Source organism: Pygocentrus nattereri, chromosome 12, assembly GCF_015220715.1.
Source record: "Pygocentrus nattereri isolate fPygNat1 chromosome 12, fPygNat1.pri, whole genome shotgun sequence".
In the NCBI taxonomy this organism is placed as follows: domain Eukaryota; kingdom Metazoa; phylum Chordata; class Actinopteri; order Characiformes; family Serrasalmidae; genus Pygocentrus; species Pygocentrus nattereri.
The window spans coordinates 37927992-38000080 of record NC_051222.1 but is presented as its reverse complement, the minus strand read 5'-3'; the positions used below and the strand labels follow the sequence as shown (position 1 = coordinate 38000080).

Below are 72089 nucleotides of genomic sequence, written 5' to 3'. Positions count from 1 at the left end.
GAGTATAAACATTTACACAGTATAATCTATGAGCAATACTACTTGTTTATTAGTATTATGTGTGTTATCTAAATAGTACTTATATCCCTTTCTACTACTGAGTGCTAGAAATACAGAGTGTCAACTTTAATAACCAACAGCGACAACCATTTGTATGTAATGAGTTAGACCAGTGACCAATATGTATCCTGAATGTGGTTTTCTTTTATTTCCTTTGGTCCTTTCCTTTCGTGGTCAATTTTATTTCTTCAACATTTATACAGTCGATAGTAAAGGAAAAGCATTACCCATGTTTTTTAACATGTGTTGTGTATCAGGTACCGAGTTTTAAACTCTCCCTTATAAACATATCTGAATATTCTTTTCATTCACTGATTCTGAAAGTTTAACCAAGTTGATGATATAAGAATGTTCCTTTGTTTAACCTAACTGAAACAAAAAGGCAGGAACTCTGGGGATGGCATTCCTAAAATTATCCATAACCAATCAGGGTTGGAAACAATGAATAGCTAATTAAGTGTTAGGTTAGGAAAACCTGTCAGCACTATGATTCCACCCCAAGGGGAAGGGTCCGGAGTTGGAGCAAAACCCCAGGGCACGGAACTTTTGGGACAGACAAAGACAGAAGAGACAGAGTGAGCAGGAGTCAGCTTTCTCAACCAGAAGATAGCTGAACTCCTAAGTTTGTGCCGGTCTTAGTCAGAGAGACAGGCCAGAATTGGGATGCTCCAAGATCAGACCTGCTTAGATCAGTCCGTCTACAGACCTTCAGTTTAGACCACCCTCAGAGAAGGAAGGTAGATTTTTCTTGTCTGCTAAAGAGAGGTAGTTAGTTAAGTTAGCATCACCAGCCTCAGAACCTTGACTGCAATCAAACCGGACACAGGAAAATAACAAGCGGTTTGGACGCCACAGAGACCCAGCAGCACACCCAGAGCCACGCACTAATCTGTGAGCAGACTAACCAGCAAAAGGCTGCGAGACGCCACCCTCAGACGGCCACGAGACGCCACCCTCAGACGGCCATGAGACACCTTCACCAATCACTGACAGGAAGGTGCATACCCGCACGGTGACACAGCATCTCCACCAGTGAGGAGACAAAGAAACACATGAGCTCTGGCCTCAAAGACGTCCCTTTGGAAGCCAGCTGATTCCCACGTAAGCTGGATCCGTCAATTGACAGTCAGGGCTCTGACGCCAATTTATTTAATAAGACAGCATTTAATAGGTGCATCTAACTCAGCCATATGAAGTTTAAGTTTCTTGCGTCTTCCCGAGAACCACCCTGCCTCATATCATAACTGTACCACTTCATGCGAGCTATGTTGTCCTTTTAACTTTTATCCTTTTTGTTGTGTTTTGTTCTATTTTCTTTCATCTATTATTGAATGTAGTCCAAGGTAGTTTAATATTTAGCCAATAAACTCAATTTTATTGAAGCATCCTCAATGTGAGCATCTCTCTCTCTGGTCTGTGGACTTCGCATAAATCCAGGTTACCTCACACCCTCATCTAAAGTTTTGAGCAATAATAAAATTAATATTGCATAGACCGCAACAGAAGTCTCCCAGAAAGAATAGGGAGCCTGTAGGTGTGCCCCTTTCTAAAAACACACGCACTTGCTCCAAGAGGGCTGAATACTCTGAACTGTTGTTTGGTGTAAAAGCACACACAACAGTCAGCGATCTTCTCGCTGTGATTTTAATTCACATTGTGGTGACCTTTTAGTCCACCAGGATAAACTCCATCTACGTTACAGCCAGCTGGGGCTCTTGAGGATGTGCACACCCGCCCGGGGTCTCTCACTCCTGAGTAAGTAAGGGTCAGATCCTTATTAAGGAGTTTGGTTCCAGAGCCAGTTTCTGCTGCAGGGGTCCATGCAACTAAGGACCTCCCTGCCATCTCCCACTGCTTGTAAAGCAGTGCACTAGTCCCCCTTGCTGGATGTTGTGGGTAGTGGGCCCACATGGTGCCCTTCTGACTGAGTCTGGCTGGGTGTGGAAGGTAAATGTATTTCATCAGCTGAGAAATCTCTTTAATCTTGTGTCGAGTTAATTGTTTTCGGAACTCACTTAATTAAAAAGCACCAGTGTGTATTTAACAACATCACAGTGACTTAAGTTCAGTCTGGTTGATTGGATATTATTACAAAATGCAGACAGTCTGGATTAGAAAGCCAAGTCCCAAATGCTGTGTGAGCCCATAAGGCAAGAGTATATGTTTGTTTTAGATGTATATATTTGGGACAGACTCATGCAATATGCAGGTTCTGCATGTGCCACACACAGCATATCAGTTGTCCAACTCTAGATTTGCTTATCTACAGTATCTGAATTCCGATTACAAACATAATGCAGCTCAATGACAAGTTAAATTAAATTAATGATAAATTAATGCATTTTTATTCACATGTAAATATCTTCTTCTCTGCCTTGTTGTTCAGATGAACAAATCAAAACCATGCAGTTTGATTGGTCCTCATCTGTATTTTGTGGAATTGTAGGTAAAAGAAAACTGCTAACTCTGCAATATTGCTGTCCTCATGTAAAGCCACAGTGAGGATTTAGAGGGAGCTTCACTTTGGACAACCAACAACTACTACTATAGACTGCAGGACACTATTGGAAGTGGACTGACCTCCAAACTTTTTTCACTGATTATGAGTATGAGCGGGGTCAGCAGTATATGTGAATAATTTATGTTTGCTGTTTAAACATTTTGATTATGCTAGTTCTGCTGCCAGGGGGCAGTCATGGGCTGGAGGTTAGGTAACCAGCCCTGTGACTGGAAGGTTGCCGGTTCGATCCCCTTGGCTGACAGTCCATGACTGAATTGTCCTCAAGCAAGACACCTAACCCCCAACTGCTCCTGGGTGCTGTGGATAGGGCTGCCTACTGCTCTGGGCAAGTGTGCTCACTGCCCCCTAGTGTGTGTGTTCACTAGTGTGTATGTATGTGTGTATGTATGTGGGTGTTTCACTGCACAGATGGGTTAAATGTGGAGGTCTAATTTCACAGGGTGCAAACACAGTTGGCTAATGGTTCTAAATTAAAAAAAAAATCATTTCTAAATGTCGTATCAAAAAAATAATCTCAGGATATCTTCTATGTTTATCAGTATGTGATCAGTGATTCTGGTGGGAGGATCTGTGAGCTTGAGCAACTCTGACACTTAACAGAGAACCAGGAACCAACCAGACAGAAGACGAAGACATACACATACATAGAGCGCTACACAAGAAAGAGCAAAACAAAATACACTTATAGAATTTCAAAGATAGCAGATTGGAGTTTGTGTGAATATCAGTGAAGCAGCTGTTCAGCTTAGGATGGAGATCCTCCTCATCTTCACCCTCTACCTGGTCTCAGGTCAGTTTTCTATGCCAAATTAAGCATTCTAGTTTAACATTCATGGAGTGGTTACTTTTGTGTTGCAGTTACGTAGATACAGAACTTTAGATTTGAGGGAATTTGGTTGAATTTAAGGAGATCAGAGAGATTAGTGAGACCTTTCAATCTGATCGGCAGGTCCAGTGAGCTGCTTTGATGTGACTGCCTACTCAGGAGGTAGTGTCATAATCTACTGCAAACACAAACAGTATGGAGTGCAGAATAAATATTTCTGTAAGGAACCATCAAATCAAACACCAAAGCAGTGTGTACATGAAAAAATTCAGAAGAAATGGAGTCATAAAGACAGATTTTCTCTACGTGACTCCAGTGAAGTTCTTACAGTGATCTACAGAAACCTGAGTTTACAGGATGCTGGATCATATCAGTGTGGAGAGACTGGAGTGTGGAAGCATGCTGTGAACCTGGAAGTGAAAACAGGTGAAAAATATTTTGTCTTGAAATGATATTTCTGATAAAATGATCTACAAAGTGAGTTATTTGTAAATGTTGATGTGCTGTGAGACTCTTGAGAATCCAAACAAGTGCAGAAGTCCATTATTTTGTATGATTAACAGGTCCGTGTTGTTTGGGGCCAAACACTGTGTCTGGTTATCTGGGAGAGACGGTCACCATCAACTGTTCATATCCAGAGGAGTTTAAAACTAACGACAAGACCTTCCACAAACAGGATAATCAAATTTTTACTTTAATGATCCGAACCTCAGAGACTCGGAGAGGCAGATTCTCCATCTCTGATGACAGAAGCTCTGCAGCTCTCAGAGTGAGAATCAGTGATGTGAGAGAAGCTGATGGAGGAGTTTATTACTGTGGAGTGAATGTTGGGGGACAGTTGTTCAGTTCTTACTCCCTCTACACAGAGACTCAGCTACAGGTCACTGGTGAGACACACTAACATTTCCTTTTGTTGATGTTTCATTGTTTATTAGTGCAGCTTTACTGCTGAGAGTCCAGAAAGCTTCAGTTAATGACCTTGTCAGTTTCCAGAATTTTATCAGAATTTGTGACAGATTAGATTGCAAGAACAGTGAATAATGACACTGAATATTCTCGTTAGGTAGAAGTCCAGCTCGTACACACACACTTAGTGGGAGATGAGGAAGTTACAGAGAAACAGATCTTAACGTATTGCTGTCTCTGTCTGATCTTACTGACCTTCTTCACGCTAAGTACGTTTTTTCTTCTGAAATCTTTCATCATATGTGGTCATATGATGAAAGATTTCAGAAGAAAAAACTCACTAAGGGTGAAGAAGGTCAGTAAGATCAGACAGAGACAGCAATACGTTAAGATCCTGGATGCTATATGTCAAGTTAGATTGCTTTAATTTAATATTTCATTAAGTTTATAATCCCATGAAGTAAAATATGCATCATCTACTCCAACCATCAAGTTCAAGCACAGCTACAAAAACACCAGTAACACACAGAACCACATCAACAGCACCAACAGAAACCCCATCTGAAGAAGAGCATTTCAGTATGAGTAGCTCCACCTTTCGGTTGTGTCGTTCATAAATCATTTGGTGGATCAGTTTTTTTGTATTGTTCTTTTTTATTGTTCAATTCTAAACCATGACTGCTCTGCCAGCAGTTACATCTGAGAAACATTATGTTACCGCACTTAATATCACTTTCAATTCATATAAACCCTATAGTGTAAAGGCTGCACCTACCTAGTCAATCTGTTTTTCATGATTAAGTCTTCATTCATACTCACAGCACCATAACCAGCCATTTAACTGCACATGCATCAACAACATTTCAGTCCCCCAAAAGTTGAAAGTTTAAGGTGATGGTCTGTTGTTTCTGTCTCCCAGCTCCAGATTCCTCTGTGATCATCACTGTGTGTGTCTGTGTGGCTCTGCTGCTGATTGGAGGATCAGCACTGATCTTCTACAAAGTGAGGTGCACCAAGAGACAAGGTACCACACACACACCCATACACATGCATATCTACCTACTTCATACTGTTTCGCGTGAATCACTTTACTGCTTAAATAAGATACTCAGAGAAGAACGGTGGAGAGCCCAAACCCATCACAAAACCAGAAAGCCAGGCGTATGTCTGGAGAACTGAAGATTATTTCTTGGGTGCAGGTATCAGACACCTAGCCAGCCTGTTAAACAATGGACTGACACGGTTTTATAGCCATGCTGATGCTAAGATTAGGCCCAGCCTATACATAAGTGACAGGTGTGAGAGGAATGACCATGTAGAGATGAACAGAAGTAGGTAGAACAGAATGTTCTAAATGCAATCACAGCACTAACACAGAACTAAACACATTACAGCACCATAGATTCCTTCAGTGGGTTCTTTATTATGCAGCTTCTCGCAGTGGCAGCTTTCTTCTCTTTATGTTTTGTATTTCAAAAGAGGCAATATATCTTCTTCACAACAGAGGGAGCAAGGGTTGATGTGCTTAAACAGCTTACAGGGCAGACTCTGGGGACCTAGATAGGCTTTGATGTTATTTCTTCAGGCACTAATCAGGAACCAGTCTGATGTCCTGTTCATTCGTCACTGTCTCAGGTCTGCTCTGGGCATGTCCTAAAAACAAAATACACACAGACACAGTGGCAGCATCATATTCTTAGTACACAAACAGTGTTGTATGCCCTTTTTGGTTTCCTTCCTTTGCTACCTAACATGGATCCTGGCCTTTGCTGGAAGTCATGGAGAGCAAGCCGCACAGGGGAATTAGGGAATCTTCACTCTGAGGTTAACCCCTGTGACCTACACATCACAGATCCTCCTCAGAGCATCTCACAACCACAGTCATCCATTTTATCCCTGAGATAGCCAGCCCCGTCAGGTGGTGGCACCACCTTGGTATGGCTCACATGTACCCATTTTGGTTTTCCTTGGCAATTTAAAACAGAGGATGTGGTATGGAGGACTTGATATGGACCTTCTCATTTTGGTCCTAATGGCTGTGTTATGCACCTTAATTATCATCTGTTGTCCTGGGACAATAAGGCAATAGGGTGAAGCCCCCCCCCCTCTTAGTAGGTCCTTTCCATGCTTCCAACACCTATTTCTGAGCTGCTAAAGTGGCTTCAGATTAAGTCTGTCAGTATTGCAGCAGACAGTCAGACATAACAGCATGTCTGTAGCTTTCAAATCAGTAGTCCCAGGGAGTGACATGGGACAACCGATAATCTCATATGGTAACAGCTGAGTTTTTCTGTTAATCGAATCTCTGGTCTTACAAAGCACAGGAGGTAAGGCGTCCACCTATGGGACCCATTCATAATGCAGCATAATGCATAATAGCAACTTGTTTTGTGTAAGGCACTTCCATAAAATCTGCCACCTGCTGAACATTTTTCACAGGCATTCCATTTGTTGTCAGAAAGTGACCACAAGCCAAAATTTTGCCAAAATTTGCCAGGCACATATTTTATCAGACACATTAACAGTGTGTGAATGAGAGGGAGGCAGGTTTAAAGGTGAAGATGCAAGGAGTAGAGGTCGTTAAGGTGGATGACTTCAAATATCTTGAGTCAACCAACCAGAGCAATGGACAGTGTAGAAAAGAGGTGAAGAAGAGGGTGCAGGCAGGATGGAGTGTTTGGAGACAGGTGTCAGGGCTGATGTGTGACAGAAGGATAGCAGCAAGAGTGAAAGGGAAGGTCTACAAGACAGCAGTGCGTCCTGCTATGATGGATGGTTTGGAGACTGTGGCTCTGTCTAAAAGACAGGAGGCTGAGCTGGAGGTGGCGGAGATGAAGATGCTGAGATTTTCGTTGGGAGTGACCAGGATGGACAAGATTAGAAATGAGCAGATCAGAGGGACAGTGAAGGTGGAGCAGTTTGGAGATGAAGCCAGAGAGGCCAGGTTGAGGAATAGTGGATATATTGGGCAGAGAATGTTGGAGATGAAGCTGCCGGGCAGAAGGAGAAGAGGTAGACCTCAGAGAAGGTTTATGGATGTAGTGAAGGTGGACATGGAGATGGTTGGTGTAAAAGTAGAGGAGGCAGTGGATAGGGCAAGATGGAGGCAGATGATCCGCTGTGGCGACCCCTAAAGGGAGCAGCCGAAAGAAGAAGAAGAAGATTAACTATTAAATCTTTAGGAAGCACATATACATGAGTCATTGCTACCAGGTCTGCCTGTTCTACAGAATTAGAATCTGCCAGTCCCTATTACTTCATACTGCGTTGTGACAGTGCACCCTGTGTGTCATCTGCCGTCAAGGACACAGGAAGGCCATCTGTGATTGACACAACATCAGCATTTGGCAAAGGCGTTTCATCATACATGCTTTACACAGAACTAGAAACCAGCATTTCAGTCATCATCCACTAAATTATATTCCAATTCCACCAAATGAGGTAGTCCCAGTCACTGTTTCAGACAAGGGTGAGCTAGGCTTTTTTTCTTTTTTTTATTTGTTTCAAAGACCTACTTACATTTGTAGTTCCAATACTCATCTCAGAACCATATTTTTATCTAGTAAAATCATTTTATCTAGTGGAATGAGCAATTTTTTTTGGTAGTATCAGTCTACACTAGATGAATCTGTATATTTGCATAACTGTTCATCCAGTCAGACTATAAATACATCATCAGACCAATTAGGCCCAGCCTATACATGACAAGTGACAGGGGTGACAGAAATGATCATGTAGGGATAAACTAAAATAGGCAAAACTGAATGTTCTAAATACAATCCCAGCACATACACACACAATACTGCAGATAATAATGTATAATAAAAGGGATATGATTATGATCTATGTTTAACTGAACATCAAGGAAAAAGAAGATTAATCAAACAGTCTACATTCACAGTCTGCAATCAATTCACAGTCTACTGACGTACTGATCCTCTCATGTAGTCTCCACAAATTATTAAATGACAGTTCAGTCTTGTGTGTGGCCTTAATGTCTAATAGAGACTAGCTGACTTTCCTCATTGTAGAGCTCAGCATTGTAGAGCTTGTCGTGAAAAACAGGCTGGGGCCTCATCCACACATATACAGGTATTTTTTTTACAATGGGTGTTTTCTGCCTTCATTAATCTCATTACAGTTTCCTTCAGTGTGCCGGCAAAGCAGCTGACTCAGTGACAACAGTGATGTCCTTGACAAACTAGCATTCTCTCACCATTCTTCTGCAAAAGCCACTTAGTTTTCAAAGCCGTCCCACTGTTTTACAGGTCCGACTCAGATTGGTCCAAAACTGGCTGGGTCTGTGATGTGGGGCAGCTGGATATACATATATATTGCCAAAAGTATTCACTCACCCATCCAAATCACTGGGAACAACTGCAACTCAGCCACGAAGTGGTCGGCCACGTAAAATGACAGAGCGGTCAGCGGATGCTGAGGGGCATAGTGCACAGAGGTCACCGACTTTCTGCAGAGTCAATCACTACAGACCTCCAAACTTCATGTGGCCTTCAGATCAGCTCAAGAACAGCGTAGAGAGCTTCATGGAATGGGTTTCCATGGCCGAGCAGCTGCATCCAAGCCTTACATCACCAAGTGCAATGCAAAGCGTGGAATGCAGTGGTGTAAAGCGCCGCCACTGGACTCTAGAGCAGTGGAGACGTGTTCTCTGGAGTGACCAATCACGCTTCTCCATCTGGAAATCCGATGGACTACTTTGGGTTTCGTGGTTGCCAGAAGACGGTACTTGTCTGACTGCATTGTGCCAAGTGTAAAATTTAGTGGAGGGGGGATCATGGTGTGGGGCTGTTTTTCAGGAGTTGGGATGAATTAGAGTGGAGACTGTGAGCCAGGCCTTCTCGTCCAACATCAGTGTCTGACCTCACAAATGCACTTCTGGAAGAACGGTCAGAAATTCCCATAAACACACTCCTAACCCTTGTGGAAAGCCTTCCCAGAAGAGAGTGAGCCAACATCATATTAAACCCTATGGATTAAGAATGACATGACACTCATAGTTCAAGTTCATATGAGTATGAAGCCAGACGAGTGAATACTTCTGGCAATATAGTGTAGCAGTGACCTTGTGGCACATTTTATCACCTCTGTTCTTAAATATAGAGTAAAATTAACTGTGCATATATGTGTAAACATGCAACAAGTCCTGTTAGCAATGTTAAAAAATAGCACTACTTTAGTTACACTTCTGCGATCAGACAAAGCCTGGGATTATCAGGTTGTTTAAGAAGTATATTGTAATCAGATGATTGCTGTTAATCTATTTCAAACATCTAATAGAGCCTCTTCCATAATCAGACGTACTGTAGATCTACAGAGTAGGACTGATTTATGTTTGTTTGTGATTAATAGGCTTAGTGTCTTCACCAAACATGGAAAACACAGAAAGCAGTAATAAGGTATGTACCTGTTTGTGTGTATTACAGATATAACTAAATGCAAATTCATTATTTAGAATGAGTAGATTGTGTTCTAAACAGATATCTCACACACACACACACACACACACACACACACACACACACACACACACACATATATACATTTTCTAAACCGCGTCTCCCTCTGGGTCTTGGGAAACAGATATCAGCACTGATACGAATAGATGCACTATATTCTTTAACTTGCAGAATTCAATTAGCAACTTTTCCTTTACATTACAACACATAAAACATAACCTTTGCTCTAGCAGCCTGATCTCCTGCTATCTAGGCCAAAACAAATAATAATCCCATAGTTCTGTAGCAACGGTATTGATAATCAGGTCTAAACACAGCCGGATTAACCTCAACAATCATCCCATAAATCCTATAATAATAATAAATGTGCACTCTATACACTGTAATTATGCATAAACCTTTCTCTGAAGGACTAAACTCAAATTTATATGCTGCATGCTAACTTTAACATAAACAGATAGATAGATAGATAGATAGATAGATAGATAGATAGATAGATAGATAGATAGATAGATAGGTAGATTTAGTGTTGAGGTTAGGGTTATGTTTACGAGTAGATGTAGGTTTAGTGTTGAAGTAATTGTTTGGGTTAGGTTAAGGACTAGGTGTAGGCTTAGTGTTCAGTTTACCCAGGGGAAAGAAATATCTCTTGATCTCAGGTTCTTCTCCTAGACACAGTTAAGTCCAGTTTGAAATCAAATAAGACTTTAGCCATTTTCTCCTGTTTCTGAATTTTGGCTACTGAGAAATAAAACTCTTCAGTGCCTGACTTGTCTAATTCCAGTCTCCGCTGAATAATATCTCCATAAGAAAAGTGTAAGATTTCATGGTCTTCTGTCAGTGCTAAAGGAGAACCCAGGACCTCTCACGGTGAAATGCTGATGTTAATCTCCTCTTTTTAGAAGGGTTTAGGACAATTCAGAAATCACTGATCCTTCATTAATATAACATTGAGGTCTGCTTTATTTCTCTGAGATGATCTTAAGAAAGAATATTTTTCCTACGGGTAGGGTTTAGGAGTAGGTGTGGGTTTAGTGTTGAAGTTAAGGTTAGGGTTAGGTTTAGGAGTAGGTGTAGGTTCAGTCTTGAAGTTACAGCTAGGACTATGTTTAGGAGAAGGTGGAGGTTTAGTGTTGAAGTTAAGGTTATGGCTAGGAGTAGGTGTAGGTTTAGTGTTAAAATTAAGGTTAAATTAACAAAAAACTGTCAAGTCAGTTTCTCATTCAAATTCCCATTCTATCTCAAATTCTGCAGCAGTTCACTCCGGTGCTTCAGGTGCTATTTAGAGTGGAGCGAAATAATCAAGAATAACAAGAAGCTGGCGAATGAGAAGCTCATTAGCAACGCATCAGCAGAGTCATACAGTTTTGGTGTGAAAAAGCTGTGCTGTTATCATGAATATCAGCTTGTTTAAAATGCTTCTCAATCAATCAGATTGTAAGGTAGAAACTCACTTGTACAATTTGCCATATAGAGTAGCAGATTATATATTTTAGCCCAAAACAAAAATGCTAGTATCATAATTCTTGAGTGTGTGCATGAACATACTGTGTGTCATGTATGTGTAGTTTCTTGTAACAGTTCTGCTCTTTCCTCAGATTTCTCACTCTGTCTGTGACTATGAGGAGATTACAGACACCAGAGCTAATCCACTTTACTCTACTGTCCAACACCCATCAGCCCCACCTGATCCCCTGAACTCAGTGTACACCACAGCGCAACTGCCATCAAACACTCCTGTCCAGAATACCTACAGCATGGTCCAGCTTCCTAAACTCACCTCTGAAGTCCATGCTTATGCCACTGTGATTTTCCAAAAGAATCCAGATCATCTTATATAGGCATCTGCCATGGTCAATCACCTTCCTCAACTGGAATGACTTATGGAGTACTGATCAGTATAATCCTAAAATCTTCCTTTTTGTTAATTTGATTCTTTTTAACGTTGGTGTAACAGGACTATAAAGATTATATGCAACTGTTGTAGTAACTTTTCCAACGTAAAACATTTTTGAAATTTAGCCTATTTGTCCATCATGATCTTGGCTTTTATTCTTGATGTTTCTTGGCTGCCTCATTTGTCTGTGCTACACCAGCTCTTTACCAATACTCTAAACACTGCCTATCGTAGTGTTGTCATTTTGGCCTTTCCAGAATTTTGGTCTTGCAGTGGTTATTTTGATGTTGCCTTTATAATAAATAATCTTGGATATACTTCAGATTACTAAGCACAATATTTCAATTCAATATATTTATGAATTCAAAACCTGTTCACAACCTCCATTGTGGAAGCTGCCGGCCATAGCTGTGGCCAAAAGCTTGTAGGTGCCTGTTGGGGCGGTAACCCAAGAACCCCCTGGTGGACACCAGTGGTGAGGGAGGCCCACAAGCTGAAGAAAAAGACCTTTTGGGATTGGATGGCCCGAAGAACTCCCGACTCAGCAGAAAGGTACTGACAGGCAAAAAAGGTGGCAGCCGCAATGGTGGCAGAAGTAAAATCCAGGATGTGGGAGGAGTTTGGCGAAGCCATGGAAAAAGACCTTTGTTTGGCTTCAAGGAGGTTCTGGAAAACTGTCTGGCAACTCAGGAGTGGTCGGGGTGGCTGCACCCAAGCAGTATTCAGCAAGGGTGGAGAAACTCTGACTTCAAATGAGGATACTGTCAATCTGTAGAAGGAGCACTTTGAAGAACTCCTTAATCCGGGAGACATGCCTCCCTCACAGGAGTCAGAGCCAGATGCCAAGGTGCTGGAAAGGAGACTCCGACCAATAGTTTAACCTCAGATTGAGGAGGAAGAATGCGGATTCCGTCCCAGCTGTGGAACAACGGACCAGCTTTTCACCCTCTCGCGGATTGTTGAGGGGGCATGGGAGTTTGCCAACCCAGTCTACATGTGTTTTGTGGATTTAGAGAAGTCTTACTCGTGTTCCCTGAGGTATCTTGTGGGAGGTATGGGGTACCAGGGCTACTACTCCGGGCCATTCGATCTGTCTACTCCCAGAGTGAGAGCTGTGTTCGTATACTCAGCATTAAGTTGGACCCTTTCAGTGTTAGTGTTGGGCATATTCATGAACAGGGTGTCAAGGCGTAGCCAAGGTCAGGAGGGCATTATGTGTGGAGGCTGGAGGGTGGTATCTCTGCTATTTGCAGACGATATTGTTCTTTTGGCTGAATCACATGGTTGCCTCCAGCGCTCACTGGAGTGGTTTGCAGTTGAGTGTGAAGCGGTTGGTATGCGGATCAGCACCTCCAAATCTGACTCCATGGTCTTAGCCGGAAAAGGATGGCATGTCCACTCCAGGTAAGAGGAAAGGACCTGCCCCAGGTGGAGGAGTTTAAGTATCTTGGGGTCTTGTTCACGAGTGACGGGAAGAGGGATCGTGATATCGGCCGCAGTCTGGGACAGGTGGCAGCAGTAATGCGATCACTGTACCGGACTGTAGTGGTGAAGAGGGAGCTGAGCCAAAAGGCGAAGCTCTCTGTTTACTGGGCAGTCTACATCCCGACCCTCACCTGTGGTCATGAGCTGTGGGTAATGACCGAAAGAATGAGATCACAAATACAAGCGGCGGAAATGAGCTTTCTTCGCAGGGTGGCGGGCTACACTCTGTTTGATAGGGTGAGGAGCTCAGTCATCCGGGAGGAGCTCGGAGTAGAGCCGCTACTCCTCCACATTGAAAGGAGCCAGCTGTGGTGGTTCAGGCATCTGATTCAGACGCCACCTGGTGGAGGTGTACCAGGCACGGCCTACTGGGACCCCACTAAGACCCCAGGATCTTCCTAGGACCCGCTGGAGGGTCCCTGGGAATGAGCTGGAGGAAGTTGCAGGGGGACAGGGTCATCTGGGATTCTCTGCTCTCCCAACTGCTACCACGACTACCACCACTGGATTAAGCAGTTAACGACGATGAATTAATGAATAAATCAATATATTTATGAAGATGTTACTGTTTCTGCTGTGGTTAAATCTGGTCTATTGTAACCTAAAATTACACAGTGAGTGGTCAGTCATATATGTCAATAATTTGTAGATTTGCTTTCTTTCTTTAATCTGCATATCAAATGCTTTAAATCAGCCAAAACATGTTTCGTGTTGAAGGTTTATGTGTTTAAAGAAAGAAGATAAAGTGTTAACACTGGATTAAAGTTTTTGTTGCAGAATAATTTCATTCATATTTCAAGGCCTGTGCAGAGGAGCCCAACAATCACATAGCACATGACCAGCTGTGCCACAATACATGCACAGACGACAAAGCCTTTCCACTCTGAACAGCCTGGAAGAGTCACACTGCATGGGTTCCGGAGCTGGCCTGGACCAGGAGTTGTAGCAGGAACAAAGACTTGCACAGGAGCTGGAACTGGAACAGGAACTGCAGATTATGTGACTATAGGGAGAACTTTTGTGTAAAGGTCACTTTTGCAGTAGTTGATATAATATATAATTATATATGTTATATAATAAATGAAAAGTTCTATGAGCTGATCAAGGATCAGACTGTCATCTTTCCCGCTAGTTTGGTTTGAACCTTAGGATTAAGTCCTCAGGATTCCAACCACTTCCAGACATTAGTTTATGGAACTCCAAAGCAGATGTAGAAACTGAGTGATTGTCTTGCTTAAGCTTACACAAAAGTTCAGCGTTGGATCATCCCTAATGAGGATGATCAAACACATTTCTGAAAGATTCTAAGACTGTATCAAATGACAGATTTTGCAAATGAGACCGTCTTGCAGTAGCCCAGTCTAAAGCTTTCTCAGAAAGATGTGAAATAAAAGCAGTCTTAGCCTGGTCAGTACTAGTGGGGGAATTACTGAAGTACGCAGAGCACTAACAAAAACCCTCTACATTTACCAGGGGATCCCTCAAACTTGTCAGGCTAACTCACAAGGAATGTAGAGGTTGGGCTCACAGAAACTAGGCTGTTAGTAATGGAAAGTGGGGTAGAAGCAGAAGCTGTTGTAGAAACAGTGAGATGTCACAGCTGAGCAGTAATGTCATTAATTCCAGACAAGAGCTGGGAAAGCTGGGCCTGCTGCTTGCCTTGTTGCTGGACCAGGTTGCCATCTGACTGAGTAACGTCCGCCAGCGCTTGCTGTTGACAACCCATGAGCTGACCTTGGTTCTTCAGGACCTTCTGCCATCTGCATGCTGGTGAAGTATCCTGTAGTGGTAACTGACAACGGAACAGGCCACCACAGAACAAAAGGGTACACCTAAAATCAGGGTCATAAACAGAAAAGGCCTTACACAGGAACGCAGTCAAGAACAGGGATGAAGAGTGCCACCGAAGGTGGATCGTGAGAGTGCTGAGTCATATGATGCAGTAAGGAGGTCTGGGAATTCTGGGAAGCTCATTTGGCTGCAGTTTCAGCCAGGCCAGAGGGTGGCATGGCGACTGTGCTGGTACTTGTGCTTCTCACTGTAGTTGCTGAGTTACAGATTCTGGTGACTTTTTGTGAGAAGAACCAGGGAGTTTCCCCAAAGCCCAAACCACTGTTACATGCAGTTGTGCTGTCCCCATGATGTGTTTCTTGTCCATGTCTCTACATGATTTGAAGCACATGTACCTACACCAAACACATAAATGTTTTATTCATTTAATTATAAGAGGAGTGGAACAATAAGAGTCACACTGCATGGATTCTGGAGTCAAACTGGACTGGGAGTTGAAGGAGGAAGAAACACTTGCCCGAGAGCTGGAAGGGGGACTGGAACTGGAACTGGAGCTGCAACTGGATCAGGAACTGAAGGTTATGTGAGTATGGCAATAACTTTTGTGAAAGGGTTGCTTTGTACTAGTTGATCTAAGCAAATGTAGCGTTCTATTAGATGGTCAAGAGTCAAGACTGTCCTCTTTGCACACTAATTCAGTTAGAACCTCAGGATTAAGTCAGTTTAAATGCTACGAGAAGCACAGATTCATTCTAACCACTTCCAGAGGCCGGTGTATGGAACTCCAAAGCTCTACATTTATCACAAGGTTCCACTTGCCAGGTTTACTCACAGTGAGTTATTTGGGGAGTGGAACAATAAGAGACCATTTCTTCTTGTAGACATGCCAAGTAAGCAGATGGGTGCTTCTCTGTATTTTTATTTTGTTAGACTTTCAGGCCTTTTCACCATTAATGGTCTAGCTTTCCTTATTCAATGTGTAAGTGAATGTATTATGTGCAATGAACTTATGTGAAATGCTTCCTGTGTTGTTTGCATGGTTCTTCACTCCTCGCTGGTGCTTCCCACGTGTTGCTATCATGGCTCTATCAATCTGCTGTGATTTGTAACAACCACAAAGTGGAAGTCACAAAGTGAATCTGCACCCACTGCTTGAAAGAAAGACTGAAACCTGGATATCATGACTGATAAAACGATAGCAGAGACTGAGGGAGGAGATTGATTAGGAGATTTAACCAACACCCACGTTAAACTCACAGAAGCTGTGACTGCAATACACAGGAATAACTAGAAGGGAGTGAAAGACAAAACAGACAACACGGCAAGTGGCTAACAATTCAAATCTAACCATTCTATTCATAAAGTCACAGTGGTGGTGATTATCACTTTGGTTTCTTTGTAATGCTGGAGTATTTCCATTGTTGTCCTAAGAAAGACCCAATCAAAATCTACATGTTAATGTGATCATACATTTTAAAGACTCACGGCAAGTGAATATAACACAAACTGCAGTCAAAAGGAGGCAAGATTGATACAATTGTGACATTAAAAGTATTCAGAAATTACAAGGAGTCCTTGTAAAACCATTTAATGTTTAGCCACAAACATTATCTAAGCTGCCTTATCCTTCTGGATATAGGGGTACATTTTATGTGTAAGGCTTCTGGGTTCTCCTCCCTTGCCTAGCACACTCCAAGACTCCATTTCCCATGATTCCAGTCCTGATAACATCATCAGTTTGAAATGCAATTCCTCCAATCACACGCAACTGCCTCGTTCTCAGTCACCGGAATTCTAATGCAAGTTCATTGTTTGTCTCAGAGCTTAAATAGTCCTTGGTTTTGTTCTCCTCATTTTGAGGTATTGCCAATCTTTTGGACTACTGAGTTGTAGCTCACTGTTTTCTCGCCTTCTGCTGTCTTTTGGATTTTGCTCTTTTGCTTTGTCTGCTTGTCTGTTTTTGTTTATTCTGTTTTTTGACTCTTGCTTGGTTTTTGGAGTACGACATTGGATTTGCCCTGAGATTTTGTTTCACTTGGATTTTTGTACTGACAGCATGTACTTCTCATCTTCCACAAGCGTCTTCTTGTGTTTGTGCAGCGTTTCAGGATAAATCTGGCCAATACAAAGAAAATGGTAAAAGTTAGTTGGGATGGCTAACTGGAGGGTGGTTGGGATAGTCTAGTGGTTAACACCTCTGCCTTCTACACTGTAGACTGGGGTTCAATCCCCACCTGGGTAAACACCCTACACTATACCAATAAGAGTCCTTGGGCAAGACTCCTAACACTGCCTTGGCCTTCCTGTGTAAAATGATCAAATTGTAAGTCGCTCTGGACAAGAGCGTCAGCCAAATGTAAATGAGATACCCTGTAGTTGATTATCTCACATTTAAAATGCATCCAACTAAATATCTTTTAAATCCACCTTCTTTTTTCCCCAAAGATCAAGCCTGTCCCTTACCCTACCATTTAACCTGACCTGACCCTTACCCTAAAACCTAATCCTATGCCTCACCCTAGCCCTAAGCTTAACACTGGTACTAATCCTAACCATAACCTCAACACTATTGAGAATCATCACAGTTTGTTAATAATATGAACTGATATGATCTTTAGATAAATCAACTGGCCACCACCCGAATAAAGTGGAACATTAGACAAGTACAGCTCAACATCTTCAGACAGAGATCAGAGCCACTAAAAGCAAGTCTGAGGAGATCCAGCTTGAGCTGCTCTGAATGTACTGGCGCTATCACCAGCATAACATCAGCTTTTAAGTCCATAGCTCCACCCTCCATTACTGCATGAGAAAACCTGCGACACAGAAGCATGTGCGCGCACACACACACACACACACACACACACACATACATATGCACAAGACATAGCCTACTAAAATAATGACATAATAACCCATGACAACTGAACTATACTTGTTAACTGTAATGTTAAAGCATATAAAAGGACTGATCTACAGTACATGTAGAAAATGTATTACTGTTGTTTAGGTATTCTATTCAAATGGGTCCTCTTTCCACGTTACTCTGTATAAAGGTTTAAGCAACATAAAGATCTCAAAATCCTGTCTGTCTGAAGTGGTCTGTGGTCAGCGATGCTGCTGGGTGGAGCTGTAAGCTGTAAGATACTTACCAGTCAAGCAGGAACCAACCAAAGACGACCGACACTCAGAGAGGACAACACATTACAGAGAAAAGTAGAACTTACATCTAAAGAGAACAAGAACTAACTTATGGAGTTCTACAGATTTGGAGTTGGCTGGAGTTGGCTGGAGATGAGTGAAGTTGAAGTTCTGTTCAGGATGAAGATCCTCCTCATCTTCACCCTCTACCTGATCTCAGGTCAGTTATTCTTCTTCAGCACAGTCTTCGAGTTTTATAGTTATGAAATGAATATTTTTTCCTGCCACAGTCATTTTGATAAAGAACTGTAGATGTGAGGAAATTTGGTTGAATTTAATGAGATCAGAGAGATGAGTGAGACATTTTAATCTGATTGGCAGGTCCAGTGAGCTGCTTTGATGTGATTGGCTACTCAGGAGATAGTGTCATAAACTACTGCAAGCACAAACAGTATGGAGTGATTAATAAATATTTCTGTAAGGAAACACCAAAACAAACACCGAAGCAGTGTGTAAATGAAAGAATTCAGAATAAATAAAGTCAAAAAGACAGATTTTCTCTACGTGACTCCTGTGAAGTTCTTACAGTGATTTACAGAAACCTGAGTTTACAGGATGCTGGATCAAATCGGTGTGGAGTGATTGGAGTGTGGAATCATGTGAAGCTGAAAGTAAAAACAGGTGAGAAACACTAAAATTCTAAAAATTTGTTATTAAATCCTCTATATTTTTTTTCTGAATGCTTTAAAGTCCTTTGGATAACCTAAATAAGTGTACACATTCATTATTTTGTATGATAAACAGATCTGTGTTGTTTGGGGCCAAAGACTGTGCCTGGTTATCTGGGAGAGACTGTCACCATCAGCTGTTCAAATCCAAAGTTGGATTTGACAAGGACATTCACAGAGTCATCCCTTAGCCACTCCTTTGTCATCTTGGCTGTGTGCTTAGGGTCTCTGTCTTTTTGGAAGGAGAACCTTCGGCCCAGTCTGAGGTCCCAAACACTGGATCAAAGTTTCATAAGGAATATCTCTGTTCTTTGCTTCATTCAGCTTTCCCTTAACCCTGACCAGTCTCCCTGTCCCAATTGCTGAAAAACAACCCCACAGCATGATGCTGCCACCACCATGCTTCACTCTAGGAATGGTATTAGGCAGGTGATGAGCAGCATCTGGTTTTCTCCAGACATGATGTTTAGAATTGAGACCCAAAAGTTCAATCTTGGTTTCATCAGACCAGAGAATCTTGTTTCTCACTGTCTGAGCATTCTTTAAGTGCTTTTTGCAAACTCCAGGTGGGCTTTTGTGTGTCTCTTACTGAGGAGATGCTTCAGTCTGGCTACTCTGCCATAAAGTCTAGATTGGTGTAGTCATGGTTGAACTTCTGGAAGTTTCTACCATCTGCACACAAGATCTCTGGAGTTCAGTGTGTCATTAGAAATCATATTTAAGCAACTGAGTTTACCACAAAAAGACTCCAATTAAGGTGGAGAAACATCTCAAAGTATCCCACTTATGACACCAGTGTAGCATCAGCAAAAGAAGAAGAAAAAGATGAAAAAACACAGGGAAGGCAATGATTCTGCTGAGAGAAGTGTTCTTTGTTAAGCACACCAGCAGAAAGGCACATGCAGAACACTGAAACTCTGGGTAGTGACATGTGGGCCTGGGCTTAAAGGTACAGTACACCGAGCTCTGGGTAGTGACATGTGGGCCTGTGCTTAAAGATACAGTACACCGAGCTCTGGGTAGTGACATGTGGGCCTGTGCTTAAAGATACAGTACACTGAGCTCTGGGTAGTGACATGTGGGCCTGTGCTTAAAGATACAGTACACCGAGCTGTGGGTAGTGACATGTGGGCCTGTGCTTAAAGAGACAGCACTCCAAACTCTGGGTAGTGACATGTGGGCCTGTGCTTAAAGATACAGTACACCGAGCTCTGGGTAGTGACATGTGGGCCTGTGCTTAAAGAGACAGCACTCCAAACTCTGGGTAGTGACATGTGGGCCTGTGCTTAAAGAGACAGCACTCCAAACTCTGGGTAGTGACATGTGGGCCTGTGCTTAAAGATACAGTACACCGAGCTCTGGGTAGTGACATGTGGGCCTGTGCTTAAAGATACAGTACACCGAGCTCTGGGTAGTGACATGTGGGCCTGTGCTTAAAGAGACAGCACTCCAAACTCTGGGTAGTGACATGTGGGCCTGTGCTTAAAGATACAGTACACCGAGCTCTGGGTAGTGACATGTGGGCCAGTGCTTAAAGAGACAGCACTCCAAACTCTGGGTAGTGACATGTGGGCCTGTGCTTAAAGATACAGTACACTGAGCTCTGGGTAGTGACATGTGGGCCTGTGCTTAAAGATACAGTACACCGAGCTCTGGGTAGTGACATGTGGGCCTGTGCTTAAAGATACAGTACACTGAGCTCTGGGTAGTGACATGTGGGCCTGTGCTTAAAGATACAGTACACTGAGCTCTGGGTAGTGACATGTGGGCCTGTGCTTAAAGAGACAGTACACCGAGCTCTGGGTAGTGACATGTGGGCCTGTGCTTAAAGATACAGTACACCGAGCTCTGGGTAGTGACATGTGGGCCAGTGCTTAAAGATACAGTACACCGAGCTCTGGGTAGTGACATGTGGGCCTGTGCTTAAAGATACAGTACACTGAGCTCTGGGTAGTGACATGTGGGCCTGTGCTTAAAGATACAGTACACTGAGCTCTGGGTAGTGACATGTGGGCCTGTGCTTAAAGAAACAGTACATCGAGCTCTGGGTAGTGACATGTGGGCCTGTGCTTAAAGAGACAGTACACCGAGCTCTGGGTAGTGACATGTGGGCCTGTGCTTAAAGATACAGTACACCGAGCTCTGGGTAGTGACATGTGGGCCTGTGCTTAAAGATACAGTACACCGAGCTCTGGGTAGTGACATGTGGGCCTGTGCTTAAAGATACAGTACACTGAGCTCTGGGTAGTGACATGTGGGCCTGTGCTTAAAGATACAGTACACCGAGCTCTGGGTAGTGACATGTGGGTCTGTGCTTAAAGATACAGTACACCGAGCTCTGGGTAGTGACATGTGGGTCTGTGTTTAAAGAGACAGTACACTGAGCTCTGGGTAGTGACATGTGGGCCAGTGCTTAAAGATACAGTACACTGAGCTCTGGGTAGTGACATGTGGGCCTGTGCTTAAAGATACAGTACACCGAGCTCTGGGTAGTGACATGTGGGTCTGTGCTTAAAGAAACAGTACATCAAGCTCTGGGTAGTGACATGTGGGCCTGTGCTTAAAGATACAGTACACCGAGCTCTGGGTAGTGATATGTTGGGCCTGTACTTAAAAAGACAGTATTCTTAGTTGTCTTTACTCACCAACTGGACTTCCTCAAAGAGACACTTTGTATGAGTATGTGGTCACACAATATTAGAAGCAGCCTGAGGTCAGTTTCAGCATAAAGAAGACAGGAGTTACCACACAACTGAAACCCACAGACAACAGGCCGTCTGTGAGTGCATCCTCTATTTTTGTTTTGGATGGGGTGCTTTACTGCTGTACTGTATGAACCAAATGCTGATATGACCACAATCACACTCAGTTATTGATTTATTTTTTATCTGGCATGAAAGAAAGGAAGAGACTTTTAAAATTATTTTAAAACTCACCCTAATCCTCATTGTCTCTTTGCTCCGGTCCTCCAGCGTGGAGGTGAAAGGTTACTTTTGACCGCTTGCAAACAATCAACACACACAACTTCTTAAAACTAATAAACCTGAAATGTACGAACGTAATAGTTGAGTCTAATGTATTCATGCTGTATAAAGGTTTTAGTCAACATTGTATGTTGTGAAGCAGTCATTTCCCAGAACAAACTGGTGGGAGGAGCTGAGCTTTCAGATGTCTACCACCACAGAAAGAGGAACAAACTAAACCAGACAGAAGAGGAGACGGAGACACACAGTGAGGACCACACATTACAGAGAAAAGTAGAGTTTAACTCTGAGGAGGAAAAAAAAAGAAACAGAATATTGAAGAAAGTGGGTTTTAATAATCTCACTAAAGCTGAGGTCCAGTTCAGGATGAAGATCCTCCTCGTCTTCACTCTCTGCCTCATCTCAGGTCAGATTTTCTGCTTCAGATTAAGCACAACATTCAGGATTAATGTATTTATGAAGTAGTTTTTGTGTTGTAGTTATGTAGATACAGAATTGTAAATGTGAGGTAATTTGGATGATGTTTGAGATCAGAGAGATGAGTGAGACATTTCATTCTGATTGGCAGGTCCAGTGAGCTGCTTTGATGTGATTGGCTACTCAGGAGGTAGTGTCATAATCCACTGCAGAGATAAGCAGTACAGAATGTTTAATAAATATTTCTGTAAGGAAACACCAAAGCAGTGTGTACATGTAAGAATTCCAAATAAATGGAGACACAAAGACAAATTTTCTCTACGTGACTCCAGTGAAGTTTTTACAGTGATCTACAGAAACCTGAGTTTACAGGATGCTGGATCATATCGGTGTGGAGAGACTGGAGTGTGGAGTCATGATGTGAACATGGAAGTGAAAACAGGTGAGAAATTCTTAAATTATATTAGTTATTAAATTCTCTATACATTGAGTTTCTTCTGAATGCTGAGGTGCTATGAGATCGTTTAGATGATCTAAAAATATTGAAAAATTTATTATTTTGTATGATTAACAGATCCGTGTTGTTTGAGGCCAAACACTGTGTCTGGTTATCCGGGAGAGACGGTCACCATCAGCTTTTCATATCCAGAGGAGTTTAAATCAAACTATCAGTACTTGTTCAAACAGGATGGAGAAGGTTTTACTGAAGTGAACCGAACCTCAGAGACTCAGAGCGGCAGATTCTCCTTCTCTGATGACAGAAGATCTAAAGTTGTCAGTGTGAGGATCAGTGATGTGAGAGAAGCTGATGGAGGAGTTTATTACTGTGGAGTGTGGATTCGAGGAGAGTCGTTCAGTTATTACTCCCTCTACACAGAGACTCAGCTACAGGTCACTGGTAAGACACCCTTTTCTTTTGTTCTCAGAGCTGCAGTTTATGTGTGTAGAGTTGGTGTTCAGAGCACCAGTAAGTTCTCCTGTAGCTTTAATTTGCACAGCTTTGAACATGACTGAGTAAAGTCTAATGTGTTGTATCCTGAGAATATAACAGACCCAGTCCTTTACTTTTTTACTACTTGTCAGTTTGTGACTGGTGGAAGACGAGAAGCTCATTTAGCGACATGTAATACTGAAAGCAGACGTGTTCACTGCAGTCCACGTTTAGTACATTGGAGAGAGCTCTCTGCACCACCGCCTCCTCCCCAGACTAGACACTCACATGCCAGGTTGAGACACCTACACACCTACAACCTACACAAATTAGACAAAAAGTCTAACTTCAGCCTCGTGTGTACGAGTGTGAGTACTTGAATATTGAAATTACTTAAAATGCTCATCCCAACTAGTAGCTGTGATGAATTAGTTAAGGTGAGTTAGCGGTAGCTGAAGCTCAGTGATTACCTGTTCAGGAGAAAATAAGCAAACTCTGCATCCATCTTAAAGTCCTTTTGAGCTCTAATTTGTCTCCATCTTTCGCCAATACACCAGTATGTACTCGCGTTTCCTGCATATCTAGTTATGGAGCTTTATGGAAGAATGCCGAGGCTTTTTAGGTTGGGACAAGCTTGTCTACTTACTTCCATGGAACTTCACACAGCACACTGTGTTTGCTTTCTAACGGTTTCATATCTGACAACTGGGGGTGTCGAAACGGTCCTGGGAAATGAGCAGTGGGTGGCATCAAAGTCCTCAACATGAACACACTTTCTATCTAGGAATGGAAATTTCAAGAATGTGCTGGCTTTAGCTTTGTTGTCATAGAAACCAGTATTATAATATTTAATGCAGTGTATTTTTCACTGTATATTTCATTCTAGCAAAAGAAACATCACCTACTCCAAAACAACCACCAACAGTGGGACCGAGCTCAGCAGCATCACCAACAGGAACCACATCTGATGAACATTTCAGTGAGAGTGATTCATTATTCATAACTTTCTATTTCATTCTATATTCATGTTAAATGCCTTTAAGGTTCCACACCTGAAACAAGATCCGATGTGGAGCCAGAGGGTTCCTGATTTGATCTCAGGGTGGGGACCAGGATTCTGCAGGTTCTTATGATCTAATGCCCTTCATGACATCACTACACCTCCACAGAGGCCTTCAAACAGAGCAGAAACTGACCAGTGACCCTGCTGTGTTAAATACATGTGATGAAATGTAAAGACCTGGTCGTGTGTGAAGATGTGTTCGTTCTTTATGTTCCCTCAGCTTCAGGTTCCCCTGTGATCATCATCACTGTGTGTGTCTGTGTGGCTCTGCTGCTGATTGGAGGATCAGCACTGATCTATAAACTGAGACGCGACAAGCAACAAGGTGCTATGACACACACACACACACACACACACACTCACACACACACACACACACACACACACTGAATGTGGAATAGAGCAGACAGTAGAAGCCCTGCAATACTTACTCACATCTAGTTAATTACCATCTTACAAACACTCCCTCTAGTGGACACAGCATTCTGTAGGTGATGGTTTCTCTCTTTCTACAGGTTCCTCCTCCATCAGCAGAAGATCAGGAACAACTAACACAGTAAGTGCATGTGGTTTATGAAGCAAAACACCCAAGTAGCTTTGAATCAGTGGTTACCAGTCCTCCTCCTGGAGATCTGTCTTCCTGCAGTGCTTATTTAAAAATCTAATATTTTGAAGTAGTTAATTAGCTGCTGTGGCAGATGGTTGGAATTAAACCCTGCAAGCAGTTCAGTTTCTCACATTTATAAACAGACGGTATTAAATCTGATATCTTTGACAGAACAGATGTGATACATGAGAATGTCTGATACATACAGAAGTTTAAATGAGAGAGTATGTTAAAGAGTATGTTGAAATCCTAGCACACTTTTAGGTAATATGTAATCTATAAAATGATCATCGATTATTTGATCATTTGAATTTACTGTGTTTCTCTAATTTCAGGCTGATTCTGATTATGAAAATGATCCACCTGGGAACCAGAACAACATCAACATCGGTCCAGTCTACGAAAACCCGAAACCCAACACCAACCAATCAGATTCAGTCTACCAGAGTCTAAACCCCAACACCATCCAATCAGATTCAGTTTACCAGACTCTAAACCCCAACACCATCCAATCAGATTCAGCCTACCAGAGTCTAAATCCCAACACCAACCAATCAGATTCAGTTTACCAGACTCTAAACCCCAACACCATCCAATCAGATTCAGCCTACCAGAGTCTAAATCCCAACACCATCCAATCAGATTCAGCCTACCAGAGTCTGAATCCCAACACCAACCAATCAGATTCAGTTTACCAGACTCTAAACCCCAACACCATCCACTCAGATTCAGTTTACCAGACTCTAAACCCCAACACCAACCAATCAGATTCAGTTTACCAGACTCTAAACCCCAACACCATCCAATCAGATTCAGCCTACCAGAGTCTAAATCCCAACACCAACCAATCAGATTCAGTTTACCAGAGTCTAAACCCAACACCAACCAATCAGATTCAGTTTACCAGACTCTAAACCCCAACACCATCCAATCAGATTCAGTCTATTAGAGTCTGAATCCCAACACCAACCAATCAGATTCAGTCTACCAGAGTCTAAACCCCAACACCATCCAATCAGATTGAGTCTATTAGAGTCTGACTCCCAACACCAACCAGAGTCTAAGTCCTAACACCATCCAATCAGATTCAGTCTATTAGAGTCTGAATCCCAACACCACCCAATCAGATTCAGTCTATTAGAGTCTGAATCCCAACACTGATTGACGTGTCCATACTTTGATATCATTATTGAATCATATTCAACCGATTAATTGAAAATGACCAGCATAATTACTTATTGTTTTGTGTTTATCTGTAACTTAAGAAGCATTTTTACATCATGAAAGTATTAAAAAGCTCTACAGTGGAGAGCTATTGATGAATTGCTATTGATTTCTACTTCAAACCTTTACTCTCTAACCACCTCCACTCTGCCTGCAGCTGTTTTACCTGATTTTTTACCATTATTATCTTATGATTATTTAATTATCTATTATTATTCATATTCTATTGTAATTATTCTTATTATTTTAATTTATTGTATTATTTTAATTTATTTTAGTTTACTTTTTGTTTTTATTCTCCTATCATTTTCATTAGATTTTATGAACTTTTTCATTTTAGCCATGTTAATTAGTTTTATATTTTTATTGTATTTTTATTATTCTTTTAGTTTTTATACTTACCTGATTTGAATGTTTTTTTAAATAACTTTTTCTTTTATTATTTGATATGTTCTTACACATTACACATCCCTTGTTCTGTATCAACTTGGTAACATTGTAAATGAGGGTCACCCTCAATATCCTCTTGAAATTAAATAAATATTGATTGATTGATTGATTGATTTCTATCTTCCCACATGGTGTAAAACCATTTCTGTTTTGCTGTTCTTGTTAGTTATAACTGTAAACATATATCTCTGTGTTGTCTTGTCTGTCTGATTTGAGCTGAGTAAATGGTTTATTCAAATTTTGTACTATATGTTTCCTGAATTATATTTCATGTGGGGGAAAAAACAGTTATATTTTCTTTTCTATGGGAGCTATTTTTCTTTTATTTATTTATATAGTTTGTTAGTTTTTCTCTTTATGTGTCGCCCCTTTTTTTTCCTCCAGAGGTGCACATAAGTGGACATTCTGGCTGTTTTGCTTGCTGATGTACTGTAAAATGAATGCTAACTAATACCGAGCTCTATAAACCATATACAGTATCAACTGGCTGATTGTGGCTAATCAGTGCTGATGATTTGATGCTCATTGGGGCTTCTACTAAGTCATAATACAAATGCCAGATTATCTTCTCAGCATTCACCATCCAGAGCTCTATCTCACCATGCAGTATCCCTCACTTATCCAGCTAACTTTAAGCTTAGTTCCATCTAACCCTGGTGGCAGTGGAGGCAGCGTCTTCTTCAAAAACTCCTCCTCATGATTCCCATGATTGGCTGATCATCATGATCATCGTGCATTCATGTGAATGAGGTTTAATCACAGTCTGAGTATCTAAACCAGAGTTAAACAGAGAAATGTATGAACTGCTGTTGTAAAATGAAATACCAGCTGTGATTGTTAGATTTTGGGAAGCTGTCTTAGTTGAATCTACTTTGACAGGCAGAACTGAGATTGACCACTTCTTCTAGTCCAGCTACCAAACCAGTTCCATAATGTCAACACCACAAAACCAGGGATTTGGGGTTACGAAGCCACCATGGAAACCTCACTGCTGGGAGAAGTCCTCAAAGGAGAGAGGACTTGATGGGAGGAGCCATCACTCAATCCAGGTCCCCCAGCAGTAACAGAGCCAGTTCAGGGCCCTGTTAAAGGGACAAGCTGGCTGGATGGGGAAATGTGGCTGGTGGCTGGTCACCTGTATGTAATTGTCTACTTATATGCCTTTTATCTTCAGTGGAGGAGGAGACACCAGAGAGAGGATGTTTAGAGGCAGTAGAAACAAGCCAAGTCCAAGAGACAGCCGAGTCTTTGTTTTGTGTCAAGAACGTTAAGTACAAGTTGTGCTTGTACGCAACAGGGCAGGACGTGTTTGTATAAAAGAAGGAGTGCCCTTCTTTCTTTGTGCAGAAGACTTAATAAACTCTTTGATTGATTAAGAGAGTCGTTCTGTCTTCCTGCACCGAGCGCTCTCGCTGAGACTGAGACTTTCCACAGGACAGGTGATCCACTCTCTGGTTCCTCTTCATAAACGGACCAAAAACGGCCGGTCCTTTCAAATGGTGACCTCCGACGTGTTCTCTTCACCCAGGTAAGTCCAATTAATCTTTTTTGGACCTCTACCTGGTTGTCGAGATCACCTGGGTGTTCAGAGCGAACCGACCCAGCCCTGTCGGGTGGGCGGGAGTACGAGAGTGAGAGTAGAGAGGGTACATTTAAACCTAAGCGCTTAGTGGGAGACAGGGAACGTCCTATAGTGGAAACTCTCAGTACAGCTCTCACTGTATTTTTCCATACTGGGCACGTCATTCCAACCAGAGCCGGAAGAGACACCGGCTGCATGGATGCGTAGATGTAATTTGGGTTTGTCCAACCTAGCTGGTTGGAACGAAGGTAATCCGCAAATACCCGCATACCCCAGGGAGGGCACTTTCGATGTGGGCTATTTGGGTTCCGCACATCGCATGATTAATGAGGGCATAGTGGATCCCGGATGGGACCTATCTTACATGAATGAAAGCTATAAATCGTGGTATGACGTGAAAAAGGTGTGGGGTGAACCGAAGAAACTCTCTTTATGTGTGTGAAGTTTGGTTTTATGCCATCTGCGCTCAGCCTTTCTGCATTCTCTCTTTTGGATCTGTGCTACTACAGTGATGATATCAGCGGTACTTGTTTCCAAAACAAGCATGGACCCTGTGTCCAAATTATCTTTCCCATTCCAGTTCGTATCAGAAGCAGAAAGAACAAGGAGTTTAGGTCAGATACTGTGAATACATCCAACCTGCAGTATGTTAGAAGTAACTCACAGTCTTTGAAACAAAGTGCACAGGTTATTAAGTTAGCTCTACTGAATATCAGATCTCTTACAAACAAGTCTTATATAATTAATGATTTTATTACAACTCACAGGCTTGATTTCATGCTTTTAACAGAGACATTAAACTCATATAGTGCTGATATTGTGTTAACTGAGACGGCTCCACCAAACTTTAACTTTTTAAACGTTTCACGCACCGGCAAGAAAGGCGGAGGTGTAGCAATGCTGTTTAATGATACTTTCCAATGCAAGCAGTTACCACTTGGTGATTTCACATCTTTTGAATATTTAGATGCGATTTTAAAGGGGCACAAAGAATATTATTAGTAACTGTCTACAGACCTCCAAGGTACAATGCTAATTTTATTGATGACTTCACAGATATGTTATCTTTTATTTCTACTGAATTTGATCATTTTGTTATTGCTGGTGATTTTAACATTCATATTGATAATCACAAGGATAATTACGCCAAAGAACTCTATGATGTACTTGAATCTTTTGAACTTTCTCAGCATGTGACTGGAAGCACACATTGCCATGGTCACACTTTGGATGTGGTTATCTCAAAGGGTCTTAACATTTCAGCCTCTATTAAGGATGTTGCATTGTCTGATCACTGCTGTGTATTTTTTGAAATGTGGACTTCAATCCACAGCAGTGCCAGGCAAGTTAGGTTTAAGAAAAGACAGATAAATAACAGGACAGCTGCACTTTTTGTTACCAAAATGTGCTCTTCACCTTGCCAACCATCTGGCTCATGACCTTCCTGTTGTGTCTCTCAATGTATCTGGTGTTGATTATAATTTTCTCATTGATACCGGCGCCACGCTCTCTTCGCTATGAGGGGCCTTTATCATCTAGAACCACTAGCTCTGTGGGTATTACAGGACAGCCCTTCTCATCTCCGTATACGCCCCCACTTCAGTTTGTATGCGACGCAGTGCGATTTACTCATTCTTTCGTGTTCATGCCAGATTGTCCCTTTAACCCTATGGGGCGGGATTTAATGAGTAAACTTGGTCTATCCCTGTCCTTTTCTGGTCCGCGCATGACCGTGTCCACGGGAGATTTCAATCGCAATCTCAACATCGCCAATAAATCCTTTAAATCACCTGTGTCTGCTCTGCTGTCTGTCTCACATGCCACAGAGGTTCCTGAGCCTCTGCGTTCCATACCACACACTGTTTGGGCTGCACATAGGGATGATGTTGGCAGGGTTGACTGTAAACCATATGAGGCTACTCTAAAAAGCCCCACTCCTGTTTATGTTATACAATACCCTTTGCCCGAGCACAAACTGTGTGGTATAGACTCTATTCTACAGAAACTTCTCTCTTTAGGTGTGGTCGTCCCATGTCAAAGTGCGTATAACACACCGATTAACCCAGTCCCCAAGCCGGACGGTTCTTGGCGATTCACTCAAGATTTTCGACGCCTTAATGACGCCATCGTGTCTATCGCCCCAATTGTGCCTGATGTCTCTTCGATATTGACCTCCATTCCGTGTCAACATGCATTTTTTACTGTCTTAGACGTTAGTTCTGCTTTTTTCAGCATTCCTGTTGAACCTGACACCCAGACGATTTTCGCTTTCACTCATCGCCAACACCAATACACGTGGTCTCGTTTGCCGCAAGGTTTCTGCGACTCGCCTGCGGCGTTCGCCGCGTCGCTCTGGACCTCATTTCTGACCTTTCCCTCCCCGGGGGTGCTGTGCTCCTGCAGTATGCAGATGACCTTCTGATTTTGGCCCCTGAGAGCTCCACGTGCACTGAGGCATCTAAACTGGTCATCATGCGCTTGGCTACACTGGGCTTCAAGGTTTCACTAAAGAAACTGCAGTTCTGCTTACCCCGGGTCCAATATCTGGGTCATGAACTATCTCAAGGTCAACGCCTCCTCTCCGCTGACCGAGTGTCATGCATCACGCAGCTTCCCAAGCCCGCCACCAAGCAGGCTATGATGTCTTTCCTCGGCCTCATCAATTACTGCAGACAGTGGATTCCTGACTGCTCCGCGCATGACAAAACACTGCGTGCCTCCTTCACTCACGAACAGGCCATGACTCATCGCCTCACATGGACTACAGCCATGAACTGTGCATATTCTGCTCTACTGTCCTCACTGCAGTCTGCACCAGCCTTGGGCCTGCCCAACTACGCTCTGCCATTTCACCTGTGGGTGTCGGAGTCGGGGGGCACTGCTGCTGCGGTTCTGGCTCAGCCCCACGGGGGAGGTTTGCGCCCTTGCGCATATTATTCTAAAACATTGGACGTTACGGCCCGAGGCCTTCCGTCCTGTCTCCGAGCGGTCGCGGCGTGCGCACTAATGGTACAGGATGCTGAAAAAATCGTCCTAGGTCATGACTTGACCTTACACACCTCTCATCATGTCTGTCAGCTCCTAAATAACTGTTCTACACAGCACTTGTCTGCTCAGCGGCGTGCAGGCTATGAGAACATTTTGTTGAACATCGAAAACCTCACTGTGCGTCCGCACTCCTCACTAGATACTGTCTCTTCCGCTTTAATGCGTTTACTTCTGTTACCACACGACGCCTCCAGTCCCACTCTAGACGTGCATGACTGCGAGACCCGTCTGGCCGGTGAAACTTCTATTCGCCCTGACGTGTCTTCCACCCCGTTGCCTTCTGGCCTAGCATTTTATGTTGATGGATCATGTTCCGAGCCATCATCGGATGGCTCAAGACCAAGATGTCACTATATACACGGACAGCCGTTACGCTTTCGCCGTAGTTCATGATTTTGGGGGAATCTGGCATCAACGCGGTTTCGTTACTACTGATAACAAACCCATTTCCCATGCGTCGCTTATCGAGGACCTGATCAGGGCGAGCTTCCTGCCCTCCCGACTGGCCGTTGTTAAAGTTCGCGCTCACCAGCGTAGTAGCGACCCTGACTCTGTTGGTAACAATACCGCCGACTCTGCCGCGAAACGCGGAGCTCTTCATGGCCCCACTTGCCCTTTTATGAATTCGGCTTCCTTCTCCTGTGCTGCACTCACGGTTGACTTACTTCCTGGTCTTGATCTTGACTGTATTCAGGCCACCGCCTCGGACTCTGATATCAAGCATTGGCTGTCATCGGGCTACGATCCAGCCATCAAACCGCTGCGCGACGCCCGCACATTGTGTTCCGTTCCTCGTTCCCGATTTTCATGGTATTTCGCATCGGGAACGAAGAGGGGTAAAGCATGACATGTCCGAATTGTTTTGCATTCACAATTTGAACTCTGCCGTTGATCGCATATTAGACCGTTGTCTTACATGTGCACAGAATAACCCAAAACCGGCCGGACCGCACCAAGTTCTTCCTAAACCGGAAACACCTTTCCAAGAATGGCAAATCGATTTCACACACATGACGACTGTAGGGCCGTACAAATATTTACTGGTCTTAGTAGATAAATTTTTCCCATGCAATAAAGAAAATGCAAATACAGTCGTGACAAAACTATGCCAAGAAATCATACCGCGTTACGGTGTCCCCTTAGGAATAGACTCCGACAAAGGCACACCGTTCACCTCCAAAGTCACACAGATGCTCGCGAAGCACCTGAGCATAGACTGGGCTTTCCACATCCCCTAACACCCTCAATCCTCAGGTATGGTCGAAAGGGTTAATCGGACTATAAAAGGGCGGTTATGAAAGGCCATGCAGACGCAGAACACTACTAATTGGGTGAAGGTTTTACCTGTAGTTTTGGCCAAACTGCGGATGGCGCGCACAGACACTCTGGGTAGTCTGTCGCCGTATGAAATTGTCATGGGACGTCCGTTCCCCCTCCCATGGCGTCAGAAAACGGCTCTGGGGGGAACGGCGGACTTGGATGTGCGTCGCAGCGAGTACACCGCAGGGTTGTTAACTGTTCTGAATGAATACTGGGAGAGGGTCAACCAAACCATCACAGACCCTCCCAAGGCCCCAACCCATGCTTTTAAGCCAGGCGATCAGGTATTGGTCAAGAAATTTGAGAGAAAGGGTTTTTCAGACTCCCCTTTCTCTGAACCCACTACTGTACTCGCTGTCACACGCACGGGGGTATTAACCGATCTTTTTCCACAGTGGATTCATGCCTCCAGATGTCAGTCAGCCCCGCAGTGATGTATATACATGTTAGACGTCTAACTATTTTTGTTTCCTATCTCTAACCTGTCCTGTGTTACAGAAGTATGTTGCAGCTAATATTAATCCTGTGCCTGGTGGAACGTGCTGGCGGATCCCCCATGGATAACGTTTTCTGGCAGTATGCTAACTGGACAGCCAAGCAGTACACCAATGACTTCTGCTACGTGTGTCACCTGATGCCCTCCAGTGTGAACAAGCACTCCATGGTCACGGCCCCTCTGGCTCTCTCTGCTACTCTGCAGGCGGTAGCACACACCTGTCTGTCTCCTGACTGTTTGAATGTTACTCATTATGATTACCCTCACATTAATTATTCTCTTTCTCTATCACAGGATTTTTGTTCTAAACTTCGCAACACTACAGATCTTGCTACATGTTTGCAGTACATTCTTAAATATGTCCTTACTAACTCCTTACTAACTCCTTATTAACTACTTACTCCTTATTTTGCCATGGCTGTCCCCATTATCTGTATGGTTTTGCTGTTGTTGTGTTTGGGTCCTTGTTTTTCCAGATGCCTCATGGAAAGGGTCTACGCGCTGGCCTCTGCGATGCGACCCCCGCGGCCCGTATACCAGCCTCTCATCTCCAGCACCAACCATATGTATGTGTGTTCTCACGCACCACTGTGACTCGCCTGTTATGCCTCACCAGTTGTTGAGGCATAAAAGAGGGGAATGAAAGGGTTAACTCTGCTCTAACTCTGCTCTAAACAGACTTTGCAGCAAGCATAGCTACTGTCCTTGGCAGTTTTGCACAAACAACTTGCTCCTCTTATCGGGACAACATTCTGTCCAGAACCATTTGTTCTCTTTCGTAGGTAAGATTATCGTACACAGAGCAGAAGCCCCCCTCCTTTGGGCAGTTCCGGTGGTCCGTGAGTGTCAGCTTAGCATTTCATGACTGTTAGACAACTTATTTGGGTCCACCCTGTTTGCTTGTACGCAACAGGGCAGGACGTGTTTGTATAAAAGAAGGAGTGCCCTTCTTTCTTTGTGCAGAAGACTTAATAAACTCTTTGATTGATTAAGAGAGTCGTTCTGTCTTCCTGCACCGAGCGCTCCCGCTGCAACTGAGGCTTTCCACAGGACAGGTGATCCACTCTCTGGTTCCTCTTCATGAACGGACCAAAAACGGCCGGTCCTTTCAGACAAGCTGGCTGGATGGGGAAATGTGGCTGGTGGCTGGTCACCTGTATGTAATTGTCTACTTATATGCCTTTTATCTTCAGTGGAGGAGGAGACACCAGAGAGAGGATGTTTAGAGACAGTAGAAACAAGCCAAGTCCAAGAGACAGCCGAGTCTTTGTTTTGTGTCAAGTAGAGGAATGTGCTCCAAGTCTATGACTGTAATTTGTATGTTACAGGATTAACAAGCTTTGTAACAAGGCCCTATAAAACGTGGGCTTAGCTTTCTACAAGGCAACCTCAATTTAATCTCCTGAAAGGACAGCTGTACTGTCACCAGGTTAAAACTCAGGAGCATTGTTAGTGTCGATCAGCCTGTTCCTTGTGACATTCCTAGGCGTGTTACAAACGGTCATGTATTGCCTCCCAAACAGGCTCCGCCCATGAAAACCATCATCAGTTGAAGACACCTCCAGTTTACCTACAGTACATGGAAATAAAGTATGCATTGAAAAGGGATCATACCTGTTGAGGAATGTCTGAATTCTGGGCATACTCTTGCTGTTCTTGCTGGTCATATAAGTAACTATGCAGGAATCGCCCCAGTTCCAGGTTGTTCCTCTCCATTTGTCCATTTCCTTGGGGGTTATAACCAGAAGTTAGGCTGACAGTAACCTCAAACTTTTTGGTGGAAAAGTCTCCATAGCTTTTGTCTTAGTTCGGGAAAGAGAGGAAACTTTAGCACCTGCAAATAGTCCAATGGCACAGTCATCGGGGTGATGTGGTGACACTGCCATAGTCTGGCTCTTACTAGACTTCTATGAGGTCCTGATATTCTAAAAGGTTCTGAGGTGCTACCTCAGGTGAACTTGGGGCTCTCAAGTGATGTGGAGGCACATGGAATTTAAAGACACTTGTCAGCACACTCAGGGAACCAGGAAATGATTTTTAGAGTTTCCTATAAACTACAACAAACTTTCATTTTCGGTACTTGCAAGCAAGCAAAGTTTGTTTATACAGCGCTTTTTACAACAGTTGTCACAAAGCAGCTTTACAGAACAATCAGCATTACAGAAAGAAAAGAAAAGAAAAGAAAAGAAAATCCGGGGCCGAGCCCCCATGAGCGTCACCAGGGACGACGGTGGCAAGAAAAACTCCCTAAAAGAGGAAGAAACCTTGAGAGGAACCATGACTCAGAATGGGAACCCATCCTCCTCTGGTCGACACCGGATAGCAAACATTATTAGTATGAAGTTTTATAGTAAAGTGGGGAAAGAGAGATCTGAGGGTGAAGACTGCACAGCGCTGTACAGCAAGAAGCTCAGTGGTGGTCAAACCGGTCCAGAAGGCTGGTGAGCAGCAGCACCAATCAAGGCAGAAGAGGCAGCAGCATCAGACGCACAGGATGGGCAGCTGATCAGCTCGGCAGAGAAAGGAGAAGAAAAACACAGAGTCAGTTCTGTAAAGAGTGGCTGACCACAGATTACAGTATAACAGAGCAGCAGAGACTCCAGCAGGTCTAGACCTGACAGGGAAGACTAATCACCAAAGGCTCCACTATACAAATAAGTTTTTAGCCTAGACTTAAAGACTGAGGCTGAGTCTGAGTCCCGAACATTAACAGGGAGATTATTCCAGAGCTGGGGGGCTTTGTATGAGAAGTTCCGCCCCCTGATAGAGCTTTATTTGTTCTAGGTACCAGTAGTGAGCAGCACCTTGTGATCTGATGGTTCATAGTGGGAGAGAAGGTCACTCAGGTACTGAGGGGCGAGTCCGTTTAGAGCTTTATAAGTCAGTAATAGGATTTTATAATCAGTGTGAAGTTTAACTGGTAACCAGTGCAGGGCTGATAAAACTGGGCTGACCTGGTCAAACTTTCTGGTTCTTGTGAGACTCTGGCTGCTGCGTTCTGGACCAGCTGAAGCTTGGTTGAAACTTTTGCTGGGACATCCAGACCACAGGACATTACAGTGATTTAGCCTTGAAGTAATAAAAGCATGAACTAGCTTTTCTGAGTCCTGTAGAGATCATGCATTTCTCCTTCCTCCACAGTAGTGCTTAGCTCTTCCATCCTACTCCCTTCCTTATTTACTGCTGAGTTACTCCTAAGAAAAAAAAGCTCTTTTACTCTCTACCTCCCTGGAATCTGCCCATGCTGCATCCATATGTGGCAAGTCTTCTGGCGATGGGAGTCTGGATGTCTGTGCAAAAAAGGCTTTTAATTCAGAAAAGTAGAATAAAAAAACAGCAGGAACAAATGAAGCTAATCAGAAAACCAACTTCACACAGGAAGGGACTTAATGCCCAGAACTCTACGAGTTGGCAAGAGACTTCACAACGGAGGAAGGAAAGATGGAGTTTAAATAGCAGAGATGAAATGAGGAACAGGTGGAGGGCGGAGCCGGTGATCAGTAGACAGTAGGTGGAGACCAGGACCTGACAGTTCACTAGGACAGTGCGCGCACGTTTTGGGTGTCTCAAGGAAAAAAGGGCAACATGAGTGTAAATTCATCATTTATATTAATTTAATTGAAAGTATATTCCAATCAGACTAAAAACCCATGAGGTCACTATACGCCATACGCTCCCACGCCAGGGTGATTAACACAGAACAACCCACTAGCAGGAAAACATAAAGCCCAAGCAACACGGAACAAGTTCCTTTTTTGACGGTGGGCAGGAGGGGCTTGCAGTACATGCTGCTTCCTTAAAGAACCCTTCACAAAGCTGGTGCAAAGTGCTGCCTCCACAGTATTGACTTATTTACAGATAACGCTTTCCAACGGTCAGCTTACGGCTTAATAACGTGATGATGGACTGTACCTGCTATGGACCACTCGAAACCTCCTTACTGCAATGGGAGAACTTTACAAATGGCCAGTAATCACTGGACGTGTCTGTTTACAGAGCAGGCACAACGTCAGAGCTGCATGCAGTTTCACTGTGTGACTGTAATTAATTACAAGAGTCATCATAATTAGCCATTTTTAGGGTTCCTGACTGTGCGTTTATTTACTGGCATTCTCAGAAAAGTGTAAAGAACAGGGGAGTTTCCACACAGCGCAAACCCACAGACAGCAGGCCGACTGCGAGCGGGGCTGTTAGTTTGGGCTTGGGTGGGGTGCTTCACTGCCATAATGCACACAACACATGGTGACATGACCACTTTATTTATTTATTTACTTATTTATGTGTTTATTTGTTTATTTATTTGGCCTGAGAGAAAGGAAGAGACATCAGAAGCTGGACCAGAGTCAGTGTGAACGGGAAAACTTGTCAGTATTGGACTAAATGGATCTGAAATGCGTGGCAATGATAGTTAAGAGTAACTCATTACTGCTGTAGAAATGATTTAGTGAAATGTTTTGCAGCTACTTCACAGAACGAAAGTGCTGGTGGGAGGAGCTGTGAGTTCACAGCCCTGACTCTTAGCAGAGAAACCAGAGAACCAGCCAAAGCAGAGGGAAGACGGAGACACACAGAGAGGAACGTACTACAGAGGAAAGAGTAGAGTTTTACTTTTGAGGAGAACAGAAAGAAACTTGTGGAATTTTGAGGACTGAGGACTTTATTGAACATCAGTGAAGCTGAAGTTCAGTTCAGGATGAAGATCCTCCTCATCTTCACTCTCTGCCTGATCTCAGGTCAGTTATTCTACTTCAGATTAAGCACAACATTCAGGATTAATGCGTTTATGAAGTGTTTACTTCACTGTGATTATTATGGTACAGAACTGTAGATGTGAGGAAATTTGGTTGAATTTAATGAGATCAGAGAGATGAGTGAGACTTTTCATTCTGATTGGCAGGTCCAGTGAGCTGCTTTGATGTGATTGGCTACTCAGGAGGTAGTGTCATAATCTACTGCAGAGATAAACAGTATGGAAAGATTAATAAAGGTTTCTGTAAGGAAACACCAAATCAAACACCAAAGCAGTGTGTACATGTAAGAATTCAGAATAAATGGAGTCATAAAGACAGAATTTCTCTACGTGACTCCAGTGAAGTTCTTACAGTGATCTACACTGATCACTGAGTTTACAGGATGCTGGATCATATCGGTGTGGAGAGGCTGGAGCGTGGAGTCATGATGTGAACCTGGAAGTGAAAACAGGTGAGATAAAAAATTACAGGACATTATGTTTGTCATAATCCTGTCTATTTATATATATGAAGCTGCTGTGAGGTCCTTTAAACGAAGATAAGTTTATTATTGAATTATATTTGTATGATTAACAGATCCGTGTTGTTCGGGGTCAAACACTGTGTCTGGATATCTGGGAGAGACGGTCACCATCAGCTGTTCATATCCAGAGGAGTTTAAATCAAACTATCAGTACTTGTTCAAACAGGATGGTGAAGGTTTTACTGAAGTGAACCGAACCTCAGAGACTCAGAGAGGCAGATTCTCCTTCTCTGATGACAGAAGCTCTGCAGTTCTCAGAGTGAGGATCAGTGATGTGAGAGAAGCTGATGGAGGAGTTTATTACTGTGGAGTGTGGAGAGAAGGAGAGTCAGTCAGTTATTACTCCCTCTACACAGAGACTCAGCTACAGGTCACCGGTAAGACACCCTTTTCCGGTTGTTCTCAGAGCTGCAGTTTATGTGTGTAGAGTTGGTGTTCAGAGCACCAGTAAGTTCTCCTGTAGCTTTAATTTGCACAGCTTTGAACATGACTGAGTAAAGTCTAACGTGTTGTATCCTGAGAATATATCACAACCAGTCCTTTACTTTCTTACTACTTGTCAGTTTGTGACTGGTGGAAGACGAGAAGCTCATGTAGCGATATGTAATACTGGAAGCAGACGTGTTCACTGCAGTCCACGTTTAGTACATTGGAGAGAGCTCTCTGCACCACCGCCTCCTCCTCACATGCCAGGTTGAGACACTGAACCTACTCAAACGTGTCACGACTGGCCCCTCCCAGTCCTGTACGTGTTGCGTCCTGATGTTCCGTGTGCGCTTGTTTTGATATCCGTAGTTCTGCTCCTGTGGCTCCTTTTGTTTCTGTTCCAGTTTCTGTTCCAGTGTCTGTCCTGGTGCCTGTTCCCCTGTCGTTTGCGTGGTCGTTCTTGTGTTCTTTTTTTCCACGTCCTGTTTCTCCTGTCGTCTCTCGTTCGGCGTTGTTTTGTGTTGTGTCTCCGTCTGTGTCTGTTCCTGTTCCGCGTTCTCCGTCTGTGTCTGTTCCTGTTCCGCGTTCTCCGTCTGTATCTGTGTCTGTTCTTGTTCCGTGTTCTCCTGCCTCTGTTCCTGTTCCTGTTCCGCGTTCTCCATCTGTGTCTGTTCCTGTTCCGCGTTCTCCTGCCTCTGTGCCCGTTCCTGTTCCAAGTTCTGCGTCTTTGTACTGGTCTTTTTTTGATGTACTGATCTTTGTTTGATGTACTGGTCTTTGTACTGGTCTTTGTTTGCTGTACTGGTCTTTGTAGTGGTCTTTCTTTGATGTACTGGTCTTTCATTGGTGTACTGGTCTTTGTACTGGTCTTTGTTTGATGTACTAGTCTTTGTATTGGTCTTTGTACTGGTCTTTGTTTGATGTACTGGTCTTTGTTTGATGTACTGGTCTTTGTACTGGTCTTTGTTTGATGTACTGGTCTTTCTTTGTTGTACTGGTCTTTGTTTGATGTACTGGTCTTTGTTTGATGTACTGGTCTTTGTACTGGTCTTTGTTTGATGTACTGGTCTTTGTTTGATGTACTGGTCTTTGTACTGGTCTTTGTTTGATGTACTGGTCTTTATTAGCTTCGTTTGAATCTCTGTGTTGTTGGATGTTTTCTGGTATTTGTCCGGTCCGCACCACGATCTGTCCATATTGGCTCTATGACCCTGGACCGCCTTGACCCTGACTTTGGATTTGCCCTCAATAAAAGTCACTTACCTCCGTACATGCGTCCGCTACCTCGCTCCCCGTTACAGCACGAGACAAACTAAGATGGTCAGCTGACATCCACAATGTTTTATTGTTTACAAACTACAAACCAGATGATGTATTTTTATCAATCTGCTAATATTACATAGCCTCTCATGCAGTTAGCCATGACAGATAAAGATAAGCCCACTGCTCCAAAGATACTCACTGCCTTGGAGAAGCTGAAGTCAGCTTCTTGTTTAAATTTTCCCCATTCCACCTTAAATGGTGCAGCAGTTAAAGTTCTGCTGTCTCTGGAATAAAATACCTGCTGCAACTTTTAAGGTGGCACTGAAAAATTCAACAAACAAGGTGGCAAATAGGAGCCTAACTTCAGCCTCGTGTGTACGAGTGTGAGTACTTGAATATTGAAATTACTTAAAATGCTCATCCCAACTAGTAGCTGTGATGAATTAGTTAAGGTCGGTTAGCGGTAGCTGAAGCTCAGTGATTACCTGTTCAGGAGAAAATAAGCAAACTCTGCATCCATCTTAAAGTCCTTTTGAGCTTTAATTTGTCTCCATCTTTCGCCAATACACCAGTATGTACTCACGTTTTCCTGCATATCTAGTTATGGAGCTTTATGGAAGAATGCCGAGGCTTTTTAGGTTGGGACAAGCTTGTCTACTTACTTCCATGGAACTTCACACAGCACACTGTGTTTGCTTTCTAACGGTTTCATATCTGACAACTGGGGGTGTCGAAACGGTCCTGGGAAATGAGCAGTGGGTGGCATCAAAGTCCTCAACATGAACACACTTTCTATCTAGGAATGGAAATTTCAAGAATGTGCTGGCTTTAGCTTTGTTGTCATAGAAACCAGTATTATAATATTTAATGCAGTGTATTTTTCACTGTATATTTCATTCTAGCAAAAGAAACATCACCTACTCCAAAACAACCACCAACAGTGGGACCGAGCTCAGCAGCATCACCAACAGGAACCACATCTGATGAACATTTCAGTGAGAGTGATTCATTATTCATAACTTTCTATTTCATTCTATATTCATGTTAAATGCCTTTAAGGTTCCACACCTGAAACAAGATCCGATGTGGAGCCAGAGGGTTCCTGATTTGATCTCAGGGTGGGGACCAGGATTCTGCAGGTTCTTATGATCTAATGCCCTTCATGACATCACTACACCTCCACAGAGGCCTTCAAACAGAGCAGAAACTGACCAGTGACCCTGCTGTGTTAAATACATGTGATGAAATGTAAAGACCTGGTCGTGTGTGAAGATGTGTTCGTTCTTTATGTTCCCTCAGCTTCAGGTTCCCCTGTGATCATCATCACTGTGTGTGTCTGTGTGGCTCTGCTGCTGATTGGAGGATCAGCACTGATCTATAAACTGAGACGCGACAAGCAACAAGGTGCTATGACACACACACACACACACACACACACACTCACACACACACACACACACACACACACACTGAATGTGGAATAGAGCAGACAGTAGAAGCCCTGCAATACTTACTCACATCTAGTTAATTACCATCTTACAAACACTCCCTCTAGTGGACACAGCATTCTGTAGGTGATGGTTTCTCTCTTTCTACAGGTTCCTCCTCCATCAGCAGAAGATCAGGAACAACTAACACAGTAAGTGCATGTGGTTTATGAAGCAAAACACCCAAGTAGCTTTGAATCAGTGGTTACCAGTCCTCCTCCTGGAGATCTGTCTTCCTGCAGTGCTTATTTAAAAATCTAATATTTTGAAGTAGTTAATTAGCTGCTGTGGCAGATGGTTGGAATTAAACCCTGCAAGCAGTTCAGTTTCTCACATTTATAAACAGACGGTATTAAATCTGATATCTTTGACAGAACAGATGTGATACATGAGAATGTCTGATACATACAGAAGTTTAAATGAGAGAGTATGTTAAAGAGTATGTTGAAATCCTAGCACACTTTTAGGTAATATGTAATCTATAAAATGATCATCGATTATTTGATCATTTGAATTTACTGTGTTTCTCTAATTTCAGGCTGATTCTGATTATGAAAATGATCCACCTGGGAACCAGAACAACATCAACATCGGTCCAGTCTACGAAAACCCGAAACCCAACACCAACCAATCAGATTCAGTCTACCAGAGTCTAAATCCCAACACCAAACAATCAGATTCAGTCTACCAGAGTCTAAATCCCAACACCAACCAATCAGATTCAGTCTACCAGAGTCTAAATCCCAACACCAACCAATCAGATTCAGTCTACCAGAGTCTAAATCCCAACACCAACCAATCAGATTCAGTCTACCAGAGTCTAAATCCCAAAACCATCCAATCAGATTCAGTCTACCAGAGTCTAAATCCCAACACCAACCAATCAGATTCAGTTTAGCAGACTCTAAACCCCAACACCAACCAATCAGATTCAGCCTACCAGAGTGTAAACCCCAACACCAACCAATCAGATTCAGTCTACCAGAGTCTAAATCCCAACACCAACCAATCAGATTCAGTTTACCAGAGTCTAAATCCCAACACCAACCAATCAGATTCAGCCTACCAGAGTCTAAACCCCAACACCATCCAATCAGATTCAGTCTATTAGAGTCTAAATCCCAACACCATCCAATCAGATTCAGTCTATTAGAGTCTGAATCCCAACACTGATTGACGTGTCCATACTTTGATATCATTATTGAATCATATTCAACCGATTAATTGAAAATGACCAGCATAATTACTTATTGTTTTGTGTTTATCTGTAACTTAAGAAGCATTTTTACATCATGAAAGTATTAAAAAGCTCTACAGTGGAGAGCTATTGATGAATTGCTATTGATTTCTACTTCAAAGCTTTACTCTCTAACCACCTCCACTCTGCCTGCAGCTGTTTTACCTGATTTTTTACCATTATTATCTTATGATTATTTAATTATCTATTATTATTCATATTCTATTGTAATTATTCTTATTATTTTAATTTATTGTATTATTTTAATTTATTTTAGTTTACTTTTTGTTTTTATTCTCCTATCATTTTCATTAGATTTTATGAACTTTTTCATTTTAGCCATGTTAATTAGTTTTATATTTTTATTGTATTTTTATTATTCTTTTAGTTTTTATACTTACCTGATTTGAATGTTTTTTTTAAATAACCTTTTCTTTTATTATTTGATATGTTCTTACACATTACACATCCCTTGTTCTGTATCAACTCGGTAACATTGTAAATGAGGGTCACCCTCAATGTCCTCTTGAAATTAAATAAATATTGATTGATTGATTGATTGATTTCTATCTTCCCACATGGTGTAAAACCATTTCTGTTTTGCTGTTCTTGTTAGTTATAACTGTAAACATATATCTCTGTGTTGTCTTGTCTGTCTGATTTGAGCTGAGTAAATGGTTTATTCAAATTTTGTACTATATGTTGCCTGAATTATATTTCATGTGGGGGAAAAAACAGTTATATTTTCTTTTCTATGGGAGCTATTTTTCTTTTATTTATTTATATAGTTTGTTAGTTTTTCTCTTTATGTGTCGCCCCTTTTTTTTCCTCCAGAGGTGCACATAAGTGGACATTCTGGCTGTTTTGCTTGCTGATGTACTGTAAAATGAATGCTAACTAATACTGAGCTCTATAAACCATATACAGTATCAACTGGCTGATTGTGGCTAATCAGTGCTGATGATTTGATGCTCATTGGGGCTTCTACTAAGTCATAATACAAATGCCAGATTACCTTCTCAGCATTCTCCATCCAGAGCTCTATCTCACCATGCAGTATCCCTCACTTATCCAGCTAACTTTAAGCTTAGTTCCATCTAACCATGGTGGCAGTGGAGGCAGGGTCTTCTTCAAAAACTCCTGCTCATGATTCCCATGATTGGCTGATCATCATGATCATCGTGCATTCATGTGAATGAGGTTTAATCACAGTCTGAGTATCTAGAGTTAAACAGAGAAATGTATGAACTGCTGTTGTAAAATGAAATACCAGCTGTGATTGTTAGATTTTGGGAAGCTGTCTTAGTTGAATCTACTTTGACAGGCAGAACTGAGATTGACCACTTCTTCTAGTCCAGCTACCAAACCAGTTCCATAATGTCAACACCACAAAACCAGGGATTTGGGGTTACGAAGCCACCATGGAAACCTCACTGCTGGGAGAAGTCCTCAAAGGAGAGAGGACTTGATGGGAGGAGCCATCACTCAATCCAGGTCCCCCAGCAGTAACAGAGGCAGTTCGGGGCCCTGTTAAAGGGACAAGCTGGCTGGATGGGGAAATGTGGCTGGTCAAGTGCTCTGTGAGGCTGGTGGCTGGTCACCTGTGTGTAATTGTCTACTTATATGCCTTTTATCTTCAGTGGAGGAGACACCAGAGAGAGAATGTTTAGAGGCAGTAGAAACAAGCCAAGTCCAAGAGACAGCCGAGTCTTTGTTTTGTGTCAAGTAGAGGAATGTGCTCCAAGTCTATGACTGTAATTTGTATGTTACAGGATTAACAAGCTTTGTAACAAGGCCCTATAAAACGTGGGCTTAGCTTTCTACAAGGCAACCTCAATTTAATCTCCTGAAAGGACAGCCGTGCTGTCACCAGGTTAAAACTCAGGAGCATTGTTAGTGTCGATCAGCCTGTTCCTTGTGACATTCCTAGGCGTGTTACAAATGGTCATGTATTGCCTCCCAAACAGGCTCCACCTATGAAAACCAGTCATCAGTTGAAGACACCTCCAGCTAACCTACAGTACATGGAAATAAAGTATGCATTGAAAAGGGATCATACCTGTTGAGGAATGTCTGAATTCTGGGCATACTCTTGCTGTTCTTGCTGGTCATATCGGTAACTATGCAGGAATCACCCCAGTTCCAGGTTGTTCCTCTCCATTTGTCCATTTCCTTGGGGGTTATAACCAGAAGTTAGGCTGACAGTAACCTCAAACTTTTTGGTGGAAAAGTCTCCATAGCTTTTGTCTTAGTTCGGGAAAGAGAGGAAACTTTAGCACCTGCAAATAGTCCAATGGCACAGTCATCGGGGTGATGTGGTGACACTGCCATAGTCTGGCTCTTACTAGACTTCTATGAGGTCCTGATATTCTAAAAGGATCTGAGGTGCTACCTCAGGTGAACTTGGGGCTCTCAAGTGATGTGGAGGCACATGGAATTCCCACACTCAGGGAACCAGGAAATGATTTTTAGAGTTTCCCAATAAACTACAACAAACTTTCATTTTCGGTACTTGCAAGCAAGCAAAGTTTGTTTATACAGCGCTTTTTACAACAGGTGTCACAAAGCATTAAAGAAAGAAAAGAAAAGAAAATCTGGGTCCGAGCCCCCATGAGCGTCACCAGGGCCGACGGTGGCAAGAAAAACTCCCTAAAAGAGGAAGAAACCTTGAGAGGAACCATGACTCAGAATGGGAACCCATCCTCCTCTGGTCAACACCGGATAGCAAACATTATTAGTATGAAGTTTTATAGTAAAGTGGGAAAAGAAAGATCTGAGGGTGAGGACTGCACAGCGCTATACAGCAAGAAGTTCAGTGGTGGTCAAACCGGTCCAAAAGGCTGGTGAGCAGCGGCACCCGATCAAGGCAGAAGAGGCAGCAGGATGGGCAGCTGATCAGTTCGGCAGAGAAAGGAAAGAAAGACGTGGTCAGTTCTGTAAAGAGTGGCTGACCACAGATTACAGTAAAACAGAGCAGCAGAGACTCCAGCAGGTCTAGACCTGACAGGGAGACTAATCACCAAAGAGGCTCCACTATACAAGTAAGTTTTTAGCCTAGACTTAAAGACTGAGGTTGTGTCTGATTCCCGAACATTAGCAGGAAGATTATTCCAGAGCTGGGGGGTCTTTGTATGAGAAGCTCCGCCCCCTGATGGAGCTTTATTAGTTCTAGGTACCAGTAGTGAGCAGCACCTTGTGATCTGATGGTTCATAGTAGGAGAGAAGGTCACTCAGGTACTGAGGGGCGAGTCCGTTTAGAGCTTTATAGGTCAGTAATAGGATTTTATAATCAATGTGAAGTTTAACTGGTAACCAGTGCAGGGCTGATAAAACTGGGCTGATATAGTCAAACTTTCTGGTTCTTGTGAGACTCTGGCTGCAGCATTCTGGACCAGCTGAAGCTTGGTTGAAACTTTTGCTGGGACGTCCAGACCACAGGACATTACAGTGTCCAGCCTTGAAGTAATAAAAGCATGAACTAGTTTTTCTGCGTCCTGTAGAGATCATGCATTTCTCCTTCCTCCACAGTAGTGCTTAGCTCTTCCATCCTACTCCCTTCCTTATTTACTGCTGAGTTACTCCTAAGAAAAAAAAGCTCTTTTACTCTCTACCTCCCTGGAATCTGCCCATGCTGCATCCATATGTGGCAAGTCTTCTGGCGATGGGAGTCTGGATGTCTGTGCAAAAAAGGCTTTTAATTCAGAAAAGTAGAATTAAAAAAACAGCAGGAACAAATGAAGCTAATCAGAAAACCAACTTCTCACAGGAAGGGACTTAATGCCCAGAACTCTACGAGTTGGCAAGAGACTTCACAACGGAGGAAGGAAAGATGGAGTTTAAATAGCAGAGATGAAATGAGGAACAGGTGGAGGAACAGGTGGAGGGCGGAGCCGGTGATCAGTAGACAGTAGGTGGAGACCAGGACCTGACAGTTCACTAGGACAGTGCGCGCACGTTTTGGGTGTCTCAAGGAAAAAAGGGCAACATGAGTGTAAATTCATTATTTATATTAATTTAATTGAAAGTATATTCCAATCAGACTAACCCCCCCCCCACCCCCTCCGCCCTATTTGGTTAATTTAACATGTTAAATAAACAGCTGTGTTTAAAGCTGAGAAAGCAGCGGTTGTAGTATTGAGCATCAGCGTAGAGGAAGACGAGGGAGAGGCCATTATTTAGCTTTTACTGTGGAAACAAGAAGAAAAGGCCGACACAGCAAAACCCATGAGGTCACTATACGCCATACGCTCCCACGCCAGGGTGATTAACACAGAACAACCCACTAGCAGGAAAACATAAAGCCCAAGCAACACGGAACAAGTTCCTTTTTTGACGGTGGGCAGGAGGGGCTTGCAGTACATGCTGCTTCCTTAAAGAACCCTTCACAAAGCTGGTGCACAAACCCTTCACATCACTGGACGTGTCTGTTTACAGAGCAGGCACAACTTCAGAGCTGCACTGTGTGACTGTAATTAATTACAAGGATCATCATAATTAGCCATTTTTAGGGTTCCTGATTGTGCGTTTATTTACTGGCATTCTCAGAAACAGCCTGTGGTCAGTTTCAGTGTAAAGAACAGGGGAGTTTCCACACAGCGTAAACCCACAAACAGCAGGCCGACTGCGAGCGGGGCTGTTAGTTTGGGCTTGGGTGGGGTGCTTCACTGCTATAATGCATACAACACATGGTGACATGACCACTTTATTTATTTATTTATTTGGCCTGAGAGAAAGGAAGAGACATCAGAAGCTGGACCAGAGTCAGTGTGAACGGGAAAACTTGTCAGTATTGGACTAAATGGATCTGAAATGCGTGGCAATGATAGTTAAGAGGAACTCATTACTGCTGTAGAAATGATTTAGTGAAATGTTTTGCAGCTACTTCACAGAACGAAAGTGCTGGTGGGAGGAGCTGTGAGTTCACAGCCCTGACTCTTAGCAGAGAAACAGGAACCAGGCAAAGCAGAGGGAAGACGGAGACACACAGAGAGGAACGTACTACAGAGGAAAGAGTAGTTTTACTTTTGAGGAGAACAGAAAGAAACTTGTGGAATTTTGAGGACTGAGGACTTTATTGAACATCAGTGAAGCTGCAGTTCAGTTCAGGATGAAGATCCTCCTCGTCTTCACTCTCTGCCTGATCTCAGGTCAGTTATTCTACTTCAGATTAAGCACAACATTCAGGATTAATGCGTTTATGAAGTGTTTACTTTAGGTGCTGCGATTATTGTGGTACAGAACTGTAGATGTGAGGAAATTGGGTTGAATTTAATGAGATCAGAGAGATGAGTGAGACTTTTCATTCTGATTGGCAGGTCCAGTGAGCTGCTTTAATGTGACTGGCTACTCAGGAGGTAGCGTCATAATCCACTGCAGAGATAAACAGTATGGAAAGATTAATAAAAGTTTCTGTAAGGAAACACCAAATCAAACACCAAAGCAGTGTGTATTTGTAAGATTTCAGAATAAATGGAATCATAAAGACAGAATTTCTCTACGTGACTCCAGTGAAGTTTTTACAGTGATCTACAGAAACCTGAGTTTACAGGATGCTGGATCATATCGGTGTGGAGAGGCTGGAGCGTGGAGTCATGATGTGAACCTGGAAGTGAAAACAGGTGAGATAAAAATTACAGGACATTATGTTTGTCATAATCCTGTCTATTTATATGTATGAAGGTGCTGTGAGGTCCTTTAAACGAAGATAAGTTTCTTATTGAATTATATTTGTATGATTAACAGATCCGTGTTGTTTGGGGTCAAACACTGTGTCTGGTTATCTGGGAGAGACGGTCACCATCAGCTGTTCATATCCAGAGGAGTTTAAAACAAACTATCAGTACTTGTTCAAACAGGATGGAGAAGGTTTTACTGAAGTGAACCGAACCTCAGAGACTCAGAGAGGCAGATTCTCCTTCTCTGATGACAGAAGATCTGCAGTTCTCAGAGTGAGGATCAGTGATGTGAGAGAAGCTGATGGAGGAGTTTATTACTGTGGAGTGTGGACTGGAGGAGAGTCAGTCAGTTATTACTCCCTCTACACAGAGACTCAGCTACAGGTCACTGGTGAGATACAGTAACTTTTCCCAGTGTTAAAGTATTAATCCATCATTTGTGCACATTAAATAGTGATTGTAGCACTGAGTGTAACTTCAGTTTGTATAAAGCTTTTAACACTAGTGAGTAAAACGTATAACAGATAATATGAGACTCTCTCTCTCCTGCTTACTGGTTATGTGCTTATCAAAAACTGATAAGATAAGATGATCAGTGATTATATACACTAATTACTGCTGTTATCAGAGCAAAACTCATGAAAGCTAAAGTGACCAGCGTTTCATACTGACTGTGAGAATGAAACCTTTCATCCACCAGAGTCTGAGATCAGGCTTGTGTGGTTTTGGTCAGCTGTCCTAATCAATCCACAGTGTTTCAGCGCACATGTGAAGAAATATACTGAGAAAAGAGAGACTTTGTGCAACACTCAGAATCCTAGATGCACGCTGTGTGGTTGGTTAGTGTAGTGGGTAAGACGTCTGCCCACTGCACTATAGGCTGGGGTTCAATTTCCCACCCTACACTATACCAATAAGAGTCCTTGGGCAAGACTCCCAACACTGCCTTCACCTACCTGTGTAAAATGACGACTGCACTGTAAGTCTCTGGATAAGAGCATCTGCCAAATGTTAGTGTAGCTGTCATAAATGTTTAATGTAGTGCTTTTTATTGCATTTTATATTTTAAATAAGCTAAAGAAACACCACCTTCTCCAAAACAACTATTACCAGGGGGACCAAGCTCAACTTCAACAACAACAGCAGCACCAACAGGAACCACATCTGATAAACATTTCAGTAAGAACTCAGCCATTATTAATAACTCCCTCTTCTTTCTTCATGTTTAGTGTGTTCAGGCAGGGATTCGCTGGTTTAAGTCTCCACATTAGGAAGTGAAGTGAATGTAGAGTTGGAGCACCCTGCTCCCCGCCCTGTAACCAGGATAAACATTTTTATGAGGTTCATGCTGTAGAAATGTGACCTGTTTCATAAGGAGAATAAACCACGCTGCTTAATATGCAGGTGAACTGCAACAATTGTTAGCAACCACTTCATTAACATCACTTCATTACTCCTTTTTTTACATATATGTTTGTTATGTTCCACTTCGTTGGCTCATTCCCTCTATTCTTGGATAAACTAGATAAGTTAAGTGATACTTTTTAAATCCCACAATGGGGAAATTCCACCTCCACATTTAACCCATCCGTGAAGTGAAACACCACATACACACTAGTGAGCAGTTGGGGGTTAGGTGTCTTGCTCAAGGACACCTCAGTCACGTCCTGTTGGCTCTGGGGATTGAACCGGCAACCTTCCGGTCACAGGGCCAGTTCCCTGACCTCCAGCCCACGACTGCCCCCAAATTTACATACTAAGTTAAGCAGCACTATTAAACGTAGACGATGTGAAGAACATGATTTGGGGGGCTGCATTTTACGAGCGTAAACCATTGTCCCCCTAAACACCCACATTATGTCATTTGTTCTATTGAAAACATCAACATTTATAACTAAAGCTTGTGGGATTGCACACCTGAACATCTAAAGAAGCCAATGGACAGACAAGGTCCATACTTGGTGTCCTAATAGCGAGTTGTAGTCATGAGTGGACAGTTCCTGGTCATGAATGGACGGTTCACAGTCTGTTCTGTCTGTCTCTCAGCTCCAGGTTCCTCTGTGATCATCATCCCTGTGTGTGTCTGTGTGGCTCTGCTGCTGATTGGAGGTTCAGCACTGATCTACTACAAACTGAGATGCACCAAGACACAAGGTATCAACAGGACGTCTAAATCTCTTTGAGATTTAAGAAACATTGGGGTCACAATGTTTCTTAAATCTCAACACAATGATAGACAATTTATTTACTATCCAGAACCACCAGTGAACCTACACCAGTCTTCTGAGCTTTTATGTGGAACATTGGGATCATTAAAACTGTAAACGTGGAAAATAAGTTTTCTTTGCAGAGTGTTTGGAGTATCAAAGGTCACCCAGTCTATAGCTTCAGGCACAATATTCATAACCGCGTCTTGGGGGAGCTTTTAGAGGAATTAACGGATTCAGATATCTGGTTCCTGTCACCACCACTGTGAACAATTCTGACTCAATACATTTGCCTAGAACTGAGCATTTCACACCAAACCACCCTGAATGACTTTATGTCCTTCATGACCATTTCATCATTCAGAACATTTGAAAAATACCCCCTTTAGCCAAATTTCTAAATAAAGTACTTCTCTGAAAGTTCTGGGTTGTTTTTATCTGTTATCTGTTTTTATCTGTGTATGTTAGTTGACTGTCATTATTATCAGGTGTAGAATGTTTATTCATCTGTTTCTTAAATGTAATTGAGGCCATATGTGGAAATAATGTAGATAGTATTGATTAGTATTGTTTGTTTGTGGTTAATAGGCTCCATCTCTTCATCTAACGTGGCAAAGATGGGAAGTAACAATAGAGTAAGTACCTGCAGATTCATTACTCTGGCTCGACATCTGGGCTTTTACTAAGCCATTCGAAGATATTTAAAATCCCCCCCCCCCCCTTAAATCACTTCAGGATAGCTTTAGCTGTATGTTTAGGGTCATTGTGTAGCTGAGAAGAGAACCTCAATCCCAATCTCAAATATCTGGCAGATTAAAACAGGTTTTCCTCAGGAATTGCCCTGCTTTCCTTCATTCCTGACCAGTTTTCCAGTCTCTGCTGATGAAAGGCATCCCCACAGCATGATGCTGCCACCACCATGCTTCACTGAGGGTTCTCAGGGTGATGGAAAGTGTTTGCACTACACAGCATTTCCCATGATGGCCAAAAAGTTAAATTTTAGTCTCATCTGACCAGAGAACCTTCTACCATGTGTTTGGGGAGTCTGCCACATGCTGTTTGACAAAAACCAAATTTGTAGTCTTATTTATTTCTTTAAGCAATGGCTTTTTTCTGGCCACTCTTCAATAAAGCCTGTCTGTGAAGTGTATGGCCTAAAGTGGTCCTGAGGTCAGATACCCCCATCTCTGCTGTGAGCCTCTGGGGCTCCTTCAGTTTTCTTTGGTGTCTTTGTTGAATCTAACTAATGCCCAGTTTGCCCAACTTTTGGGCGGCCTTCTCCTTTCAGGTTTGTGATTGTGTTATATTCTTTCTATTTTGGTTTAATGGATTTAATGGTGGTCTGTGGGATGCTCAAAGTTTAGGATATGTTTTATAGGCTAACCCTGAACTATATTTCTCCACAACGTTGTCTCTAACCTGTTTGGAGAGCTCCTTTTTCTTCATGTTGCTTGCTTAGTGGCATTGTGGACTCAGAGGCCTTTCAGATCAGGTGTAGTTAGACTGGCATCATGTGCCAGATCAAGTAGTAGTTTGATTGCACATAAATGGACACATCAATTAATGACGTGACTTCTGAAGTGAATTAGTTGGGAAAAAACTCATTTATTTATATGAACAGCTATTTTTTTTCATTTTTCAACAAATTGAACTATTGTCAGGTCCTTTATACAAAATCCAATAAAAATGTATTTTATTGCACACATTAACATTTTGTTTCTCTCCTCAGATTCCTCCTCACTCTGCATGCGACTATGAGGAGATTAGAGACCCCAGACCCAATGCAGACACCGGAGCTACTCCACTTTCTGTGGAACTACCCTCTGATCCTCCAAACGCTGTGACGGTCACTGAACAGCAACCGTCTAACTCCCCTGTCCAGCACATCTACAGCGAAGTTGATCTCCCCACTGAAGCCCACACATACGCCACGGTTTGTATCCAGAATGAAGATTCTCATACCGATGCCACTGTCGCCTTCCATACAGGGAATTCTGCTACTATGTATGCCACTGTCAAACCACCCACAGCTGGAATGACCATAAACAAGCCTTAAATCTATAATTTAGTTCTTTGTTTGATGCTTTAAATGTTGCTGTAACTGGTGTGACTGTAAAGGTTCTGTATATCATTGGTACCCGCAACAGTGCAAAAGAGTGGAAATGCTTAACTCACCATGTCGCTCTGCCTGGTTCACTCCCACTCCTTATTCAGCAGCTGCTTAGACTCCTCTTTTTATTTTAGGACTCTGCTGTCCTGTAGACATCATTGTTTAACTCTTTCATATTAGCCATAAAATGCAATGTGTTTTTGTCTTTTTCAGTGTTTTTTTTAATAGCTCTTGTTTAGGTCTTTTAAAATTAAGTTGAAAGATTTTGATTTATGAGTTAAATTTTAAAATAGTAATAAAAAGTCATCAAAAAATGCTGCCCTATGTTTTCATGTCATTACCAAAACGCAGTTTTAGTCCATGGGTGGGGCTTATTTTACACCACGCCTCTGTATTTTAGTGCAAGAAGTGAGGCTGCATGGTGAACAGTTAGATCCCATTGTTTTGAAGTAAATGTGTCCCAAAGTCTGTTGCAATTGAGTATTTTTTTTTTTTCATGAAAAATCTGATGATTTTATGTGTGCACAACTGTTTAAAGCTCTGTTTGCTAGGACCGGTTAGTGTATTTAAGTTTTCACTACTGAAACAGTTTCTGATTGTTTTGTTAGTGGCAATATGGAGTGTCCATTCATTTGTTTCAATAAAATAAACATAATTAAAGCATGAAGTACAATATAATACAGAAAGTGGTTGGTTAGTGTAGTGGGCAACACCTCTGCCTTCTACACTGTAGACTGGGGTTCAATCCCCACCTGGGTAAACACCCTACACTATACCAATAAGAGTCCTTGGGCAAGACTCCTAACACCACCTTGGCCTCCCTGTGTAAAATAATCACGTTGTAAGTTGCTCTGGATGAAAGTGTTTGTCAAATGCTGTAATTGTAAAAAAGATATAAGGTTAAAATTTCTATGGATTTTTAAATCTGACTTTGAACCAATTCAGTTGAAGAATTCATGGGTTTTATTAAAGACGAGGCACATAACAATATAAGGTCTGTGAGTTCTCAGTTTGATAAATGTAATTATTCTATGCAGTTTATAAACATAAGCCTTTTAGACTTAAGCTCTTTGTGCTGACATCAGACCTTTTTCCATTGTAGTTTGGACATTGGTCAGATTGTCCAATATGAGCATACTTGCTTTCGTCTAATTAAAACAGCATCTGTATGTTCTTGTTCATTAAGGTTGTACAGATGTTATGAATTCTATAATGGCTTTTTAGTAGGAAACATAAGGATCGCTGATGCGACCAGGCTGGTTTGATATGAAGAAAGCTGCAGTCAGTGTGTGAAATAGCTGCCGGGACTTTTGGGGGTCCCCGTGTTGCCTGGCTGCTCACTCACTCACCATAACAGCACTGATTCCAGTTTCAATGGCAAACAAATCTTTGGTTTAGCAATTGTTTTCCTGGGAATTCTCTTTTCTAGTTTGGTGGTATGGTGGTATCTACTCTTTTAATTTTGGGCTGAGAAATGAGTAACAATTCATTTTTTCCATCAGTCTTTTGGGAAATTGGGAAAGTTTTAAGATTTACAAATAACATTCAGGGGGTCCAAGAGGTTAATCAAGGGGTATCGGACCCTCAGGACCCACTGTGTGTTTTGTCTTGGCTCTATTGTCTTTGTGGAGAGGTGTGGATTAATAAGATATGTGACGAAATGTATGACAAATATTTTTAAAGTGCAAAGAAAAACATTGCAACAAATTCCACAGTATATAACCACAGTATAATTCCACAGTATATAACCACAGTATAATTCTACAGTATATAATCACAGTGTAATTCCACAGTATATAACCACAGTGTAATTCTACAGTATATAACCACAGTATATAACCACAGTATAATTCCACAGTATATAACCACAGTATATAACCACAGTATAATTCTACAGTATATAACCACAGTATAATTCCACAGTATATAACCAGAGTATAATTCCACAGTATATAACCAGAGTATAATTCTATAGTATATAACCACAGTGTAACTCCACAGTATATAACCACAGTATAATTCTACAGTATATAACCACAGTGTAATTCTACAGTATATAACCACAGTATAATTCTACAGTATATAACCACTGTATAATTCCACAGTATATAACCACAGTATAATTCTACAGTATATAACCACAGTATAATTCTACAGTATATAACCACAGTGTAATTCTAAAGTATATAACCACAGTGTAATTCCACAGTATATAACCACAGTATAATTCTACAGTATATAACCACAGTGTAACTCCACAGTATGCAACCACAGTATAATTCTACAGTATATAACCACAGTGTAATTCTAAAGTATATAACCACAGTGTAATTCCACAGTATGCAACCACAGTATAATTCTACAGTATATAACCACAGTATAATTCTACAGTATATAACCACAGTGTAATTCTAAAGTATATAACCACAGTGTAATTCCACAGTATGCAACCACAGTATAATTCTACAGTATATAACCACAGTGTAATTCCACAGTATACAACCACAGTATAATTCTACAGTATATAACCACAGTGTAATTCCACAGTATATAACCACAATATAACTCCACAGTATATAACCACAGTATAATTCTAGTGTATAACCAGAGTGTAATTCCACAGTATATAACCACAGTGTAATTTCACAGTATATAACCACAGTATAAGTCTACAGTATCTAACCACAGTATAATTCCACAGTATATAATATAATTTGAAGACTCAAATACCCCCTTCTTCCCAAATGTAATCAATCAGCAGAGGCATGTTTAGTGTCTGAATGTTTGTAAAACCTGACCACTAACTAAAGGCTTCATGCCACTGTGGATCCTATCCCAGGGTATAAAATCCCACCAGTCCACACACTCAGATAAGAAGTAGCCCTATAAACATGAACTCAGACTAAGGAACAACATGAAAACTCAATTCATCCTGTGTTTAGAGGCTATACACACATTTCCCATCAGCCTTATTTGCCCCAAAGTGTGCAATGCACAACCAGCGGTAGAATAGCACAGCATGCTTAAAACCTAAAGCCTAATGTCCACACATTATTAGTACGTTCGTGGTTCCAAACCCACAAACTTCCTTAAGATATTTTGGTCAGTGCTGCTGCTGGGAGGAGACTCTGACGCCAGAGAAAGAGGAACCAACCAAACCAGAGAGACACATACAGGCATCCACAGAGACTATCAAGTCTAGAAAAAGTAGAATTTCACTCTGAGAACAAATGCAGGCCTGTGGAAGACTGGACAATGACCAGGTGTTTCTGAATCCCAAGGAAGGCGGGGTGCTTTGTCTATGTAAAAGCCAATAAAGGTGAAGTTCAGTTCAGGGTGAAGATCTTCCTCATCTTCACCCTCAATCTGATCTCAGGTCAGATATTCTACAGCTGAAAACCTCTCTTTTGGTGCTAACAGGATACAACAACTGAAGGGTATAAAACAAATGAGTGAGCTGAGTGACCACTATTTGTCTAAAAATGTGTCGGTCACTTCTGGGACTACGGATAAACGCTGGGAATAGATTTGATAGGACATTTTTGAATGCCAGTGTGATCCTGTGCTCATCTGGTGCAACCAACCATCACTTAAGGAATATATTTGTTTGTGAGCCAATTACACCCACAGAATCAAAGAAACGACATCTTTAGCTTTAAATTTATACATGAAAACTTTACGTTGTGTGGTTGCTAAGAGCTCAGGAATATCATGTTCCAGTTAATGAATACATGTTTCCCCTCATTTACAGCATTTGGCTGACGCTCTTATCCAGAGCGACTTAGAATTTGATCATTTTACACAAGTAGGCAAAGGAGGTGTTGGGAGTCTTGCCCAAGGACTCTTATTGGTATAGTGTAGGGGGCTTACCCAGGTGGGGGATTGAACCCTAGTCTACAGCATAGAAGGCAGAGGTGTTAACCACTACACTAACCAACCAACCACTTCCACACCCTAAGGATGTTCAAAGCACTCCTTCTTCCTTCCCTCCCTGCTCCGAGGAGGTCTCCTTCTCCTTCTGAGGAACAGGATGGAGCAGGAACGGGAGGGACCGATAGGAGTAAATGGCATGCACCTGTGCCCCAGGCTCCAGTGACGGCTGAAAGGCATGGCCTGAACTCAGAGTGAGGACGAATCCCCGTGAGAACAGTGGGATGAGGAGAACTGCGAGTGAGTGGGTGAACGGTGCACAAATCCTGAACACCACCGAGAGACACGGGTGATGGCAGGAGGAGGCCAGAGAGGGGACAATGACGGCCATGAGAAGCATGAAAGTGGGATGCGAGTCCCGAATTCAGCCCAAACCCCGCATCCTGTTCCGCAGTGAGGCCACTTCCCTACACCTCATTTTCGATCCACGCATCCAAGACGCAGAGCAGGGATGGTGACAAGGACATGGAACAAAGAGCTCTCATTCCCTCTTGCTATAGTGCTATAAGGACAAACAACAAGCTTTTCTTTGTTCATTAAGCCAATGACCAATGTCCATGAGCCAATGTCACCTTATGACTATGTTTCAATGGGGCCATGTTTCAGAAACTAGTCCTCCACCCACAAACTTCCTTAACGTGTATTTTGGTCAGTGATGCTGCTGGGAGGAGCTGGGAGTTTGAGCAACTCTAACTCTTCCTAGAGAAACAAGAGACAACCAAACCAGAGAGAAGAGACACTGACGCACTTACACAGAGGATTACAAATACAGGCAAAGCAGAATTTCACTCTGAGGAGAACAAATTCAGGCCTACTGAAGACTGGGCAGTGGACAGATATTTCTGAATGTTGAAGAAAGAGTTCTTTGTTTGTGTAAACACCGGTGAAGCTCAACATGAAGATCTTCCTCATCTTCTACCTCTTCCTGATCTCAGGTCAGTTATTCTGCTCTTGAAAAAATACAGCTAACAGTTTGTGTGACTGTTTTGCTTCATGAATCAAGATGATTAATTCATCAAGCTTTAATGGGGGTTTGAAGTGACACAGAATCCTAACAGCCTGTAGTGTCACAAGCCTTTTTTTTAAAAGGGAAATACATCAAGTGTCACGTCACAATTTCTCAGAGGGCAGATACAGAAAAGGGAAGTATGCTGATATGCATGAGTAAAGGGTTCTCTGCATCATGAAATGGTTCTTCAGGCTGATGGAGAATGTGCTGTAGATGGCTTTCCCTGAAATAGACGTCATCTGGACGGCAGCAGATGTTACCAAAACATGTATATATTGCTTAGGATTAATGGTGCCTTCACAGATGAGCACGGCACCCATGCTATGTGCACTAATGCCCCCTAAACCATCATGAATACTGGCTTTTGAACTATGCACTGATAACAAGCTGAGTGGTCTTCAGTCTGGAGGACACAGTGTACATGATTTCCATAAAGAATTTCAAATGTTGATTCGTTGGACCACAGGACACTTTTCCCTTTCTCCTCAGTCCATTTTAACACTAGCATGACTGAGATTTCAGGATCCTCAGGACATCACCCCTCCTTCTTGCCAGGAATTAGCAGGATCATCAGCCAACCTTTATTATGTTAATTCACAGAGAAGCACTGAGGCAGCAGCTCTGTGGTGCATCCAGAAAGCCTACTAGTAACATCTGTCTTTCTCTCCCTCTGTCTGTAAATATATAAATACATAATATACTGATTGTTGATTGTGAGTTTAATATCGCCATATCATTATCATCAGTATATTTGATTTTCTACATTAAATTAAAAATAAAAATGTTTTGGACCACATGTATTTGTTTTATCATTATATGTTTTATACATAAAACATATATAATATATATATATATATATATATATATATATATACACCTTTTTTGGATACAGTTATATAGTACTACTAAATCGTGCCGCGTCTCAAGGAGATGATGTCACATGACCGCTACAAAGAAATTATGTGGCAACGATTTGTTGTCGGCTTCATAGTCATAAAATTTGTTCATGTATTTATACACAAATTCTGCCCTGCATTCCTTTTCAAGAAAATGGCCTTCCTACAAGGAAATGTTGGAATTATTTTAAACTGAAACAAGGAAAGACTATGAGTGTGTTTTATTTACACAATGAACAATGGAAATGCGCAAGTAATTTCACCAAACACCAAGAAACGGGCTGCAGTTTGTCTTTCAATCAAAATCAAAATGGGATTCAGCCTTTCCACTGATCCTCCAATCATCTTGCAGAAGCTCCACGTCCAGACTCGCCCACCCACAGCTCCATTCACCACGAGAGAATTTCGAAGCAATGAAAAAAAAGTCCCATGCAGTCCCGCTGAAGTGAATAGACGCTCAGCTTCTGACGCATTTGTAGTCAATGAAATATTAACACAACTGAACATATTTGACCATTTAATGTTTGACATTTTAGGACAAGCTGAGCTTCCCTTGCAGTCTTAGAGAAATTGCCACTGCTCTGTCCGTCGCTACGACGCACCCTTTTGAAACACGATTCTACAAATTTTCCCTCGTGCTGTAGGATCAGTAACATACACACTCGGATTGTAACTTCAAGTTCACCTTCAAGTTGTGTCACGTTAGGTGTTTTGGGACCTGTAGGAGCTTTCTGTAAGCATTTGGGGGGGGGGGATGTTGGTGCTTGCAACGCATTCCTTATCATTAACAAGACAACAGGCGTTAATCGCTTCACAGCAGGGGAGTGGGCTACATGGTGCATTTCTGGATTCTGTTTATATTTGGTTTCTTCTTTGTATTTTAGAGTTTTAACTTGCAGGATGTGCAATTGTGGATGCAGTGATGAACTGTGTTCACAGACAGTGGTTTTCAGAAGTGTTTCTGAGCCCATGCAGTGATTTCCACTACAGAATCATGTCTGTTTTTAATGCAGTGCTGCCTGAGGGCCCAAAGATCACGGCCAGCAGATACTGGTGTTCAGCCTCGTCCCTCACAGACAGAGATTTCTCCATATTCTCTGAGTCTTTAATGATATTCTGACCGTAGACGATAAAAAGCAGTTCTTTGCTGTTTTATGTTGAGAAACGTTCTTCTTGAATTGTTGCTCTATTTGATGGTGCAGTCTTTTACAGAGTGATGCACCCCTCCCCATCTTTACTTCTGAAAGACTCCGCCTCTCTGAGATGTTCTTTTATACCCAATCATGTTACTGACCTGTTGCCAATCAACCACCAGGTGTTTTTTTAGCATCACACAACTTTACCAGCATTTTGTTGCCCCGTCCCAACTTTTTTGGAACGTGTTGTTGCCATCAAATTCAGCAGCATGCGCACCTCGTCAGTCATCCATGTTTTCTGGTTGGGGTGAGTTGTGACGGGTTTGGAGACAGTACAATCATCAATGCACTTGCCGTTGTAGCCAGTCACTGATTCTGTGTACTCCTCCAGGTTGATGGAGTCACCGGTAGTAGCTGCTACTCTGAACATCTCCCAGTCAGTGTGCTCAAAACAGTCCTGAAGAGCAGAGAGAGCTCCTGGCGGCCAGGTTCTCACTTGCTTCTGGTCTGTTTTGGCACTGATGAGCGGTCTATAAGCTGGAGTGAGCATCGCAGAGATGTGGTCTGAGTAAGCATAGTGGTGGTGGGGTTCGGTTCAGTATGTGCCAGGGATGTTTGTGTGCACAAAATCCAGCACGTGAGTCCCCCGGGTTGCAAAGTGCACATACTGATGAAAACTGGGGAGTACTGACTTCAGATTGGCTTGGTTGAAATCACCGGCAACAATAAACTGTCCGTAAAGGGTTTGTGTTCTGGAGTTCGCTGATTGCGCTGTACAGCTCGTTCAGTGTGACGTTACCGAACTCGGCTCTCTAGGCAAATAAAATGGCCTGGCTCTGACGATCGCAAACTCCACCAGCGGCGAGCAGTGACTGGAGACCAGCGCTGCGTTTTTACACCATTCAGTGTTGATGTAAAACACAGGCCTCCACCTCGAGGCTCACTGCTCAGCTCAGCAAACCACAGCAGTCCCTGAATTCATGCTGGGTAGCCCGCTAAATCCAGAGGTAGTCCAGTTAATTCTCCAAGGAACAAACATAGGAGAGAGGGAGTGATGGAACGGCTGGTTGTGTGGGGTTTGCCATTAGCCTAGCGCGCACGCCAGCTTGCTTGCCTCGCTTCTGCCTCCTTGTGCATCTCTTGCTTGCTTGCTTGTTAATAAACAAGGCCTTAAAATAAAATCCTTAAATCTTTAAATTTAGATTTTGATTTGTTTTAGAGACTAACAAGTTTTTCTTCTAGCAGGTCCAGTGGACTGTGCTGAAGTGACCGGGTACACAGGAGGACGTGTCTTCATCAACTGCAGATATGATCACAAGAGATACATGGATCACACAAAGTACTTCTCCAAGAAAAGCCGAGGCAAATGCACTGACAAGATTCTTTCAAAGACGCAGAACACAAGCGACCATGAAAGTAGAATCTTCTTTGTTGATGAAACTCAGCCTGGATTGTTCAGTGTGCTCATTAAAAACGTCAGTCTGCAGGATGGTGGGACCTACAGGTGTGGAGTAGAAGACGCAGCAGCAAAGCCTACAGACGTGACACTGCAGGTGAAAGAAGGTGAGATTTAATCTAATTAGCACTTAGTATTAATATTAATTTTAATATTTAAATTAATGCTAATGGTAAATTACTAAATACGTTTTATTAATGCTAATAAAATGCAAGATTTCAGGATCAATACAGATCAATATCTATCTATCAATCTATCTATTAATAATCATTCACAAGTTCTTTATGAAAAACATGCTTGAAGGAACTTTTGGGTCTACATTTCAAATATGTATCTACATTTCACCCAAAGAGTTCAGTCCTCACAGCCACTTTCATTCACTAATCAGACTGTTACTCAGTTCATTTCCCCAAACAGGCTTAGACAGGCCTTTAATGAAAAGAAGATATTTTAATTAATAATAAAAATTTAAAACTAAGCTAAAAAAATAGTGCAGTGTATCTTAGAAATGCTTCTGAGTGCGAATTCAAAACTATCACTTGCTTTCGCTTTCAGATCCTTGTTGTGGAAAGACGCTCACACAGGAAGCTCATCCAGGAGATACGGTTACCTTTACCTGTGAATATCCACAGGAGTCTAAATATCTCTCCAAATACGTGTACAAAGCTACTGATCACAGCTATAGTGTGGTCATACATGTTCTTGGACTGTCAACACAAAAAGGGAGGTTTTCTCTTTTTGACCATCCAGAAGAAAACCTCTTCAACGTGAGCATCAGCGACGTGACTGAAGAGGATGGAGGAGTTTACCTGTGTGGACTTCAGGGACAAAAGCCAGGAGATCTGAACCCTTACTACTCCCTCTTCAATGAAATATAGCTTCAGGTTACAGGTGAGATTTTTAGTGTATGTAGTGAAAATAAGAACATTAACATCAGCTGTTTATCAGAGTTCAATACGTGTCACTATCGACAGTCACATCTGTCAGTAAAACTGACCATCATATCAGCCAGTAAATCACTGTTTAAATCAATGAACCAAAACTATTTCACTATAAAATTCATTCTAAAACTATAAAATCACATTGGCCAAAATGATCTGTTCACGTCATATAAAAAAATCCTTTTATAATATTAGGCTTAAAGACCACTTTATTAGGCCTGCCCTCGGTACACAATGCTACTGTAAGATGAGAAACTACAGCTCATCTTGTTCCATGCAGGTTGTTTTAAACCAGTGTATGCAAGTACAATTAGGCGTATTCAGTACAGTCAGTATAATGTGCTGTTAAAAATAACAGAGGCATAAAATCAAATGTGAAAACAGCAGTTTAAATCCATTCTTTCTTCAAGTTTTCATGCATTTGTCTGTTACTTTTTAGTTTTAAGAATATCTACAGTGCCCTCTGTCATCGTCATTGTGTGTGTCTGTGTGGTCTTGCTGCTGATTGGAGGATTATTACTGATCTGCAAACTGAGACGCAACAGGACAGAAGGTATCCACACACAAACACACACACACACACACACACACTGGTGCAATCATTACACTTTCTGAGTCAGTGTAGTTGAAAGTGTAGGTAAAAAAAAAGCCTAAACCAAAATTGCTGAGAGTGTCACAGACCCTCAATGAGCTCTGCGTTTACAGCCTTTTTTCTTATTCAAATTACTAGCCTTGTATTTCAGATTAACTGTCTAATACCTGTGTAGTTACATGCTAATACATGCAATAACTATGTAACTACAGGTGATTTGTTCACAGTTACAAATGGATAACAGAAGACAGAAAACAGTGTAACTACTGGTGATGTATTTATTGTTGTTGCATGTGTTTTTAATGTATGACTGTACAATTACACATTTATAACACTAATTAACACATTAATTACCTTTAATAAAACATTAAATTGTAACTGCATATTATATACATTTAATATAAACTTTGGCAAAAAAACATTACTGATGTTTTCGCATTATAGTCACTCTAATTACATAGTTTGTCACGTAGTAGACATTAAAAAAATACGTATCTCACCGGCCTTAAAAGGATGCAACAACATCTGGTACAGTATACTTACACAATGATATCAATGTGATGTGATTAATTACTTTGTTACAACACAGTTACAACACAGTTATTACGTAAAACAAATGTAACTATGTAAAACATACTTCCTTTAACTGCTGGGAAAGACTTCTGATCTGTAGTGTATCAAACAGATGCACTTGTGTAACTACATGAAGAAAAAACTGAAGCTGATACACATGTAATGACATAGTCTGTACTTCTGTAACATTGAGTAAGTCATCAGTAATTACAGTGTTGTTGCATATGTCATTCATTGGTAACTACATAGTTGTTAGAGACACTTAATACAAAGTGGGACTGTTAACTCTAGTTGACACAAGCCCAGAAAATGCCTTATGTTAGTTAATTAATTAATTGGAGATTATTTTTACCCTATTTTCTTTCTTTTTCAACAGGTTCTCTCAACATGCATGTCAGCACAAATATCACAGTGAGTAATCATGGGAGAAAAGTGAAAATCTTTCCTCAAACTGCATCTTTATTTGGATTAGCTCACAATCTATTTTTTACAAGATTCTACATTTAGTAGAATTAACACGTCATTTAAATTTCAAATGTAATGTTTCAAATCCAGCATGCCTCTTTATATTCAGCCAGAGCCCAGTGTACCAGAATCAAAACCCCAACACCAACCAATCAGATTCAGCCTACCAGAGTCTAAACCCCAACACCAACCAGTCAGATTCAGCCTACCAGAGTCTAAACCCCAACACCAACCAGTCAGATTCAGCCTACCAGAGTCTAAACCCCAACACCAACCAATCAGATTCAGTCTACCAGAGTCTAAACCCAAACACCAACCAATCAGATTCAGTCTACCAGAGTCTAAACCCCAACACCAACCAGTCAGATTCAGTCTACCAGAGTCTAAACCCCAACACCAACCAGTCAGATTCAGTCTACCAGAGTCTAAACCCCAACACCAACCAGTCAGATTCAGCCTACCAGAGTCTAAACCCCAACACCAACCAGTCAGATTCAGCCTACCAGTGTCTAAATCCCAACACCAACCACTAAGATTCAGCCTACCAGAGTCTAAACCCCAACACCAACCAATCAGATTCAGTCAACCGGAGCCTAAATCCCAACACCAACCAATCAAATTCAGCCTAGCAGAGTCTAAACCCAACACCAACCAGAGTCTAAACCCCAACAGCACCCAATCCAATTCAGTGTACCAGAGATGTTACATACTGTTGGAGCAAGCAGTTTGGTGTTGTATTGTCTATACATCGAACAGCCTGTTATTAGTTCAGTGATTTCAGTGATTTTTTAAATTATTATTACTATTCTTTGCGCTATTTATTTTACTCTTCACCCTTCCTTACACCCAACTTTGAGACAAAATGTAGAAATCTGATTTCATAATGATTCTGCTTCATGTCCTGCTTTCCATCTGTAGCAAGTTTGTATTAGTCCTTTCACCATTTACTGTTTCTCTTTATTTAGCAAGTTTTTATTTATCATGTTCATGTACACTAGCATTTGCAATCATCTGTCATATTATATATTTTTTATTTTCTTCGCTGTAAAATCCAAATATTTCAAACTATTTTCCAAAATGTATGTTTAAGTATTTTATTCAGCATTTCAAGAATTTTGTGAAGTGAGAGAATTTAAAGGCGCTTAGGTCCAACTTTGTTGTTTCTCTAATACCTGTGTAATTACAATACATCCAACTACAAAGTACCTACTGGAGATGTATTCACTGTAACAAGTATGGCTAACATGAATATATATGTATCATCTTCTGTTTTTACTCATATATGCATTACTCAAATGTACATGTAGTGTTTCTCTTATGTAATTTAAACTGTGTCATAGTTTGAGGATGATTACATTTGTATGATTTGCTTTAAACCATTGTGTTATACGACTGTATTTACACCACAACTTTATATTCAAAAGATCTTCATGTAGGTTCTGTGATGTTGAAGTAATCCATGTATTTTGAGGTAGTTTCCATGCAACAACATGCTTTACTTTGCCTTATGTTTGATCCCAGTGGCCGAGCTGTGGAGCAGGGGCAGTGATGAGGAGTTTACAATAACTTTTACAAACTTTACAATAAGCCATAACATGTTTGTACATATGAAAACTTGTTGCACTTTCCCAAGAGGTTGTGGAAAGATCCCAATTAATGTGTGGACAAGGGCATCACCAAAGTTAGAGTGGTTATATGGACAAAGAGTATTGGACTGCAACCAAATAAAACTACATCACATTTGCAACCCGCTTCAGCTTCTGCTGTACAGAAGACTTCACTGTGGCTTAAAACCTCCAAGTGCCATCAAAACCGACTCCACACTCTCAGCATACCCCAGTTAAGTTTAAGTGATGCTTATTAGTAGCACAACGGGGAATTTTCACCTCCGCATTTAACCCATCCATGAAGTGAAACACCACATACACACTAGTGAGCACACACACACTAGGGGGCAGTGAGCACACTTGTGAGCTGTGGATAGGGGGCAGCAGTTGGGGGTTAGGTGTCTTGCTCAAGGACACCTCAGTCATGTGTTGTCAGCTCTGGGGATCGAACCGGCAACCTTCCGGTCACAGGGCCAGCTCCCTAACCTCCAGAAAACAGATTTCTGAGTGTTTTTCTAGACACATTGTTACAATTTTCTTATAAAATTATTAGCCTGTAAACTGGAGCAGTTTTGGCCCTGCTTCACATTGTGTCTCTGATACCTGTGTGGTTACACATTAATACATGCAATAACTATGGAACTACTGGTGGTGTGTTTACAGTCAGAAAAGTACAGCTTATGTAAATACACACGTATGAACTTCAGTTTTTACTCATTTAACTACACAGGAGCATTTTTTTACTGATTTTCCAACAAGATGCATAGATTACTTGCATTACATCTGCACAGGAAATGGCAACTTAATGTAATATAATGTAACAGTATTTACACATCAACCACAGATCCCAGTTTATCTTATTATTTACTATATGTGCTGTGCAATTACAGAATGGTGTTATGTGACAGTGTAACAGGTTACCAGGTTAGTCTCATAAAACACACATATTTTAATGGACAAAGTTATTTTTAAGGATACACGCTGTTTCTTTAAAAAATGTGTGTAATAACGAACACGTCATCCAAAGTTACATTGTTGTTGCATTGTAATAATACAAAGTGGGACCATCATTTTTTAACTGATGCTTTCATATTATAATAAACATCACTGCATAGTTTAATCGTCACATACTAGAAGTTAAAAAGATGTACACTAAATAGACAAATGTTTTGGGACACCCCATCCTAATTATTGAGTTCCACTATTTCATCTGTTGCTAAGGGTGGATAAAATTAAGCACAGCCTTGCCGTCTCGTTAGACAAACACTGGCAATAGAATGGGTGATGAGCTCAACTTGGCACTGTCAGAGGATGCCACCTCTGCCACAAGTCAGTTTGTGAAATGTCTGTCCTGCTAAAGCTGCCCTAGACAACTGTATGTGTTATTATTGCAAAATGGAACAATCTATGAGCAACAACAGCTCAGCCACAGAGTGGTAGACCACACAAACTCACAGAGTGGGGCTAGCGAGTGCTGAAGCGCACAGTGTCTATCCTCTGTTGACATCACTAACAAGGTCCAAATAGCCTCTGGAAGCAAAATCAGTAAGTGATTCTGTGGAGCATTCTGTGGAGTAACAAATCAGACTTCTCTATCTGACAGCCTGATGGATGAGTTTGGGTTTGGCGAATGTCAGGAGAACATTTGTATTTCTGGGTCTTTTAGTTCTAATGAAGGGAAATCTTAATGACTCAGCAGAACAAGACACTTTGGACAGTTGTACACTTCCAACCTTTCCTGTTCCACCAGGACTGAGCCCCAGTGCACAAAGCAAGCACCATAAAGGCCTGCCTGGGTGAGTTTGGTGTGGAAGAACTTGACTGGCGTTCACAGAGTCCTGACCTCATCCTGGGAACACCTTTGAAATAAACTAGGATGGAGATCGCAAACCAAACCCTCTTGTCCAACATCACTGTCTGACCTCACAAGGAAGGATAATGGTCTGGGGCTGTTTTTCAGCGTTTGGGCCCCTGAATTTAAGTGAAGAGTAATGTAAAACTACAGCACACAAATATATTTTAGACAATTATATTTTTCCTCCTATGTGGCAAGAGTTTGGGGAAAAGCCTTTCCTGTTCCAGCATTACTGTCTCACTGGGCATGAGGCAAGGTCCATAAAGACACAGTTTGATGAATTTGGTGTGCAGAAATTCCAGTTGTCTACACAGAGCCCAAACCTCAACCCCTCTAACACCTTTGTGATGAACCAGAACTGAGATTATGAGCCAAGCCCTCTCATCCAACATCAGTGTCTGACCTTACAAATGATCTTCTGGATAAGTAGGCAAAAATTCCCACAGACTCTCTCCAAAATCTTGTAGAAAGCTTCCCAGAAGAGTGGAAGCTGTTATAGCTGAAAGGGGGACCAATTCCGTATTAATGCCTATGGATTTATAATGGGATTCATAAAGGCTCCTGTAGGCGCCCGAATACTTTTGGCCATGTAGTGTATCTCACATGCTTTGAAAAGATGTAGCAAGATGTACAACAAGATGTAGAATGCCCCCAGCCTACTGAAAGGTAATTTTATGTGAACTCTAGTTGACACAGGCCCAGAAAATGCCTTACATTCATTTATTAACTGGAAATTAATTTTATACTAACTTCTTTCTTTTTGAACAGGTTCTCCTCATATGCTAATCTGCACAAATAACACAGTGAGTAATCATGAGAGAGAGAAAAATGTGAAAATCTATTTTTTACAACATTCTACATTGCCATACAATTTGGGGATTAGGATTTCATGAAAAAAAATAAATAAATAATAATAATAATAATAATACATATAAAATGTGATATTTAAAGTCTGGAACTTTACAGCTACAGCTCATCCGGAAAGTATTCACAGTGCTTTTTCCACATTTTGTTAAGTTACAGTTTTATTCCAAAATGGATTAAATTAATTTTTGTCTGTATGGTAGAGTGGCCAGATGGAAGCCACTCCTCAGTAAAAGGTAAAAAACGGTCTGCTTGGAGCTTTACCAAAAGGCACCTGAAGGACTCTCAGACCATGAGAAACAAAATTCTCTGGTCTGATGAAACAAAGATTGAAGTCTTTGGCCTGAATGCCAAGCATCAGATCTGGAGGAAACCAGGCACCGCTCATCACCTGGCCAATAACATCCCTACAGTGAAGCATGGTAGTGGCAGCATCATGCTGTGGGGCTGTTTTCTGGCAGCAGGAACTGGGAGACTAGTCAGGGTGGAGGGAAAGATGAATGCAGCAATGCACAGAGACATCCTTGAAGAAAACCTGCTCCAGAGCGCTCTGGACCTCAGACAGGTGTGAAGGTTCATCTTCCAACCGGACAACGACCCTAAGCACACAGCCAAGATGACAAAGGAGTGGCTTTGGGAATGTTCTTGAGTGGCCCAGCCAGAGCCCAGACTTGAACCTGCTAGATCATCTCTGGAGAGATCTGAAAATGGCTGTGCACCGAGGGAAAAAATGAATTGAATCCATTTTGGAATAAGGCTGTAACATAGCAAAATGTGGAAAAAGTGAAGCAGTGTGAATACTTTCCAGATGCACTATACACTGTAACTCTCTATGATCTGTTTATCAGTGATATTGTTATTCCTCTAATCTTAGGCTAACAGTGTTCATGAAAACATCAAACATGAAAACAACCAGAACATCATCAGCCAGAGTCTAATGTGCTGGAATTAATGCCCCAACATCAACCAATCAGATTCAGCCTGCCAGATTCTAAGCCTCAATACCAACCAATCAGATCACATTGTGAAGCCCCACATCAACAATCACATTGAGTCTACCAGCTTGTGTTGACAGCAGACTGAACCCCAGCACCAACATTCTGTGAACAAATGCACCTTAAAACAACAAGTCAAATGAGCCAAAATTAACTGATGTCAAATGTCCATGACTAATTTGTTGTCCCTTCACTCCGTCTGATGTTCATCCTTTCTCCAAACCCGAATAAATGTTTTGATTTCCTACTTTAGAACTTTCTACATAGTGGTCTACTTGTAGTCTACTACTTACTGTTCCTACTATCTGCTATGTCAGTGCATGTTTAGCTTTGTTTTTTTCATCTTTTTACTCATTCTTATACTCAGGACTTTTTACAATATCTATTTTTAATGTTTTATAGATTGTTTAAATGATGATGGGCTTTATCTTCAACATGTTAATATAAATTGGTGTAATTTGTGGTTGGATAGTGTAGTGGATAACACCACTGCCTCCAAAGCTGTAGACTGGGGTTCACTCCCCCCCTGGGTAAGCACTCGACCAATAAGAGTCCTTGGGCAAGACTCCCAACACCACCTTCACCTACCTGTGTAAAATGATCAAATTGTAAGTCGCTCTGGATAAGAGTGTCAGCCAAATGGCGTAAATGTAAATTCCTCTTTAAATGTGTGGAATTTTTTTTTTGTCTCCTGAAACTGAAACTGGAGAGCCCAAAGTTTTATTATACACTTCTATAACCTAAGAAGAGCTCAACATGTTTGTATTGAAGTCCCTGTATTTACTAAATAATAAGATCTTCTTCTTTCGGCTGCTCCCTTTAGGGGTCGCCACAGCGGATCATCTGCCTCCATCTTGCCCTATCCACTGCCTCCTCTACTTTCACACCAATTACTAAATAATAAGATAATAAATAATAAAAATGTACATTAAATACGAACGTGAACATGACTTTGCAGCATTCTATATACCTGAGTGATCAGGGATGATTGATAAGTTATGTTAATCATTGTATTGGGAGAGTGAACTGCCTGGGAATTACACAGCATACATTTCAAACAGTTTGTTAAATAAGATCAACTACATTGGAAATGTATCAAATTTCACTATTAATAAGTTGTTATAGTTTAATAATTTCCTGACATCTGATGGGGGTTTCCCAGAGGTACAGGGTAACAATTAGCACATAACTTGCCTTAAAGGCACCAGCACACGAACTCTGCGTCAGCAGCTTTGTTAAATGGGTTTCCATGGCTGCGTAGCTGCACACAAGCCTAAGATCACTATGTGCAATGCCAATCACCAGCTGCAAAGCACTACCACTAGACTCTGGAGCAGTGGAATCGTGTTCTCTGGAGTGATGAATCAGCTTCTCTTTCTGTCAGTCTGATGGATGAATCTGGGTTTGGTGGATGTCAGAGGAACAGTACCTACCGGAATACATAGTGCTAACAGTAAAGTTTGGAGGAGGGGGATAATGGGCTGGGGCTGTTTTTTAGAGTTTGGGACCCTCAGTTCCAGTGATGGGGGGTGTTGATGCTACAGCACATGAAGACATTTTAGACAAATATATGCTTCTGTCTTTGTGTCAGCAGTTTGGGGAAGAGCCCTTCCTGTCCCAGCATGTCTGAGTCCCTTTGCACAAAGCAGCTCCATGAAGACATGAATTGGAGAGACTTCTCGTCTAACATCAGTGCTTCAAACTCACAAATGATCTTTTGACTGAATGGGCAGAAATTCCAATACTTACACTCCACAATCCTGTGGAAAGATTTGTGGAGGCTGGAATAGCTGCAATAGACGGCCACCTTCGTAGCTATGCCCATGGTTTTGAAAGAGGATGTCCAATAAGCTCAGGTAGGTTTCCTGGTGTCCACATACTTTTGGCAAGTTAATTAAGCCAAAACACCAAAATGAAGCACAGTTGGCACAATGCTAATGTAAATACGTCTTACTGGGAAATCTGCATTATCCTAGTGGGGTTAACTTAAAAACAAAAACTACTTTTAAAGTTTTGCAAAGTTTCCACATTAAACAATGCTGTGTAAAGATTCACTCGGCAGCTCATTTAGTCTCTCATATATTTGTGAGGTCATAATTAAAAAGCACCCCACAAAGTTCAGCCTCATATACCACCTGAATTGCTATTTGCTCTGCTCTCCTTCTCATGATTGCTTTTGGTAAAACTAAGCAGGACTGATAGCTTCTCAACTCTGTGGTAGTTGGTTGGTTTAAAAAAATGAGTAACACTTTATTTGAAGGCTACCTACATAAGGGCTTCATGACGCATTCATAAGCACTGAATAATGTGTTTATGAAGCACTACTTGAACATTTATTAAGTGCTTATGTCGGTTCTCGCAACCTGACATAAGATGTTTTATGAAATAAATGACATTGTACTGACATAATATGAATAAACGTTGAACATATTTACAGCACTAAACACATTTAAACACTATACATAACTATTTATGTCAGCATTCTTAAGACGACATTGTACTGATATCAGGTGAAATATGCCTGGAAACCCCCCCTCTTCACTCCATGGCATGAATAAGATGATTGATGCAATTATGTATAGGGTTTAAATGTTTAGTGCTGTAAATATGTTCAATGTTTATTCTTATTATGTCAGTACGATGTCATTTATTTCATAAAACATCTTATGTCAGGTTGCGAGAACCGACATAAGCACTTAATAAATGTTCAAGTAGTGCTTCATAAACACATTATTCAGTGCTTATGAATGTGTTATGAAGCCCTTATGTAGGTAGCCTTCAAATAAAATGTTGCCAAAGAATGAATATTTATTTGCTCATCAATTTCTATAGTTTTAAAAATAACTATGCTACGTCACCCATGGACCTACGAGGCAGGTAGTACAGCGTGGAGACAATATTAATGTTTCTTAAATCTTATGACTTTAAATGAATGAGACAAATGGTAATTTCTCACCATTTACCACCTTTTATTTGTTACAAATTGTTAGCACAAATAGTGTGGCTACTAAAGATACTGACACCCAAAGGAAGTGAGGCTAGTTCTCCGGAAAACACCCCAAGTTAAAAATGTCTGTAGGCCAGTGCAGCTAAAAACAAACTCAGAAAAGAGAGGCAAAGAGAGCCAGAGGTTTGCG

At 41.9% G+C, this 72089-nt stretch overlaps 1 protein-coding gene and 2 long non-coding RNA genes across 3 annotated transcripts; all 3 read left to right on the top strand.

The window, feature by feature from the left end:
• The first annotated feature begins 24064 nt into the window (after positions 1–24064).
• LOC119264589 lies at positions 24065–24770 on the top strand. Its single transcript, XR_005131142.1, has 3 exons — positions 24065–24143; positions 24448–24552; positions 24743–24770. It is a non-coding gene; the product is annotated as an uncharacterized LOC119264589 (long non-coding RNA).
• A 7735-nt stretch (positions 24771–32505) lies between these two features.
• On the top strand, positions 32506–53317 carry LOC108443527. The gene is made up of 13 exons (XM_037543349.1): positions 32506–32742; positions 33036–33161; positions 33431–33520; positions 38087–38156; positions 38282–38605; positions 40820–40912; positions 41217–41321; positions 41516–41556; positions 41943–42054; positions 48384–48707; positions 50363–50470; positions 51112–51158; positions 52253–53317. The coding sequence occupies exons 1-13, from the start codon at positions 32506–32508 to the stop codon at positions 52577–52579; spliced, it is 2004 nt and encodes a 667-aa protein (XP_037399246.1). The 3' UTR covers positions 52580–53317.
• A 7607-nt stretch (positions 53318–60924) lies between these two features.
• Positions 60925–63591, top strand: LOC119264830. Its single transcript, XR_005131237.1, has 4 exons — positions 60925–61167; positions 61616–61951; positions 62441–62554; positions 63543–63591. It is a non-coding gene; the product is annotated as an uncharacterized LOC119264830 (long non-coding RNA).
• The last annotated feature ends 8498 nt before the right edge of the window (positions 63592–72089 follow it).

Bases quoted from the DNA above. Each gene is read 5' to 3' on its own strand.
- LOC108443527 (XM_037543349.1), top strand. From the start codon at position 32,506: ATGGCGCGCACAGACACTCTGGGTAGTCTGTCGCCGTATGAAATTGTC. The intron at 48,708-50,362 runs GTGAGATACAGT...TCTGTCTCTCAG, and splicing joins GACTCAGCTACAGGTCACTG to CTCCAGGTTCCTCTGTGATC. The intron at 51,159-52,252 runs GTAAGTACCTGC...TTCTCTCCTCAG, and splicing joins AGATGGGAAGTAACAATAGA to ATTCCTCCTCACTCTGCATG.